At 36.5% G+C, this 72089-nt stretch overlaps 2 protein-coding genes across 2 annotated transcripts; both read left to right on the top strand.

The window, feature by feature from the left end:
* Window positions 1–27512: 27512 nt before the first annotated feature.
* LOC141393258 (trypsin-like) lies at window positions 27513–39089 on the top strand. The gene is made up of 3 exons (XM_073966241.1): window positions 27513–27834; window positions 27899–28172; window positions 38730–39089. Exons 1-3 carry the CDS (start codon window positions 27533–27535, stop codon window positions 39087–39089), a joined length of 936 nt encoding a protein of 311 aa, XP_073822342.1. The 5' UTR covers window positions 27513–27532.
* A 29-nt stretch (window positions 39090–39118) lies between these two features.
* On the top strand, window positions 39119–40532 carry LOC141393257 (trypsin-like). The gene is made up of 3 exons (XM_073966239.1): window positions 39119–39453; window positions 39511–39784; window positions 40123–40532. The coding sequence occupies exons 1-3, from the start codon at window positions 39119–39121 to the stop codon at window positions 40477–40479; spliced, it is 966 nt and encodes a 321-aa protein (XP_073822340.1). The 3' UTR covers window positions 40480–40532.
* Window positions 40533–72089: the final 31557 nt, after the last annotated feature.

Raw genomic sequence — 72089 nt, 5'->3', positions numbered from 1 at the left:
TAGACTAATTTTGGCGTCCAATCGTCGGACTTCTCTTATAAAAATTCTGGATCTTCTCATAAATTTATCAGGAACAAGGGAATCTCTGGAATCCAGTCTTAACTTCGTTTAAAATGAATTTATGTCGCCCAATCCAAGGTCTATACATGTATACATTCTTTTAGCAAATATCCATAAACACAAGTTTTCCCAATCTAAATTTTTTATACTATCAGCCTTTAGCTAAAATGTGCCTCATCGAAATAATGGCTTTAGGGCCAAAGTGTGTTTGGAAGAAATCTGTTTCAGAAAACTTGGAGTCGACTTAGCTATGTCCGTTCGTCTGGGTAGCCGCCTAGGGAGCCCGATAATTCTCAAACAGATCAACCGAGTCGGTCCAAAATTTGTCCTTCGTGATATTTTGATCTATCTACTCTTTCGGCAAACTTCCGCAGAGTATTTCAAAAATGTTCAGCGAAGTGCAGTTTAAGACCTCTCTGGATAAGCTGTGTAAGCTTAAGACCTCAATGGCCATGGCTTCACTTCCTTTATGCTAATAATTAGTTATAAGTAAAAATATGAAATAAATAAATTAATAATTTAAAAGTCCTCCCTGGAAACGCTTTGATTTTTTTGCAAAAAATGTTCTCGGGGCTCCTATTACTACCGTACAAGTTTTTCAGAAGCAAGTATATACTTCCAGAGAAAATGGCCCGAAAGCTGTAAAGAACACCTAAGGCAATCATGTGTAGTGACTAGTACACACGACAACTTTCGAACCGGATACTGCGATGGTCCAAACTTTGTTTATCGCAATATTTCAGCGAGCCATATATATACAAAATTCGAAGATGGTGCTTTTCGGTCTACTTCTTCTGGTATTTTCCCCCCAAATTTCAAGAGTTTTAGCTAAAGTGGTATGCGCGAGTTTTCTTGAACGGAGCAACAGATTTGGTCCAAACTTTGGATTTAGTAACATTTTTTCCAAACTTAGTTTTTGCTCGAAAATGGGCCATACTGGGGTACCTCCCTCACAAACCTTCAAAATAGTTGTTTAAGTGCTGTTTAGAGCGGTATTAAGTTTTTCGTGGGCAATTCCATATTTCCTGACATAAGAGTCAAAAGGTGAAAATTATACTGTGACGAACTGAAATAACTGGTGGGGCGCAATATCTTTTAAAAGGAATGACTCCCAAAATAAGATCTTCCCCAAAAATGAACTATGTAGGTCCGGTCCATTTCTCCATACCTCCTCCGCAACACTTGTGATCAATGATACAAATCCATATTTTGTTTGCAAGTTCATAGTCCGAAAACGGCTACAAATTTCTGAAAATCTCCTAATGCATAGTTTTTGGGTTCAAGGATTTTGGCTGTGTAGTCGCTATTCGATCTGTCTATAGATGAAAGTTTCAATTCACACAGGATCAGGGTATATTCCTGTCCGCAAAGTAGAGTGGTACTTGTTGAGATTTTTACGAAGAAGAACCTGTTTCCGATCAGTTTTTAGATTTCGTTTGTCGTCACAAGGTCCTTTACCGAAGCAGGAAAAATTAACATTTCTAGAAATGTGCATCCATTTAAAGTACTTCTCAAAATACAATATTTGTAATAATATGTAATAAATCAATATGTATATCACCAATATTTTTGAAAATTTAACATAGCTGAAGCCAAGGTTTACCCTTTTAGAATACACGACTTGTGGTTCTATATTATACAAATTAAATGTTTTTGGATAAAATGAAATGTTGTTGGACGTGACAAAAAAAATTGGCCTTAATAGATAATTTGTGTGGAAGCTGTGGCTATATTTATGTTAAAAAATGGGTAAAAATGGGTTGAAGCCACCATGGCTTTTTTTGTTTTCTCTCGATTTGTGAGTAAACCACACTTCTCTCGATTTTCCTGTCAAAGTAAAAGTAGAAGCAAACTAAATAAGGATAATCTCACTAATGTATTACTTTTCAAAATTTGAACTGCTTCTACCATTAAATGATGCTGACATTTTGAAGCCAGATTTTTTTTGGAATTTTCTTCTAATTTCATTCCGCAAACACGTTTTTCAAAAAATCATATATAGGATTGTAGTACTTGCGATTCTGAGTTATTTGATACGACTAATGTGAATGTAGTCTGCACAGCTTCATAGTAATCTACATCCAAATGCGGACATTTTGTGCGCACATTTTTGTGAAAAACATATTTTTCGGGCCTAATTTTTACAATTGTCATTCGATTTCCTCGTACTTGATTGCACATTTTAGCTTTTTACGTTCCGGATCTAATAAATCATTCCCCGTGAAAATCAATCTACTTAAACGCGAGTTACAAGAAAGTCCAAAGTAGAAAAATCACCTAAAATTGTTTTTGGAAATATCGCGTATTTTATCGCGTTTTCTGCGGTTCGTTTCCACTGCAATGAAACAACTAATACAACATCTTCGTTTTAGCGGAAACAGAGATTTGAAAACTTCACTGATAAGGGAGCTACATTCATTTTATCCCAAAAAATAGTGTGTGATGCTACATCCACTGTTCTTAATTGGTATCCTTGAAATAGATATATATCGATGTAGACTTTCATGGTGGACATTGAAATCGGATGCGGACAAAAATTGTATGCACTTTGCGCAAATTAGCGATATTTTATAGGTATTTTAATGCTAAGATGCAGCCGATGCCACATCTTAACCTCCAAATTAAATTTCGAAAAATATATATAAATTAAAAGATATGGCCTTGCTGTACATGAAAATCACATGCGGACAAAATGATTTTAATAATTACGCGATTTACACGTATTTTAAAATGCATATAAATTAAAATGGGTTATTTGACCTCTATTTCCATTTCAGAAGCTTTGAGATATATCCTCCTCAACCCAATTACCTTCCCTAATGGGAAAGCTTTAATATGAATGTCAATAAAGCAAAATCCGTCTATTTTATTGGGAGATTTAAGCAAAACGAAGGAAATATTTCTATAGATTTTTCCAATATTTTCTACTACATAATGCATGTGAAAAAATATTTTGTCAAATAAAAAATTCGTTTTTTGACCAAAATATGTGCTTATTTTGGCTGTAACATCAAAACTATTTCACTAATCTGTACGATTGTAGTCTCATTTGATTTGCCGTGAAGTTTAGATCCACAACAAATTTTTATGTAATTTTATGACCACTAATTTGGTCTTAATTTTGGAAAAAAGTAGACTTATATTCAATAATTTATCAATTTTATGTACATTCCGCGAATTCTGTGCAACATTTTGCAGGTATTATGCAATCTACTCGCTGAAGTCACTTCGAGAGAACTTTTTTGTAACAATTGTGCTCATTAAAATAATTAGCGTTTTTATAATATTTTCTTTCTTAAAAAGCGAAATAAAAGCGCCATAGCTTTTGTCCGCAACAACCAAAAATTGGCTCGCGACCAGATTCGTACTGAGAATTTTTTTCTTAACCTACATATCAAAAATCGTTGATGTAGAGCGAAAAAAATTTATAATTTTTTTCTGAAATGGAATATGAAATAATTGACAATATTCGTGATATACAAAATAGAAAAATCTTTGTACGTTTTTTTGTTTGGAGTTTATGGACTCAAAAACCGCTGAACCGATCTTCCTGAAATTGTCAGAGTTTATCACTACATGGCCTGAAGGTAACATAGGCTATAAAAATTTCTGAAATTCCGCGTTGATCCGGAGATATAGCAGCATCACAATCGGAGGTACCTCCAAAAAATTTAGATTTTTTATGCAAGTATCCATAGAATGGTAACAGATAACGTCTCCAAATTTTGGATGTGTGCAGGAATTTGGTCTAGAAATAAATCGGTCTAAAATGGTCTAGAATTGAAATCGGTTCAGATTTGGATATAGCGCCTATATATCGTCACCATAAATGCCCGAAGGCGTAACCCACAAAACCAAAACTTTACAGGAGAAGCAAATAACGTTATAAAATTAAAAACTGTTTTATGGAATATTAATCTTATGAAGGCGAGTATATGGAATATGATCGATCATATACGAAGGGGAATAAGTAGTGAAACCAAAACCGCTGAAGTGCTCAGTTCTGAGATCCTTCATTACAACAAAATCTGCAATATTATCCCATTTTCCGAAATGCCATTTCTTGAATAGGATCGTTGTTTTTGAAGGTAGAAGCTTGAAATTTTGCCAGAGCATGTATTTTAGCTTTATGTATCAGATTACGTCAAAAACCAATTTCGATTTTCATGTCGGTTACGTCTTCGGGCATTTATGGTGACGATATATTTTCGGCCATTTCATGTATTTTATGCATTAAACAGCTATGCATGTCCAATTTCAATGAAATTTGGAATGTGTGACAGAATTGGGTCTATAAATAAATTTTTCAAATTATATTGAAATCGGTTCAGATTTGGATATGGCTCCCATACATATTTTCGTGTATTTTATGCACCAAACACGCTATATATACCCGATTTTAATGAAAGTTGCAATGAGTGACGAAAATTGGCCTACAAATAAATTTCTCAAAATATATTTTACCTAATTCGGGGTAGCGAAGCGCACCGGGTTCAGCTAGTAAAATATAAACATTGACCTCAAGCTCAATAATCTTGATTTTATTAACATTCGAAAGGTCGAACAAAGCATAAAAATTCGACAGAAAAATCCTTTTGTCCAATAGACATTATAACAGAATGTTAGAGAAAATATACAAACTCTTAAAACCACAAAGATTAAGCAACGGTTTTACATTTTATTGTTGAGTTGCTCTTATAAAAAATGTCAAAAACAAAATATCGCAAAAATGTTTTTTCTGCATGTTGTTTATAAGCCAAAGTATTGGACTCAGTAACACAGTCAGCCTAAAATTCCTATGAAACGCTTAAACAACACCTTAAAACTTAACAAGAACTATGCATAAAATTGCAAAAAAACATAACTTGTTCATTATTTTTATATTTTGAAATAAACAATTCTCTGTAATGCTTCCAACTACTTTTCATATTTCTTGAACAATTTAAAACAGTTTAAAATTTTACTCAAAAATTAAAAAAATGTGTAACATAAGCTAATATCCTATGGGAACTAAAATCATTTCGGGGGGGGCCCGGGCCCCCCCCTGGCTACGTCGGTGATACATACATACACTCCGGTTCATCTGAATAGAACCAGCCAATATTTGTCTACAGACACCGTTATATCAGACGAAAGGAGAGGAATTGTAATTGTAGGAATTGTTTCACATATGCGTAATAACGGTACTTTTTACTCGCTTTATGAAAAAATGTCAAAATATTAGAATTTTTAATGGTTCACCAGGATAGAACCACCTTAAGAATTTACACAAATCCTTTGTTAGATGTGGTAAACTTTAACAAAAAACTATTTATAATAATAAATAAATGCCGTGAGTGTTAATTGCTATCAAATATTGTGCAAAGATTTGTATAAGGGTCTTGAAATTTGATGAAAATCGATGCTTAGAGCTCCAAAAAATATTTTTATGAAGAAATCGGTAGAAACAATTTATAAGGACAAAATTTTTTACTGAATTATGTTCAAAATTTTCTATACTATAATCTTCTATATATATAAAATTGAAATTTGTTTGTCTGTTTGTTTGTTTGTGCCTTATAGACTCGAAAACCGCTGAACAGATCTTACTGAAATGTTTAGGGAATGAAAATAGGCTATACCATTTTTTGAAATTTCGCGTTGATCTGGAGATATAGCATCAAAACCAGAGGTACCTCCAAAATAAAAATAGGTAAAAAAACTTTTTAAGTTAAACGGTTTTATGTTAAACAAAAATTGCAATATTTAACATGAATGTACTAAAACCCAAACAATAATAAAATAGATACAGTCGTGGGAATTATAAACATATGCACAGACTAGACTAAAATAAAACCGTGGGGCACATAAATTGTCTACAAATTATCGACTTAATGTGCGATAGAAAAATCGTTTAATTCGTCGTTAGGCACTTGGCCCGCAGACGGTGAGGAAATTACTTACAATAGTTATACACTCCATGTAAATAAAATAGATGTTTCATCTAGTTTATCGTTGGACTTTCACACTGCTGGCTGGCGAGGAATCGTTTCACTGCTCGTAGTTTGTCTTTAATCGACAAAGTACTACTCGCTCACCACTATGAAACCCTAAAACTCGCATATAATCGAACTTGTTATGTAGCTTGTTTCCACATTCTAGCCCTACTTATCATAACAAGTCCATCGTTGTCGGTTGAACAACAGCCTAATTATAGTGTATCATTACAAAATAAAGATTTTAATCAACGATTGTAGACATTTGACGTGCCCCACGGTTTTATTTTAGTCTAGTCTGTGCATATGTTTATAATTCCCACGACTGTATCTATTTTATTATTGTTTGGGTTTTAGTACATTCATGTTAAATATTGCAATTTTTGTTTAACATAAAACCGTTTAACTTAAAAAGTTTTTTTACCTATTTTTATTTTTTGGTTTTTAGTACATTTATCTTAAACATTGCAATGTATGTTTAACATAAAACCGTTTAACTTAAAAAGTTTTTTACCTATTTTTATTTTCTAGTTTTTATACCCTCCACCATAGTATGGAGGGTGTTTGCGTAGCAATGAAATTAAAAGAAAATAAATAAAACACAAAAGGATTAGAATTTTTTCTCAAACAATATTGAGTTATGTTTTATTATGGATTGTTCGTGGAACAATCACTTATTTACCTTTTTTACAGAGTGTAAGGGTATGTGCTTATAGGACGATATCCAATGAGCGAGTGAAGTTAGAAAAGCTAGGATGTAACAAAGCGGAGCTTAGAAAAAAGTTACTCGTTAGATCTTGTTACTATCCTTGTATTTGTGTACGAGATACACAAAGTTGTATACAAAGGTAGGGGACAAAATCTAATGCAGGGGTGCAAAACCCATATGAAATATAAAATCATTTAAATTACTTAAACCAAGTTTGAAATTAAACATTGCCGCCCGCGTTGCAACATCCTGCTATGTTGCAAAATTAATAATAAATTTAAAATAAAAATATATTTACAAGTTTTTTTTCTCATATTCTTTTTGTTTTTTAATTCTCTTTTTTTTCATTTTTTTCAAAAAACATTATAAATATATAAAAAGTTATTTGCTCGTGGAGCAGGACCGTTGTGTGACTCGTGGAGCCACAATCCTATAACCTTTTATTAAAAATAAAAACAAGTCGACTCGTAGAGCCGTGTGACGAGGACTCGTTGAGCCAAGGCAATTGAAGATTGCCCCTCACATTTAGCTTAAAGACTACAGGGACCCGAGATTACCCAACCAAAAATGGTGAGTTGGGCCCATGGGAAACCAGGTCTCGAATAGGACTGAGGCTTCATTACCTTATGGTAGACTTCTGGACCTAGAACAAGGCTGACTGCAGCAGATTGGTAAAACCGAGGATCGGCTAACTGCAGTCCAGCGAAATGTTCTCTATAGTCCTCGGACACTGACTCCGAAGGAGCGATGAGGTGACCCAAATCTATCACTCGCGCCGAAACCTTAATTTGTATGTTATCGTAACACGATGCGACGAGTACCGGGCAGAACCTTTCAGGACCCACCATTACCGGGCACAGATTAAGGCTGTTGGCCAATGATTGGCAGATTAAGCTGTGTCCTGCACAGGGATCCAAAAGGGCTCTGACTGGTATCCGACGATCAGATAACACGACCTGTGCCACCAGAGTAGGCCCGAGCGTAGCTACAGGCTGAATGGCAGATATAGGCCGATATGTTGCCGAAGGCGGTGTGGGATGTCGGGGAGCGATAGAGGGACCTGGAAGTGGAGGTTGGTTGGTTTTAGCGGACGGACCTTTGGAAGATCTACCTTTGCGTAGTTTGCGTGTGGTTGAAATTTGTTTGGTTGGAGCAGGGTCGTTGGGAGAAGGCTGGTGGAGCAACGTATGATGCTCCTTGTTGCAGATCTTACAATGATACCGACTGGTACATTTGGACATATGGTGCGTGGTGGCCAAACAATTGCCACAGCACTTGTGAAGTGCTACCGCACGCAACCTTCTCTCAACGCGCATTGCTTTAAATTCTTTGCAATCACGTAACTGGTGATTGCCTTCGCAAACTACACACGCCTTTTTCGAGGCCTGGTTCTTTCGGACGGGTGCCGAAAGTGGTGGCGTTGCCACAGGTTCTCCTGAAGGAGCTTCAGGGACCGTCGTAGACGGATTTTTAGAAACATTGCTTTCCTCCGAAGGAGGGGCATCTTTAGGAAGCTCTGAATCCGTAATGGGGACAGCCGAGGCATCAAGCTCCCGTTCCTCATCAGACATGGGGACGTCGTCCTCAATATCAGGCAGTGTCGCAGCCATCTTTCCTAAATCTTCCATCTTCTGTGAAAAATAGAGAGGATGCGACAATACAATGATGCGGAACATATTATTATTATTTGGCCAGAATGACCAATGTAAAAAACCGTAGGTCGTTTTATAATTATCATAGTCCGAATTTTCGCGACCCTTTCGCTACCATCAATAGTCGTTTTTCATTTCGCGAAAAAGTATAGAGGACGCGAAAGCCGACACGAGATATGGACTATAATAATTACGGCAGCGCAATTAATTTAACGATTGGCCGTCTAATAGTCCCGTTTTCTGTATAAATGTCCGCGACGCGAACTCTAGAATCCGTTCCCGGGTGCACCGCTATTATTCGACCTAATTTCCACGAAGTGGGAGGTAGATTTTCGTGCCGTACTACTACCAAGTCACCCGTTTGTAAATCGCGTTGCGGAAACTTCCATTTATATCTCTTATGCAGACTTTTTAAATACTCTTCTTTCCACCGAAGGCAGAATTGTTGAGTAAGAGCTTTCATTTTCCGGAAGCGATTTACTAGGTGAAGAGGCGATTCATCTATTAAGGGCTCCGGAGGAGCTAGGATCGGAGATCCAATAAGGAAATGGCCGGGTGTGAGTGCTACAGTATGAGGATTGTCATTCATGGGACACAAAGGACGTGAATTTAAACAAGCTTCGATTCTGGAAAGAATCGTAGAAAGTTCCTCAAATGTAAATTTGAAGTTTTTAGCTTGTTTACGGAAATGTAATTTAAAACTTTTTACTGCCGCTTCCCAAAGACCACCCATGTGGGGGGCGCCGGCAGGTATGAACTCCCACGAAAGTTCTTGATAGTGCAGCGTGGAACACAGACTATTTCGACTTTCGCGGACTACGGCTTTGAAGTCCTGCTCTAATTCCCTAGAAGCTCCAACGAAATTGGTGCCGTTGTCAGAAAATATAGTTTTTGGACAACCTCGCCTTGAAATGAAGCGTTGGAAGGCTGCTATAAATGTTGCCGTGGACAAATCTGAAGTAGCTTCCAAATGGATTGCTTTCGTAGAAAAGCAAACAAAAACACAGACGTACCCCTTAGTGATTGTAGTCAAGCGGCCTGTAAAGGATTTGAGGTCAAAAGGACCTGCAAAGTCAACACCAGTAGTGGTAAAAGGCCTTGAACAAGTTACTCTTTCCGGTGGAAGAGCAGCCATAATTTGGGTACACGTACGACTTTTAAATAAATGGCAAGTTTTGCATTTATTAATTGTTGTCCTAATTAATGCAGTGAGTCTTGGGATCCAATACTCAATTCTGAGGATGCGTAACATCAATTGATTTCCACCGTGGATGGAAAGAATATGAATAAACTTTACTAAAAGATGGGCAAAAAGACTGTGGTAAGGAAGAAGAATGGGATGTCTTTCTGAATAAGAAAGAGTGGGTGACCGTGATAATCGTCCGTTAAGTCTCATAACACCTGACTCATCCAGAAATGGATTTAATGGGAGAAGAGAGCTTTTTGGATTCAAGGGAACCTTATCTAACAGACACTGATACTCATCCGCGAAGTGTGTTTTTTGAGCTAGAACAGCTAGACGTAATCTAGATGCTTTAAGCTCCGAACTTGAGAGGGTGTCATCATTGTAAATGTAACGACCTCTATATGCACGGTGAGTATTATGGATAAACCTATACATATAAGATAGGACTCGTAAAGCCCTATCTAAAGATGAAAATCTCGCTAAAAAGTCCTCAGAATCAGTTAAAAATGAAGCATGCGCCTTGACAGCACGTATTTCAATATCGGTGTCAAGTGAGGTTGAATTAGAAATATCCCACTGGGAGCTATCTTGGCGAAGCCAGTGTGGACCATGCCACCAAAGTTGGGATGAAGCAAGCTCAGAGGGCGAAACCCCCCGGCTGCCTAAATCAGCGGGATTATCTTCAGAGCGCACGTGATGCCAACTACCTCTGTCTGTAATCTCCTGAATCTTACTAACACGGTTGGCAACAAACGTAGTCCATGTAGATGGAGTTTTGTTTAGCCATGAAAGGACGATCGTAGAATCGGTCCAGCAATATATTTTTTGGAATGAAATGTCAATTTCATTCTGAATATTTTTTAATAATTCGGAAGCCAGAACGGCTCCGCAAAGCTCCAACCGTGGTAAAGAAACTGACTTTAGGGGGGCTACCTTAGTTTTGCAGGTCAGGAGGTGAGTATATATGGTTTTATTCGGAGTTACTATCCGAATATATATCACCCCCGCGTATGCCTTTTCTGAGGCGTCAGAAAAGACATGAAGTTCGGCGGAACAATCTGGCGTATAATGAACCCACCGAGGAATATGAATGGAATTCACATCCTGGTAACAGTCCAAGAAATTTTGCCAGTCACGTTCTGTCGTAGACAGAAGTGCATCATCCCATCCGATTTTATCTGTCCAGATCTTCTGCATAACTATTTTGGCAGTAACTATAATTGGGCCTAACCAACCTAAAGGATCAAATAGTTTAGCAATAGTTGACAATGTTTCTCGTTTCGTGTAGTGATCTTTTGAGGGTAAAGCACTCACACTGAAATAAAACAAGTCAAGCTGAGCATTCCAACGTATTCCCAGAGGTTTGGAACTGCTAGCTTCAATAAAGGAGAGAACCTTAGCATCGATTAAATCTTCCGTGGGAAGATTTTGCAAAATAGCACGGTCATTTGCTGTCCACTTCCTCAATTCAAATTTTGCAGAGGAAAGGGCTGCTATTAATTGGTCTCTAGAATCTAGGGCTGTACGTATGTCATGATATCCTGTTAGTACGTCGTCGACGTACATGCACCTACGAAGTATGTGTGCAGCGAGAGGATATCGATCGTTAGTATCGTCCGCTAATTGTAAAAGCGTCCGTATAGCTAAGTAGGGGGCGCAATTCACACCAAATGTCACCGTCTGCAATTCAAAATCCTGAACAGGTTTTTGTGGAGAATCCCGGAAAACTATTCGTTGAAGTGGAGTATGTGCCGGATCGACACGTATTTGGCGATACATCTGGGTGATGTCGCAATTAAAAACGAATTTAAATAGTCTCCACCTCAGAATAAGCAAAACTAAATCCAATTGCAGAGTAGGTCCCACATGTAAAATGTCGTTAAGACTTTTCCCGTTGGATGTTTTGTTCGAGGCGTTGAAAACCACTCGAAGTTTGGTAGTCTGTTTGTCGGGATTTATCACGGGATGATGTGGCAAGTAACAAACAGAAGTGTTTGTTGAAGCGGCGCCAACAGGCCTCATATGATCCAATGCTAGGTACTCATTAACAACTTGATCATAGACTACCTTTACTTGTGGCTTTCGAAGGAGGGATGCCTCATTTCGAAGAAATTGTCGTAAACAATTTGCTCGGGAGAAGCCTAACTCCACCTGTCCAACTATCTCAGTCTTGAGGGGAAGGCTAACAACGTACCTACCATTTGAATCCCGACGTGTGGTACGCTTATAATAGTCTTCGCATAATTGGTCAGAGGGGGATAGAATTTTACGTTTGGGAATTTCCTCAAGTTCCCAAAAGCGAAGAAGAGTCTTGTCAAGATTTTCCTCTTCTGAAAAGCTAACCTTTGTTGAAAATACCGGAATATTTGGAGGGGGAATAGGACCAGTAATGATCCAACCAAAGACCGTATTTTGTGCTATTAGCGACCCTAAGATATTGATGTGAGTACCCTGTTGTAGGATCTTTGGATAAAGATCTGCTCCCAGCAAAAGATCAACAGGTCGACACTTGAATAAATTGGGATCTGCCAAACGAAGATTTGGCAATTGAGAAACAATGTCAGCATTGACGGTAAAAGAGGGCAGATTGCCCGAAATACATGGCAAAATTAGGGCCGTAGTATTTATTGAACGCGATGCATCCAATGGAGAAGTAATGCTAACCGAACATAACTTGCGCGACGTGGTCGAAACTGTCTGATTAATCCCAGAAATGGAAGCTAACGTTGTAGTTGCTGTGATACCTATAAGGCGTTGTAAACGCTCTGTAATAAAAGATGCTTCTGAAGCGGGGTCAATAAGTGCCCTGGCAGGGTACGTGGTACCATGATGAACGATGTTCACCATTGCCGTGCCTAATAGGACACTCCTGCTTTGTGCAGTATGGAATACCTGTCTATTAGCAGAAGACGAAGAATCTGATCTAATACCTGTAGAGGTAGAGGGTTGATCAGAAGAAGCTACACTCCTATTGTTGGAAGTTGCTGTCGAAGACGTTCCAGCAGTTGTATTGTCCCTGTGTAATAAAGTGTGATGTCTTTTATTACATTTACTGCAAGTGTAGGGGCTACTGCAGTGATTAACTACATGTTTAGAGGACAGACAGTTAAAGCAAGAGTTATGTCGCCTAATTGTATTTATTCTTTCAGGAACTGAAAGATTCAGAAACTTTTGGCATGCTCTGATGTGATGCGTTTGTCGTGGACAAAGAACACATGTTTTATTTGAAGAGGCACGAGAGGACCTCGAAGAAGGGGGGGAATTCCGAGGAGAAAATGTGGGGGATCGGTTCGTGCCAGCATTCGTGAAATGCGAACGAACTTTTTTACTGGTGGATGGTTTGCCAGTCTCTATACCCCTAATGTCACGTAGACAGGTAAGAGTTTGAATTCGTTCTGTAAGAAACGAGTCCAAATCGTCCCAGGAAGACAAAGCAGATTTGTCTTTAACACTTTGTTCCCAAAGTGTGACACTATTATTAGGAAGTCTCTGAAGACATATGAACACTAGGATAGGGTCCCAGTCTTCAGTTGAGACGTCATAATTGGACATGGCAGAAATACATCCATTGATACCCCTCTGTAATTTCTTTAACCCTGAACTAGTCTCACTTTCTAAAACTGGTAGGTCAAATAAAAGTTTAAGTTGGTGGTTCACCAAAATACGTGGATTGTCGTAAGTCTGTTTAAGAGCTTTCCACGCAGGACCAAAGTTTTTGTGGGTTAGTGAAAACTTTGCCACAATTTCATGGGCGTCGCCACTGGTCTTTTTATTTAAATGGCATAGACGTTCAATGTCACTAATGCCAGTGTTATTAATATACACAGCCGAAAATAAGTCTCTAAATGTCGGCCAAGAAAGGAAGTCACCGTTAAATACTTCAATGTCGCAGGGTGGTAAATTTAACCTATGTCCAATATGTTCATCACCACAGGATGTGAATGATGTATTGGAGGAATGGTGAGAATGATGCGGGACATCCAACATTGAAGTAGCACAGTCGGAACGATGTGATCTATTGCCTACACTAGCGTGAGGGGAAGATGTTGCTACTGAGGACTTGGGCGGAGCCCGAAGTCGATCTAACTTCCTATTAATAGAGGCGAGAGCATTTAGATAAGATCTAAATGCAACCTCATATTTGCCATCAACAGCAGTAACGTCGTTACCAGAACTTTCATCTTCTTTAAAGAAATTGAGACAATCGTCAAACGTAGTTTTTACCCTGTCCCATAATCTCTTGACCTCAGCTTCTTGTAGCTCTAATATGTAAATATCGAGCTCCTCGTCCCGTTGGGCACTGAAGCTGGCGTCAAATTTAACCAAAGCGTCAGTAGCTCTGATAAATAAATCTAGTCGAGTGACAGACATTTTAAATTAAAAACTGAACGTAATTCAGAAAAATTTAAATTAGAAAATTAAAAGTAAAATTTCGTTGAAAACGATTTTTTTGTTATAAAAAACTATGAAAATTGTAGCACTTACACCAGGAATTTCCAAGGTAATTGTTCGAAAAACAATTTTTTATAAAAGAACAACTCTGTAAAACTGCACGAAAATGTACCAAAGTATTTTGGAAATTTATTATTTTCACGAGATGCAATAAATTTAAAGAAAGTGACACGTGATGTCAAAAACTGTATGCGAAAATCCAATAAAAATGTTAAATTTTCACCAAAATATTGGCAAAAATAATTTTAAAACACGTGATGCTTTAAAATAAAATAATTTTATTGGTTAGAATACACTGAATTTATAAGTAGTCGTAGACTATTTCAATAATGTATCGTGGATACGGCAATATATTTGAGGTTTAACGTGATTAAACCACCAAAAATTCTTTAAATTTTAAGAAAAACTCAAAACTCACTCTAAATTTCTCTCAGTGTATTAAAATTTTCACAAAATGTTTACAATGTATCGTATAATACACGTAAACTATGGCAATGTATCGAAGATAGCACTTGCCGAAAATAAATTTCCAAAAATATTAAATAAAATCGAAAATTCGCAAAAATTTCGCAATTACCGACTGTAGGGTGCACGGACTGTAAAAATGCACGTTAGTAATCGCTAGCGAACAACAACAAATTATTCAAATAAATCAATTTAATTCAAAATATTTAAATAAAAGATTTGAAATAAATGTGTATGTAATATAATATATAAAAATAATAATAATTTTAGAAATATGACCGAATATAGGGTGCACGGTGTCGAAAACACGAATAAAATTTATTTTTAGTTGATATCCGAAAGATTCAACTCAACAAATACCCGAAAACGGCACTAAAATAGTTTTATAAAATTGAAATGTAATTATCAGTTACACTTGGATACCCCTAATACAATTGATTGGGTGTAAATGATATATAAGTGCCAAATCTGCCACCCGTATTAATTAAAGGTGGAAACAATCAGCAGTAATGACAAATGAATGACATTTATTCTTTTATATTGAAATTGTTATTGTTGTGATGATTTTGGTGTTTTGGCGAACAAAAAGAAGCACAATAAAAGAAAAACACCACAATAACAATGAATTTATATTTAATGTAAATGGAATGTGCGAAAACACTGATAAAACTGAATGTGGAAATAAATAAAAATTAAGGAAAATCACTGTGATTGTTGTTGTTTCTTCTGTGAGGAAGTAGTGGACGATTTGACACTTAGTTTTGTTGGTATTTTTAAATGAATTTTACCGACGGCAAATGGACGGACACTTATGCGCGTTTGTAAAACGACCGACGGCTTTTTTAATTATTAATCACAACACTATATTTTCGCGGTATGTCACTTTTATTTGAAAAATAAATTAGGCAGTGTACATACCTGTGTTGTTGATGAAATATTATTTGTGGGAAATAAATAAAAATGAGATGTGGGGATGATCGTGGATCAGTGTAGGTTGTTGTTGTTCTCGACGTAGTCGAAATGCCTTGTAAAGGAGAAAAGGGAGAGCGTTAGTAGTTTTCGTTGAAAACAATCCGGCTCGATTGGACCAATGTTTGCGTAGCAATGAAATTAAAAGAAAATAAATAAAACACAAAAGGATTAGAATTTTTTCTCAAACAATATTGAGTTATGTTTTATTATGGATTGTTCGTGGAACAATCACTTATTTACCTTTTTTACAGAGTGTAAGGGTATGTGCTTATAGGACGATATCCAATGAGCGAGTGAAGTTAGAAAAGCTAGGATGTAACAAAGCGGAGCTTAGAAAAAAGTTACTCGTTAGATCTTGTTACTATCCTTGTATTTGTGTACGAGATACACAAAGTTGTATACAAAGGTAGGGGACAAAATCTAATGCAGGGGTGCAAAACCCATATGAAATATAAAATCATTTAAATTACTTAAACCAAGTTTGAAATTAAACAGAGGGTATATTAAGTTTGTTTTTCCGTTTGTAACGCATTGAAATACTCATTTGCGACCCTATAAAGTATATATATTCTTGATCAGGGTAAAATTCTAAGTCGATCTGAGCACGTCCGTCCGTCCGTCCGTCCGTCTGTGGTAATCACTCTAGCATCCACAAAAATGGAAATAGGACGCTGAAATGCGTCTTTTGTTTGCAGGCAGGTCAAGTTCGATGATGGGCTATATCGGTCCACGTTTTGGTATAGCCCCCATATAACGGTACCCCCGATTTACGGTATTTCGACGTTTTTAGCTACATTTTCAGACCAATTTGGCTATAATTTGACATTTAGGGTTCTTAAGTGTCAATAAACATATATAACAAAACTTGTGGACATAGGTCCACGTTTTGGTATAGCCCCCATATAACGGTACCCCCCGATTTCCGGTATTTTGACGTTTTTAGCTACATTTTTAGACCGATTTAGCTATAATTTGACATTTAGGGTTCTTAAGTGTTGGTAAACTTATATATTAGAAGTTGTGGACATATGTCCACGTTTTGGTATAGCCCCCATATAACGGTACCCCCCGATTTGCGCTATTTTGAAGTTTTTAGATACATTTTCAGACCGATGTAGCTATAATTTGACATTTAGGGTTCTTAAATGTCAATAAGCTTATATAACAAAAGTTGTGGACATAGGTCCACGTTTTGGTATAGCCCCCATATAACGGTACCCCCCGATTTACGGTATTTTGACGGTTTTAGCTACATTTTCAGACCGATTTGGCTATAATTTGACATTAAGGGTTCTTAAGTGTCAATAAATATATATAACATAACTTGTGGACATAGGTCCACGTTTTGGTATAGCCCCCATATAACGGTACCCCCGATTTACGGTATTTTGACGGTTTTAGCTACATTTTCAGACCGACTTAGCTATATTTTGACATTTAGGGTTTTTAAGTGTCATTTAACTTATTTAACAAAACATGTGGACGTAGGTCTACGTTTTGGTATAGTCCCCATATAACGGTACCCCCGATTTGCGATATTTTGACGTTTGTAGCTACATTTTCAGACCGATTTAGCTATAATTTGACATTTAGAGTTCTTAAGTGTCAATAAACTTATGTAACAAAATTTGTGGACATAGGTCCACGTTTTGGTATAGCCCCCATATAACGGTAACCCCCGATTTACGGTATTTTGAAGTTTTTAGCTACATTTTCAGACCGATGTAGCTATAATTTGACATTTAGGGTTCTTAAATGTCAATAAACTAATATAACAAAAGTTGTGGACATAGGTCCACGTTTTGGTATAGCCCCCATATAACGGTACCCCCGATTTACGGTATTTTGACGGTTTTAGCTACATTTTCAGACCGATTTAGCTATAATTTGTCATTTGAAGTTCTTAAATGTCAGTAAACGTATGTGACAAAACTTGTGGACATAGGTCCACGTTTTGGTATAGCCCCCATATAACGGTACCCTCCGATTTACGGCATTTTGACGTTTTTATCTACATTTTCAGACCGATTTAGCTATCAATTGACATTTAGGGTTCTTAAATGTCAATAAACTTATATAACTAGTGGACATAGGTCCATGTTTTGGAATAGCCCCCATATAACGTTACCGCCCGATTTCAGGTATTTTGAGAATTTTACCAACAAGTTTTAACCGAATTATCTGTAATTTGAACATTTGACATTTGAAATTATTAGTGGTCACCACACCTCTCCACCAAAAATTGTCAAGAAAACCCCCATATAACGGTACCTCCCGATTTTCAGTAATTTGATGATTTTAGCTACAATATTAAACCGAACTTGCAGTAATTTGACAGTTGAAGTTCTTAGTGGTCGCAACACCTCTCCATCAAAATTGTCAACATAGGTCCATGTTCGGATATAGCTCCCATGTAACGGTACCTCCCAATTTTCAGTAATTTGGCAATTTTAGCTACAATTTTTAACAGGACTAACTGTAATTTGTCATTTGAAGGTTGTAGTGGTCACCACACATCTGCATCAACAATTTTCAACATAGCCCCAATATAACGATACTTCCCGATTTTCGGTACTTTGAGGATTTTACTTAAAATGTTTAACCGAACGTAGGTCCATGTTTTTGTATAGCCCCAAAAGAAACCTCCCGATTTTCCGAACCTTAGCTTTATTTTTTGGACGAACTTTCTGTAATTTGAAATTTAAAAGTCAACAAAAATTCTGCTATAAAAATTGTTCATTTAAGTTCATATTTTCGTATAGCCCAGATACCTCCGAACTAGCTGTTAATGACATTTGAAGTTCCCACGTTATGTACCGATTTTCCATATTTTGAGGATTCTAGCTAAATTTTTTAACCTAATTAGGAGTTATTTGACATTAAAGGCTCCCATCAAAAACTGTCAACATAGGCCCATGTTTTATTATAACCCCTATATAACAGTACCTCCCAATTTCTAGCCCACCAAAGATTGTCAACAGTTAGATATAGGCACCATAAAAAAGGGCCTCCCGAATGAAGCATTTTATGTACATTATCTGACATTTTAACGTACTCACTTAAAGTTGGGGACAGGAATGAATATTTTATGGTGGAGGGTATGAAAAGTTCGGCCCGGCCGAACTTAATGCTTTTTTACTTGTTAGTTTTTATTTCGCATTCTGTTTAATTCATTTAGTGCTTCGTTATTGCAAGGTTTCTTGCCCGTAAGTTTATTGCAGTCCAACTCCTCTATACGTAGTCCCTGCAAAGATCTTACTCTACTAAGAGCCACGTAGGCTTGACCTTCTTCAAACAGTTTCGCACCTAAGTATACGACTGCGTGATCCACAGTGCTGCCCTGCATTTTATGTATTGTAGAAGCCCATGATAGTATTAAAGGCAACATTCTTCTTTCAGCCGTCCCGTAATTGTACCTAGCTGGAAACTGTATGGCTTTCGGGTGTATAAGATGTACTCCGTCTCTTGCGAAATCAATTCGGACGGAAGGTATGTATATCTGTTGCATACATCTGAGTTCGACGAAATTGAGGCCACACGATTTCGTTGATGTAGCCTATAGCGCCATTTACTAATCCCTTTGAAACGTCAATATTGGACCGTAGCATGACTTTTGCTCCCACAAATATTTCCAGTTCCGCTGGCGTGTTGTTTTGTTGACGACTCAACAGCAACTGAGCGAACGAACATAAGGATATGTGTGACATAGCTGGTGTAAATTTTTCACCGTATTGAGCAGGGCTGATCTAAATATTATAAAATCAAATTAAGGAAATTCAGGTAAGTTTTATCTCACAGTGAAAAGTATCCACTCCAAAAGTAAAAATTGTACACATCACCGATTTTTATCTCACGGTGAAAAGTGTCCACTCTAACAACAATATTTGACAAAATGTCTAAAAGCTGTATAGGATAACAAAGGATGTCATACCGAATGCTAAATCGCTAAGAAATCCTTATGGTTTCATAAAACTTTTAGAGTGGATACTTTTCACTGTGAGATAACAATCGGTGATGTTTACAATTTTTACTTTTGTAGTGGATATTTTCACTGTGAGATAAAAATCGATGATATTAACAATTTTTAATTTATTATCTAAATTCATCAGAATTTCGTTAATTTTATTTTATAATATTTAGGTCAAGATACATATATAAAAATAATGCAAAGAAAAAAGAATGAAGTCGGCATTATTAATTATCTCTTCGCAATAGCAGTTTTAATAAAAGAAATTGATGTGGATACTTTTAATGTGATTCGCTGTAAGTTATTCGCCATTTTGTAGGGGCCGCCATCTTGGATTTTAATTTTATATAGTACATTGTATTCTACTGGTTGAGCACTTTCATTTGATACCCATATTGATGGAATTGATAAAACCTACGTTATCCGCCATTTTGTAGCGGCCGCCATCTTGAATTTATAGTGATAATGAATAAACATAATTGTATTGCCCCCAAAGTCCAAAGTGTATACAAAATTTCAGGTTAATCGGTTGACAGGAAGAGGGTGAAATTTGATGTACTAAATTTGACCCAAGAATAAAACAAACAGGCTGAGTTAAATAAAACCGTTTAAAAATTAGATTTTGTATGCAAATATCTTTAGAACTGTTACAGATACAATCTCCAAATTTTGTGTGCGTGACGGAGTTTGATTTGGAAATAAATTTACCAAATTATATTCAAATCGGTTCAGATTTGGATATAGCTCCCACATACATATATTTTCGGCCGATTTCCTTATTTTATGTACCAAACATGCTATTTATGTCCAATTTCGATGAAATTTGGAATGTATGACGGAACTTGGTCTGGAAATAAACGTGCCAATTTATATCAAAATCGGTTCAGATTTGGATATAGTTCACATACACATATATTTTCAGACGACTTCCTTATTTTATGCACCAAACACGCTATATATGTCCAATTACGCTGAAATTTTGAATTTCTCACGGAATTCGTTCTAGAAATAAATGTGCCAGATTATATTGAGATTGATTCAGATTTGGATATAGCTCCTATACACATATATTTTCGGCCGATTTCCTTATTTTATGCACCAAGCAAGCTACAGTCAGGGACAAAAGTTTACATACACCCCCTAAATCTCGGGTATTAGGGTTAGTAGTGATTTTTATGAAATTCCCAGTATGCAGTTTTATTTCTTCTCAATAATAAACAATATTTAATAGAACAAAAGTATATTCCATAAAACAAATAACGGTAAATTTTACAAAAACCTAAAAATGATGGGGACAAAAGTTTACATACACCCCAAGGAAATATGCGTATTGCCGTGCATTTTATGGAATTAACAGCAAAATTTATACATGTATACATTGTTTTGGCAAATGCCTCTGGGTGTTTGAGATATATTTTAGAGAAAAGAATATAATTTGTGGGGGTCAGATGCCGTTATTTGAGGGCAAACTTCTTGTATAGCTTGTTAAAGCCGACCCTTGCTTAATTCTTTGCGTTTTTAGGTAATGCACTTAAAAAAACTACAAAATTAGTGTCAGATTGCAAATTTTGAGACCCTAGAAAGCTTTGGAGTTGTTCTTGTGCAAAATATTGCTTCCTGTAATTTGCACCAAGAATTCCGCGGAATCTATTAACTTCCTGAGATATCTGATGAAAAGCGGGCACTTATCGACGTCCGAGAAGTAATAACAACAACTCAAAAGCTTTCTAGGGTCTCAAAATTTGTAATCTGACACCAATTTTGTGGTTTTTTAAAGTGCATTACCTAAAAACGCAAAGAATTAAGCAAGGGTCAGCTTTAACAAGCTATACAAGAAGTTTGCCCTCAAATAACGGCATCTGACCCCCACAAATTATATTCTTTTCTCTAAAATATATCTCAAACACCCAGAGGCATTTGCCAAAACAATAAAATGTATAAATTTTGCTGTTAATTCCATAAATTGCACGGCAATACGCATATTTCCTTGGGGTGTATGTAAACTTTTGTCCCCATCATTTTTAGGTTTTTGTAAAATTTACCGTTATTTGTTTTATGGAATATACTTTTGTTCTATTAAATATTGTTTATTAGTGAGACGAAATAAAACTGCATACTTGGAATTTCATAAAAATCACTAGTAACCCTAATACCCGGGATTTAGGGGGTGTATGTAAACTTTTGTCCCTGACTGTATATACGTCCAATTTCGCTGAAATTTGGAATGTGTAACGGAATTTGGTCTAGGCATAAATGTGCCGAATTATATCGAAAACGGTTCAGATTTGGATATAGCTCCAATAAATATTTTCGGCCGATTTTCCACATTTTATGCACCAAACACGCTGTATATGTTCAATTTCGCTGAAATTTGGAGGGTCTGACGGAATTTGTTCCGGAAATAAATGTGCTAACTTATATAGAGATCGGTTCAGATTTGAATATAGTTCCCATATATATTTTCGGCTGATTTTCTGTAGTTTATGCACCAAGCACGCTATATATGCCAATTTCTCTGAAATTTGGAATGTGTTACAGAACTTGGTCTAGAAATAAATGTGCCAAATTATATCGAAATCGGTTCAGATTTGGATATAGCTCCTGTATATATTTTCGGCCGATTTCCTGTATTTTATGAACCAAAGTCGCTATTAATGTCCAATTTCTGTGAAATTTGGAATGCGTAACGGGATTTGGTCTAGACATAAATGTGCCAAATCATATCGAAATCGTTTCAGGCCGATTTTCTGTATTTGATGCTCTAAACACGCTATATGTTTCCAATGTCGCTGAATTTTGGGATGTCTGACGGAATTTGTTCTGAATATAAATGTGCCAAATTCTATCGAGACCGGTTCAGATTTGGACACACTACATATGTCCAATTTCACTGAAATTTGGAAAGCGTGACCCAATTCGTTCTAGAAATAAATGGGACAAATTATACCGAAATCGGTTCAGATTAGAATATAGCTACCCATATATATTTTCGGTCGATTTAATGTTTTTGTTACGTATGTTCAATTTCAATAAAATTTTGAAGACTTAGCAGTCAGTAAAAGTCATCATTATTTACAGAAGTACTTATAGTTGGGAAGGAATTGACCAAGGCTGTTAAGTTTCATATCTTTGAGAGACTTCTTAAGATTTATGTTTTATTATGATATATCTAAATCATTAGGAATACTTATAGGCGGAAAGGCTTTCGAAGGAGTGTTACCTCCTGAAACTTAAAAAAAATACCATAGTAGCTCCATAACAATCCTGAATAGGTGTATAACTCCTTCATATCTCCTATATTTATTCGTTAAAATATTAAAAACGTTAATATAATTATGGCATTCCATTATATTTTATCGTAGTCGGGGCAGCAAATCGCGCCGGGTTCAGCTAGTAAAATTATAAAAAAGTCACATTTGATAGGTTTATAAGTCCGAAACAGAGGAAATATGGTAAAGATAACTCAAATTTCTACCTTCCAATCCAAAATTTGATATTTTATCTCAGGAAAGTGAATGCAAATCGATGGGTTCCATCCAGTTTCGTTGGCTGTGGACATCTACAGGTCCAAAAAATAAAGAAAATCCCACCCCGGAATGCTTCATGTCAACATCAAGGGCTTTGATTTAGAAGATGACATGGAAAGCACAGAAACATAGACGCTCTTTTTTGTGTAATAACGGATCAGAAATATTTTTTCGGTACTTATACTATGAGGAAAAGATTTGTGAATATCACAACCATCAAAATTAAACCCTTTGCTTTCGAAAAAATTAACGTCTGCCTTCTCCTACCGCTAAGCTGTTTCTTCACATCAAATTTCTTATAACCTTTTGAAATTCTAAGGACTTGATGGTGACATGGAGCGTTTGGCGGCGGAATTTTCTTTATTTTTTGGATCTGTAGATGTCCACTAGAGTGGTTTTAAAAAATCGATGTTGGATTTTTTTATGCGGCAACCTCCTAAAATGTTTAGTCATGTTAAAAATTAAGATTGCCAACGTTTGAGCTCAATCAGAATATGTTAACACGTGCCACTGGGGCCTCAAGGTTTTCAAGGGCCCTTTATATAGCCAAAATTAAAATCTGACCCGATTTTCAAAATTTTTTGTAGGATTACTTGTTTAATAATATGCTAATATTTTAACATTTTCTCATAAAGCGAGAAAAAGGTACCATTATAATGCATATATGAAATATGTTAGGTATTGAATATATCGGCTACTATATACTCTACATGTCCACAATAATATAATATCCAATGCCTCTCCTATAGTCAGATATAACGGTATTTGTGGGCAAATATTGGTTGGTTCTATTCAGATAAACCGGAGTGTATTTTTGACGCCTCACCTCCTTAACCTCAGAAGTCAAATATAATCGATCACCGATTTTTAAAATAATGGTATTTAAACTAATGTAGCCAAAAATTACGTAAACTTATTTGAAGGTTTAGTGGTGCCGTGATCATGAAAGCATGGTAGAACAAATAAGGTAAAGTAAATACTACAACAAATACAACTCAAGAACATAGAAATTTATTTTTGTTTGTAACGTTAATGTCACCGGCATATGTAAACAAAATAAGGAAATGTCTATAAATTATTGGAATATAAAAATCTAATAATTTTTCACATTCGATTGAATATTTTGGAAAACACGAATGAAAATTCATTACATTTTTAATCTGAATGTTTCTATATCACTCCACTTAATATGTAATTTCTCGCAAAAAGTAGAATTCTTGCAAACATGTTTGGGGTCGCTGGAAATTCATTGGAAGAGAAGCTGTTTCAATCTTTTGTTTTGCAATTAAAGAAGCACATGTTTATTAGGGCTTTATTTTTTTCAAATTTAACAAAATACCACACATATTAACAAATGTTGCACCGCCTCTATAAGCGGTGTTTTAGTGTCCGGCGCGTCGTTCGGACTTGGAGAAGGTTACATGTCATTGATATGAAAAAGTATTTATGGAAAATAGTTTTTTTTTCGGAATTACATATTTTTTCCTCAAAAAACATATATCCCTAATGTATAACGACAATAAAAAAATATATTAAGTCCCGATTTACATTAGGCGAGTTTACTGGCGGCAATTTTTCTCGTTATACCCTTAGGCTTTTGGCTAGAAAGGGTATATACACTGTGATACGATCAAAAATGTGCCTCATCGAAATAACGGTTTTAGACCCCAAGTATGTTTGGAAGAAATTCGTTTCAGACAATTTGAAGTCGATTTAGCCATGTCCGTTCGTCTGTCTGTCCGTCCGTATGGCTGGTTGGTGCGCACGATAACTCTCGAACAGATCAACCGATTCGAACCAAATTTGGGGTAACGTAATATTTTGTCCAAACTTAGTTTAAGTTCGAAGATGGGCCATATCGATCCACTCCTTCAGGTAAAATGGTGCGAACGATAACTCTTTAAGGGAGCAATCGATTTGGTCCAAACTTTTCACATCGTATACATATCGGGTTTGAATATGGACTATATTGGCCCACTCCTTCGGGTACCTCCCACACAAAATTCGGATAAAGTGTAGTTTAAGAGCTCCTCTCGGATCTTTTTGATATTTGTTTCAGTAAGTCCATATTTATATTAGGCAATTTTCCTTGCGGCAATTGTCAGTTTGTAGGAGAGATAGTTGGGGCATATATTAACCCTTTGCCTCTAAACACACTCTCTTACCAACAAACTGACAAGAAAAATTGCTTAATGTAAATATGGACTAAGTTGGCTATGGCTCCCTTTACGACATTACAATTTTTTTCTTGCGCAAGTCCATAGTAGTTCTGAGATATTGGCTTCAAAGTTCCAAGAATCCGAGACGGCACCAACCAAAATGGCAAATCCGCAAGATAATTCTCGCGGGTAATTTCTGATTGGTACAGGCTTTGCACATCATATTATTTCATCCAGTCATATATGAAGTTGGAATATTGGCTATATCGGTCCGGTTCGAGTAACTCCCACACAAAATTTGAAAAAAGTTAAGTTTAAGAGCTTCTCTCGCATCGTTTTGATTTTTTTCAGTTAGTTGTTCTATCGGCCTCAAGGTTTTTCAAAAGTTTATTTCAAACTTAGTTTAACGTGATTTAATATTTCGAGTCCTTTATGAAGAAGTTTGGTTACTAAAAATGTTTGGTATGTGTCAATGATTTGGTATAGCACCACATTACGGTACATACAGTTTTAAAGCAAACTCGTGATACAAAATCAATACATTTTCTATACAGCATAATTATTGTGTTTGGTTTGGTCAGTGGCTGAGGGTATATCTCCGTCAGCACAGCTGACTGATACTTTCTTACTTGTTCCTTTTTAAACTTGCCTCTTGCGTTTATAAATGGCACAGAGAAATGTGGCTGATTTTGACACTCCTAATCCACATGCTAAAAAACAATTGCATGTGCGGCTTGCTACTCTAAAAAATAAATGCAAGTGTTGCTTGCCATTCTCAAAATATGTACGAGTGCGGCTAGCCACCAAAAAAATTAGTTATTTAAAAATGGATATTTTTAGACACTTGAATACGCAATAACATTTTCTGTTTTACTTTGTTGCTCATCGCACATCAAGTGTTGTTTTCAACCCTTGTAATTCAACCGATTGTCTCATGCTCTCCGAGAGTGTGAGAGCAAAGATCATTTTCTAACACTGATTTTCAAACGTTAGAAGAATAGCACACATAACATTCCAAGCAAATAAAAAACATACACAAACGAAACAACAACAAATAAAATATTTATTTTTTGTTGTGTTGTGTGTGCTTCCACTTGATGAGTTACTTGTCAAAATATCTACGATTGTGAGTTTTGTATACAGTGTAAAATACGATGGACACTTGTTTTACTTATTACGCACAAGCAACGGTCTTGGGGCGTCGTAAGTATTTTTTGTGGTGGTGGAAAAAATTCAGAGTGCAAGAAAATACATGCATTAAAAAGCAAAAGGCCCAAAAAACTTGTGTGTGATCAACTGGCTTACGGGGGCAAGTAACTCATTGATGATCTCTGAAATGGCAATTCTGTTTCGACAAGTTTTGTTTCCAAAACAATGAAAATAATGCAAGAAAATACATGCATTAAGAAGCAAAAGGCCCAAAAAACTTGTGTGTGATCAACTGGCTTACGGGGGCAAGTAACTCATTGATGATCTCTGAAATGGCAATTCTGTTTCGACAAGTTTTGTTTCCAAAACAATAAAAATAATGTACGAAAAATATAAAAGGAATTGCCTGAAAATTGCCGGTACGAGCAATTTTTTCCATTTCCATTCCCCTTACGTATCTCTCCAACAAACAGGGACTTGCCGCGTGTAAACTTTCCTAATGTAAATTGGGACTAGCTGTCGTATGGAATTTAACAGTAACGTTACAGCCATACCTAACACTCAGCGCAACGTACAAAAACTATTCACCAACCTACCACAACAACGCTCTCTGAGCCTCCGTATTACCCAAATACGTTGAGTCCAAAGTCACATTTAAAACACAAAATCCGCGACCGAATCTTATTTAAATGTTTTCGTTGGTAAAACAAATAATTTTCCTTTACAATGAATTGTATTTCATGTTTTGTTGGGCTTTTGTTTTTAAAATACAAAACACACACACACATACAAACAATAACGTCCTGTCAAAATTAAATTTTTTCAACATACAAAAATTATACCCTTGACGTATTTCGGTAGTTCTAATAAGAATACATGTGTTCTACTTTTTTCATCACACGCGCCCTGGGTATATGGACGTATATAGGTATGGGTTCTGTCAACTGGGTATTGCTATTACCCAAGGGATATCGACTAGGTAACATATTTGTAATATGTTATTTCAAAATTTTCTTTATGTTGTTGGGGAAATTACAGCAAAAATATTTTTTATAAAAAATTTTGACACTTCATATCCGAACAGCTGGAGTGATACCACTACCTTGGTAATTGTGCCATGCTGTTACCTTATATTCTTCTACTATTTATGAAGGTATGTTGCCATGGTTGCATGTATTTTCCCCTTCATTTTGAAGAATGTAATGAAAGCATTTGCATTACATGGTAACCCCTTGAAAATTCTCATATAAATACATCAAATGTCATATATAAATATTTTGATCATATTAACAATTTTAATACCAATTTCCGCGAATGTTACTTACGTCCAAATGGTACCCTTGGAGGATCTATTGCTACTGGACATGGAAGATCCCGAAATTGATTTCATATTCCTTATTGTTGGTGGTTCTCGCCATCCAATACCAATGGAAAAATTTTTGCCCTATATGGTTTCGATACGTTCAAGAAATCCACAAAAATATTTTGGTGATAATCATTTTTGTGCTGGAACAATTTTCCAAGAGGATTTGGTATTGACCACAGCCCATTGTGTAATGGAGTAAGATTTAGTAACAAATATATATGTACATACATATTTACATATAAACTTTAAAAAATTCCAGTAAACGCCGTGTTATAACAAAACCTCGTAGTCTTTTGTTGGTAGCTGGTACTCCGAATCGTGTACAGCCAGCTAATACCACTGTCCAATACCCGGTACGTTCACTATCGGCCAACACGAATTTTGTACGTAAAAATCAAAATGATATTGCAATTATACGATTGAAAGGTGTAATACCAGAAAATAGTAATGCCATTCGAGCTATCAAATTACCAAAGGGGCCACCAGAGTTCGGGTCACATTGTACCATTTTGGGCTGGGGTCGTTTGTGTAGGGTAAGTACAAATGGTTAATAACCTTCCCATCAACAATAATGTACAGTATAATCTCGATAATCTGGACACCATTTGTTTCGGCGGCGTCCGGATTATCGAATTGTCCGGATTACCGAGTAATAACAAAAACATATAATTTTGTACGTTTATATCATTATCGAGGCTTGTGACCATTTTAAGACCGGGAGCAGCTTCCCAGGCTACCAAATTTACTTCTTATATACACTCCGTTTCATTTCAATAGCACATTTCAAGTTTGTATTTGTTACTTCATTTAATTTGCCATTCGTCGAATATCCTGTGATATGTTTTGTACTCTTATGAAGTGTCTTTCAACAAAAAGTGTTGCTTCGATAAAATCCCCTTATATATATTTTTAATTTTCTTTCAATAAAACCCAAAATTTGTATGGTTTAAAGTGCTTCACTGGAATAGCACATTCTTTAATAAGTTGAGTATAACTGCAAATTTTGAATGTTACTGTTACGAACCTTTAAAATTGGAATAAATATAAACCATATTAAGTTTAAGAGGATAAATTGGCCAAACTATGGCTTTAGTACTAGGGAAATAAGAACTTTTGAAGACTGTGACCTTTAACTGTCTACAATAAGTTAAAAATTTGGCAAAAGTTGACAGTTTTTTGTAAGATTTTTAAGAAACTAATGAAAAACAAATAAGAACGGCGTTAAGTTCTGCCGGGCCGAACTTGTTATACCCTCCACCACAAGTTGTGTTGAAGTAAAATGTAATAATTAGTTTCCTTTAGTGTATGTAGAAGACTTAATACAAAATTTCAGCAATTTCGGTAAAACAATGTGAGGCACCATTTTTTGGGGGCTATTTCCGACATATACTGACAAATTTCTGACGGAAAGTTTTTAGGCTCAAAGAAGACTAAATACCAAATTACCTATATTTCGGTAAGAGAATGTGGCTAAAACTTAAAAAATACCGAAAATCAAGAAGTGCGCTTCTATGGGGATGTAGGAAGACGTGGACCTGTACTGATAATACTCTTCTGGAATATTTTATAACTCTTGGAAGACGAAATAACGAATTTCAGCCACTTCGGTTGGATATTGACGTCACAATCTTCAGTATTACGAAAATCGGGAGGTACCGTTCTATGGGGGCTATATCGAAACGGGGACCTATACCGACAAATTTTAGTCCGAAATCGGGCAATATAAAAGCGTGGACCTGTACAGACATATTTCTGGCGAACAGTTTTATATCAGATTAAAGACTAAATACCAAATTTCAGCCATTTTGATGGAATGTTGAAGACACAGCCTTCAAAATACGAAAAATCGGGAGGTACCTTTCCATGGGGGCTATATGAAGGCGTGGACGAATACCGACAAATTAAAAGGGGAAGTTTGAGTACCCTCAACGAAGTCTAAATACCAAATTTCAGCCATTTCGGTGGAATATTGAGGCCACAACGTTCAAAATACCGAGAATCGGCAGGTACCGTTCAATGGGGCCTATATAAAGGCATTTACCGATAACGACAAAGTTCTGGGGGAAAGTTTTATACCCTCAACGAAGTCTAAATACCAAAATTCAGCCATTTCGGTGGAATATTGAGGCCACAACGTTCAAAATACCGAAAATCGGCAGGTACCGTTCTATGGGGCCTATATAAAGGCATTTACCGATAACGACAAAGTTCTGTGGGAAAGTTTTATACCACCAACGTAGACTAAGTACCAATCTTCAGCCATTTCGGGGGGATAATGAAGCTAAAACCTTCAAAATACCGAAAATCGGGAGGTACCGTTCTATGGATGCTATATGAAGGAGTGGACCGATACCGACAAAATTCTGGATGAAAGTTTTATACCCCTAAAGAAGACTACGTACCAAATTTTAGCCATTTTGGAAGCATAATGAAGCTAAAACTATCAAAATACCGTAAATCGGGAGGTACCGTCCTATGGGGGCTATATGAAAGTGTGGACCCATACCGACTAAATTCTGGGGGAAAGTTGTATACTAGGCCGGGGCTATTTGTATGGAAGGAAAAAAGTGATAGTGGGCGCCTGGGGTTTCTGATTCTTGAGATTGTACTGAGCAAAAAAGTCCACTAGACCATATGTCTACGGTGAAAACCGAGCCCCCGGATTTTGACTTCAAAATTTTTTCAAGGATATTTTGGCCAAACCGTATCTCAGAAAATTGACCTATCCTGACCAAGGGCTTTCATCTCCAAAGGGAAATTTCCACCCACTGACTTTGAGTCAAATTTTGTAGCACAGTATAATTTATCGATATTTTAAAATGTGCACATTCTCGGGGCCATAACTGCCAGAAGGAGCGTTCCAATGCTTTTGCTATGTACTAAAGAGTTCTTAATTATTGTCTTGGCTACCATTTTTGTCTTTGTGTTGGATCGAAAATCTCAGTGGTTTTGCTGTTGCATATATGCCAAAATATCCAAAAAAAAACCTTAAAAAAAATCCGGGGGCTCGATTTTAACCGTAGACATATGGTCTAGTTGACTTTTTTGCTCAGTACAATCCTAATAATCAGAAAATTCAGGCGCCCGTGATGGTGTTCAAATCGCCCCACCCTATTGTATACCCCTAAGGAAGACCCATATATCCCATTTTCAATACCAACCATCCTACAAGTGATAAAAACGTCTGTACCAAATTTTGACTCTCTATCTTCAAAATTGCGTGCTGTATCTTGATTTCAACAGACAGATGGACGGCCGGACAGACAGACGGACATGGTCAAATCGACATAGAATTTTATGCTGATCAATAATACTTTATAGGGTCTCCGACTAATATTTCGATGTGTTACAAACGGAATGACAAATTTAATTATACCCTCCATATGGTGGAGGGTAAAATAATTGTAGAAGGCAGATGGTGCAAAATAAACTTGAACTTCTACTGAAATTTGGATAAGTTTCTTCCTTTTCTAGTTCATAATAAGGTCCAATGTTGGCCTTAAGATATGTTGATCGTTAAAATATTGGATGACTTTTATTGCTCTGGGTCTTGGACAATATACTATAATGAAAAAACCGGATCCTTCCTATACACAGAAAGAAAATTTATGGCACAGACATTAACTGGAAATATTTGTAAATTTAGCACAGCAATGTTTTGTACCTTCCGATTCCATGAGGCGGTCAGCTCGGCAAAGTTGACGGTCACTTCTTCTTCTCTTCCCGGAGATGCAAGAAGTGATGTGTTTTGCCATCGAAAACCTGCAAATAATGATAATTTGCTTCGGGAAACGACTATTTGCTTTTCCAACTATAATATTCATTATAGTTGCCTCAAAATGCACTATTTTTTCTTTCTGTGTATAAGAAGGATCTGGTTCTGGATCTGAAGCTATCAACACTAGCTTCAACATTTTATATGTTGCATTTATATTAAAAAATGCTAAAAATTTTATATGCGAATTTCATAACCAATAACGGTTTTTCGATAACAACCAAACAAAAACATCCCTTAGAAAATCGGAACGAAGATTCTTAAAATATGTACTTCAGAATATATGCAGAGGTTCTTAAAAAAAACTATTAGAAAATTAATCAAATATCTAGGAAAAAATTAGAAAAATCGGCAAATTTCTAAAAAAAATCAGAAAATCGCAGAAAAATTCGAAGTCAGAGCAATCGAAAAAAATGTTAGCTGGGAAGTTATTAAAGTGAAACACTTTAATCCATATCCCAGGATATTCGAAGAATATCAACTAAAATGACGAATTTGAAATGTGCTATTGAAATAAAACAGAGTGTATCTCCACATTTGTTGATCATTTATATGTTGATTTCCCTTGTCTATAGGACATGAGCCTCTTATGACTCGCGATAGAATATCAGAATTTTAATGCACAGTGGTCCCACTTGTATGGCAAGGTGCGACAAAAATATTTATAATCGTCGGATCAATCTGATTTTTTCAGTATATGCTAAAAATAAGTAAAAAATACTTTAGCCAAAAAAATCATCAATATGGGTCCAGTTTTTCCTATAGCCCCCATGTAGAGGTAACACCCGATATCAGGTATTTTGAAGCTTTTATCTACATTTTCGGCCCTAATTGGCTGTACCTTGGTATTTGGGGTTCCCAAAGGTCAGAAACCTTTTACGCCAAAAATTGTGATCTTAGGTCCAGGTTTCGGATAGCTCTCATATTACGATATCTCCCGATTTCAAGTATTTTGAAGATTTTATCAACATTTTCGGGCGGATTACCACCAATCCGGGCGGATTACCACCAAAGCCATTTGGAGTTCTCAATGATCAAAAACCTTCTGCGCAAAAAATTGTGGTCTTAGGTCCAGGTTTCGGTATAGCCCTCATATTACGGTACCTCCCTATTTCAGTTATTTTGAGGTTTTTATCTACATTTTCGAATTGGTTGTAATTTGCTATTGGGAGTTCTTACTGGTCAAAAAACGTCTCCGACTGGCATCAATGTCGCGAGTTCATATTAACTGTGGCCAAAAAATAGAAGGAGTTGTCGTAGGTGCATCAATGTTGGTACACGTTGCGCGCAAAAGATATGACCGTTTTAACTATGATAATTAGAAAAAATTCTAAAAAAAAATCGCGGCTTAAAATAGTTAGCTGTTATATCCTATTATCGTTAACTGAATTCGTACCCTTTGCGATGATGCAAAAAATAATCGCAAAGTCTCAATGGATTCGCGAAAAATCAAATTTGTTAAATAATTTCACGTATTTACAAACATATTTTTGAAACAATAGCGCTCATAGTTACGAAAAATATATAAAAAAATTATAACAGCATCCAGACATTTTGCAAAAATACGAAGAAAATATTACGAAAAAATTAAAATCATATTATTCTAATTATACCCTCAGCCTTAAGGCTAAGGAGGGTATATACACTTTGATACGATGAAAATGTGCCTCATCGAAATAATGGTTTTTGACCCCAAGTATGTTTGGACGAAATGTGTTTCAGACAATTTGGAGTCGATCTAGCCATGTCCGTCCGTCTGTCTGTCTGTCCTGCTGGCTGGAGCGCACGATAACTCTCGAACGGATGAACCGATTCGGTTCAAATTTTGGCTTTCGTAATATTTTGCACAAACTTAGTTTAAGTTCGAAAATGTGCTACATCGGCCCACTTCTTCCGGTACCTCCCCCACAAAATTTCGAAAATGTTCGGAAAGTTTGTGCGCACGATAACTCTTGAAGGGAGTGACCGATTTGGTCCATACTTTGTATAGTGTAAACTTTCTACCAGAGTAATATGAGGTTCCAATATGGTCTCAATAGGTCCACCCCTTCGGGTACCTCCCACACAAAATTTCGGAAAAGTTCAGTTTAGGACCAGGTCTCGAATCGCTTTGATTTTTGTTTTAGCAACTTGTATTCACTACCCTCCATACGACGGTACAAGTTTCATCAGGGGGCAATTCCATACTTCCTGAGAAAATAGCATGAAAATTGCAGAAAACCCCTATGACACCGTGTAAGGTGGTTGGAGCGCATGATAACTCTCGAACGGATCTGCCGATTCGGTCCAAAATATGGTCTTAGTAATATTTTGTCCAAACATAGTTTAAGTTTGAAGATAAGCCATATTGGTCCACTCCTTCAGGTACCTCCCCCACAAAAGTTCAAAAATGTTCGGAAAATTGTTCGTACGGTAACTCTTGAAGGGAGTGGCCGAATTGGTCTACACTTTACACATCCTAATATATCTACCAGATATACAGTCTGTCGCAAAAGTTAGGATACACCGTTGAAACCAAAATTTATTAGGGATAAATATCACTACAACTTATTGAAAACAACAAACAATTAGTTTTATTTGATAGGCAAGAAGGTTCTCTTCCGTAATAACAATTAAAAGTGCGCAATATTTGCATACATTAGCAAATATACGGTTCGAATCCCAAAAATAACAAAATTTATGTCGCAAATGTTAGTAAACAATGGAGAATCCTCGTGGAACTGTGTAAAAAATTCTTGATATGTTTGAACAAAATGAAACTAAATCTGTACTTAAGATCATAAAGAGTATATTAATTGGTTTTAATGACAGTTATAGTACTTATAGTGACAAGTCCAACGTACACTGGGTCGTAAAATCCACAAAAATTGGTCATCTACAAATACAACAACTGTAGCGACAAAATTCCGGGTGGTATGTCCTGTTTATGGATTCTAAAGCCATGAAATGCTCAGAAAAGCTCTAAAGTTTCAATATGGGGTGATCTTGATCGAGTTTCGGCTTGTCCTGTTTGAAAAAACGGAAACTTCTTGAAGGAAACCCATACTTTTGAGGCCGTTGTCTTTTTGAAACGTGTAATAATCATTAATCCTTACACATAAGGACATTCCTTTTCAGTTAATATTCTCACAAGTTATGTACTTTTTCACATTCCCACCAAAAACAAATAGCATCTGCTGCATTTAAGGGTTCAAAATACAGTAAAATGGTCATAATTTCCGCGAAGTTCATTTACATTTTATGCGCATCCGATTTCAATGATCACCATTAAAAAATACATCATTCTATGCCGTTTCAATGCGATCCATCAAGAACCGTGGATGTAGCATCGCACTTAATTTTTAGAAAAAATCTATTATATCTCTAGATTAGCGATAGTTTTGAAATATCTGTTTTCGCGCAGTTTAAACACGCGTATCGATCTATTTATTTAAGTAGAACTGACACATCCAAAACGCGTTTTAATATGCGATATTTTCAAAATAATTTTTTGCAAATTTTCGAAATTTGGGGGGCCGATCTAGTGGGTGGATTTTTACGCGTCGTGGCTTGTTAGATTCAGAACGTAAAAAAACTAAATTTACGCGGGTTTCGACGGAAATCGAATGACGTTTGTAAATTTTTAACCAAAAAAATATGTTTTTGAGAAAAATTTACGCACAAAAATTTCGTGTTTAGGCGCAGATTACTGTGATCCTGTGAGGGCTACACCCTCATGTTATACATTAAAAAATGCGAAATCACGAGTACTACAATCCAATAATACGCTTTTAGGGAAATCCAGCTGCGCGTCCCGATTAGAGCAAAAATTCAAAAAACCCCATTTTTCAGGTTTCAAAATGTCAGCATCCGTTTGAGGTAGATACAGTGGATATATTAAAAAATCATACATTAGAAACTTCAACTCTGAAGTGTGCTCTTTACCTTCTCCTTTGAGCATTAACCTCTACATTGTGTTGTATAACCACTAATTGGAAAATAACATAATGAAACTCGTTTATTTCAACGATTTTTTCCGATTTTTTTACATTAGTACGACCACAGCTTCCGCTCAAATTATTATTTTAAGAAACCCATCCGTGAATCGGGCTAAAACAGTTTATTTTGCCGAAATGCGGTCAAAAGTTATGGTATAGTAAAACTGATCGCGAGTTACAATACCCCATACCTCAGTTTCAACATAAGTTAATTTTCTATAAAAAGCTTGATATATCAAAAATATACAAATATCAACAAATATACACTCATAAGTAGATCCCAAAACAAAAATGTCTAAATCTTCAAAGAAAAAAACCAAAACAATCAATTAATACACAAAACAATAAAGAAACTGAGAATACAGTAATACGGCATATTCACTGAAACGACCAGAGGCATCGTCAGTATTTTTAATGTCACACACGGAAATGCAAATATATGAAGCTGGAATCAAATTTTTTGTAAACTTGACACTATTTCGAACATTCTTCAAAAAATTTTGAGATTGGCGAAGGATGGCGAAGTTAGTAAAACTCTACTTCAATTTTTAGCACTTGGAAAAAAAATCCACAAAAAAGTATTATAAAAAATGTGATTTCCAGCACATTTTATGCGAATAATGTGTACACATTTTTATGTAAAAGTAATTAGAAACCCTTGTACTAAAACTTCCTTTTCGAAAAAATTTTTTTTTTTTGTTTTCAATTTTGAGTTACTTGCCTTGTTAGAAGTCACAACCTTACTAGGCGTTTACACATAGACAGTATTGGCTGGAAGAAAATGTTGGATTGCAGAATTATATATTTTATAATTAAATAAAAATAAAAATTTGACACACGACAATATAAACGAAATTGTCTTTAATTGGGTCATCGATGACTAGTAGCACGACAGAGTCAGTGAAACAGTCGTCGACGAAATACGGGGATTTTAGTCATCTAGATCGTCGTCGACGACAACTTCGCTTACCCTGTCGCCCAAGTTGTCGTGCATGAATACTGGGACACTTGTGTGAAAATGTCGTCAACGATCACAAAGGGCTGTCTGCAAAGAGTCATGAACGAATTGTAAATGTCGTGCACGATTCATCAATGTTTTCTTAAAGACACTTTCTACTGGGTATTTTTGCTATTGTCATGCCAATACTGGCATTTGTAAACGCAGGGTTACTAATGTTTTTAAAGTTTTTAAGACATCATACGTAAATGTCAACTTCTTCTGTTTTTTTAGTTAAATACCGTTATAAATTACAAAAACAGTGCTGGAATATTAAAATATAATATGTTTAGAGAAAATTTGCTGAAGTGTCGCAGAGATTTGATGATATAGATTTTTCGATTTTTGTCGCAGGTTGGGACCAGTGGACAATGCACTACTCTCACTATAGGGAATATTTAGCTATTTCTATAAACATCACCTCTCGTCGATGGAACCAAAATGATATATTGTTTTATATTTTTACACGTTATAGCTTACGAATAAGACAAAATGTAATTTAAAACTATTGGTTGTATAACTACGAGAATGCAATGCAACAATCCTTCTTCCCCTAGAGGAATTTTTCGGGCCCCAGACTTTCACCTCCATTTTGTTGCACAGTGTTATCTAATCTAAAAAAATGTGTTCAGCTAGGTGAAAGGTACCACCTACGGGGCTATATCAAAGAGTCAACCTATCTTTAAATTTTTTGGCGGAAAAGTTTTATAGCTGCAGGGAACTTCAAGAGTCAAATTGAGGGTAGTTTCATCAAAACAATGTAGACCCTAAAAAATGGACCCATGTTGACGAATTTTAGTGAAGAAATTTCGTGACCAATGAGAATTCCCGAAAATCGGGAGGTACCGTTATATGGGGGTATACCAAAACATGGACCTATATTGACGAATATTTTTGAATAGGCAAAATTGTAGCTAAAATTCTCAAAATACCGATCATTACAGCTAGTTCGGCTAAAAATTGCAGCTAAAATTCTCAAAATACCGAAAATCGGGAGGTACCGTTATATGGGGGCTATACCAAAACATGGACCTATGTTGACGATGTTTCGTTGGAGATGTTTTATGACCACTGAGAACCTCAAACGGCAAAGTACAGGTAGTTCGGTTAAAAATTGTAGCTAAAATTCTCAAAATATATGGAGGCTATACCAAAACATGGACCTATGTTGACGATGTTTCGTGGAGATGTTTCATAACCACTGAGAACCTCAAATGTCAAAGTACAGCTAGTTCGGTTAAAAATTGTAACTAAAATGCTCAAAATACCGAAAATCGGGAGGTACGCTTATAAGGGGGCCATACCAAAACATTGACCTATGTTGACGATGTTTGGTGGAGATGTTTCAAGACCATTGAGAGCCTCAAATGTCAAATTGCAGATAATTCGGTTACAAATTATGGCTAAAATTCTTAAAATGCCGAAAATCGGGAGGTACCGTTATATGGGGGCTATACCAAAACATGGACCTATGTTGACGATGTTTGGTGGAGATATTTCATGACCACTGAGAACCTCAAATGTCAAATTGCAGATAGTTCGGTTACAAATTGTGGCTAAAATTCTCAAAATACCGAAAATCGGAAGTTACCGATATATGGGGGTTATACCAAAACATGGACCTATGTTGACGATGTTTGGTGGAGATATTTCATGACCACTGAGAACCTCAAATGGCAAATTACAGCTAGTTCGGTTAAAAATTGTAGTTAAAATTCTCAAAATACCGAAAATCGGGGGGTACCGTTATATGGGGGCTATACCAAAACATGGACCTATGTTGACGCTGTTTAGTGGAGATATTTCATGACCACTGATAACCTTAAATGTCAAATTGCAGATAGTTCGGTTACAAATAATTCGGACCTATGCCCATATCCTTTGGGATATAAGTTTGTTGATCACTAGGAACCCTAAGTGCCAAATTATAGTTAATTCGGTCTGCAATTGTGGCGAAGAACGTCAAAATACATCAAATCCGGAGGTACCGTTATATGGGGGGTATACCAAAGAGTGGACCGATATAGCCCATCTTCGAACTTGACCTGCATATGGAAAAAAGACCCTCGCGTGCATTTCAGCACTCTATCTCAATTATTGCGGACGCTAGAGTGATTACAACAGACGGACATGGCTAGATCGTCTTAGAATTTTATCCTGATCAAGAATAAATATACTTTATAGGGTCGCAAATGATTAGTTCGTTGACAAACTTAATATACCCTCCATACTATGGTGGAGGGTATAAAAATATAAAACATTTCTAATATTTATTTATATGCTTTTAAAAATTACAATAATACAATGATAAACCACTTGGTCCATTACTTTTTTCCTGCAGAACGGTCCTTTATCAGATTTGGCAACACATTTGGGTGTACGATTATTCACACCTGAGGAATGTCGTAAAATGTTGCCACACAGATTCAAAGAAGGAATGCTGTGTGCCGGTGAAAATAAACCCTTTAAACAGGACCCATGTCGTGGTGACAGCGGAGGTCCCTTGATTTGTAATAACACTCTAACCGGTATAATTTCATGGACGCTTGGTTGTGGCAGCTTACATGCAGCCAGTCTGTACACTGATGTCTGGTACCACCGTCAGTGGATTGAAAAACATTTAAGTAAATCAAATAAAATGTCAATTGTAAATGATATTTTGATTCTGCTTTTATTATTGTGGCTTTTTCAATTAATTTAAAATATTCTTTTTCAAAATAAACATTTTGAATGGTTTATTTTGTAATTTGTGCTGTATGTGGTTTGTTGTTGTTATTCGATGTGGTGGGTTTTGTTTGTGGTTCATATGCCATTATCAGCGAGCATAGGCCTTTGCGCAAAGGTGAATGCGATTTTGTGGAACGCAGTAATGATAAAGCAAGGATAGCAAATGAAATACAATGTTACATTAGTAGTGGTTATAGGCCCACTAATGTCGATCTGGATCGCCATGTTGTTTCCATTCGAACTCGCAAGCCTACCGCCTATTTTGGGGATAACCACTTTTGTGCTGGAGTCATAATAACATCGAGGATTATTATTACGGCTGCCCATTGTGTTGTGGAGTAAGTTTTTTTTATAAAAAGGATAATAATTTGTATTGATTTTGTTGTTGTTTCTAGCGGTCATCGCATAGTTACCCGCCCACGCCGTTTACGCGTTGTTGCCGGCTCTCCAAATCGTTTGAAAAAAGAACAAACCACCATGGAATTTATGGTGTCCAAAGTTATACCACATCCCAAGTTTCAACGACGCAAAGGTTATGATATTGCCTTACTGCTGTTGTCAGATTCCATCCCCCGATCAAATACAAAGATAAAAATCATATCATTGGCCATGCATAAACCTGCTGTGGACACTGAATGTCAAACCCTTGGATGGGGTCAATTGTATTGGGTAATAATGCCATTTTCCATATATTTGAGAAAATTTTTGTGGGAGGGGTCCCAATTCCAATTTCAACCCTGAGGCATTGAATTAGTATCCAACCGTGAGGTAAAACAATGATAGAATTTAAAAAAACATGTAAGAAAGTATGAGCTTTGCAAACAGCTAAATATCCTCAAGTTATGACTATAATAATAGTAGTGGTGGGCCTCCAATCTTGTAGGGGACCTGCCTGTATTGATAGGGGAAATATTATTTTTATAGTATTTAATTCTCCATGAACAACATAGCTTAACAATTTATTCTGTTAACTTTAAAAAGTGTAAATAACACTCTTTTTATTTCAGGACGGTCCTTATGCGGATCGCATAACCTATGGAAATCTCAGCATTGTTTCCAATTCCTTATGTATGCAAGCTTATGGTCCTTACTTTACCAAAGATCTGTTATGTGTTGCTAATCCTAAGGATCCATTTGTCGATACATGCCGGGGTGATTCGGGAGCTCCTTTAATTTGTCAACACCAACTGGTGGGAATTGTGTCGTTCAGCAGTATGTGCAGTGATTTGAGACCAACAACTTTCACGGATATAACGTATCACAACAAATGGATTCTGGCCATGGGAGAGGCGGTTGCAATGGAACCATGCATTATACTTTTAGCTCTAGGATATGTTTGTAATTTAATTGAAAATTTTCCTTGATTTCTTTCTAAATTACGTTTAAATTAAAAAATTTAAAGCCTTTGGTTTATATACTCAGTGGATGTTTATTTAGATTTTTTGCATGCATGTATGTCAGTACGTATGTATGTGTTCATTGCAAAATAAAAACCAAACAAATTTACTTCAATTGTAAAACACTATCGCAATCATCAACAATCCTGCTGTAGTAACAATAACGACAACACCAATGCCACCGCGCCACCGACAAAGACAATGTCCGTACACAATAAAATGAAACGAGTCCAATCCACAACTGTCTAACCAATTGTAGCTATACGACTGTATGTACGTAGCTATTTTTCATACAATACAAAATATTCGCAGCAAGGAAAGATACTGAAAATGTAAATGTCATTCAAGTTTTGTACCGAAAACGAGAATAGTATGTTTGGGGTAGAAATATTGAAATTATTCTGTATTACGTTTAAAGGTATATAAATAGTAATAGGAAGATTGGAGCTTAGCCAAGTGTCTGTTTCAGATACTAAGGGGCGCGTCGTAGATTACAGAGAGGGAACTCCAAGAGATCGAACCGAAGCTCAACCAGACAACTCGATCTAAAGATTCTTCTTTCCAAACCAGTGAAAAGAAGGTCGTCGTTAGATTTGCCAGCTTCATATTCACAATGATAGGTGACAATTTCTTACCATAGACTTCAGTCATTCTCTCCGGTCTGGAACAACTCGGCTGGAAATCCATCAGCTCATTCTGCCATATTATTCAGTCGTCTTATTGCTATGTGAACATATTTCTGCCTAGGCGGTATACATTCAATACCTTCTGTTGAAATTGGTGCCGGAGTGTCATTATCACTGCTGGAAACCAACAACTTGGGAACGTGTTCTTTCCATTTTCTACGCACGCCAGAGTATCCTCTTTTGCCCTCCCCCATAACATGGAAGGTATCATGGCACAATAATACAGGTACTACGGCAAAAACAGCTGGTTACCACACTAGTTTTCAAAATGAATTATTTTGAATGAATTCACATACAAAAGGTGAACAAGCAATTCACAGTAATGCGTTATTGTGAAAAAAATTTGACGTTTGGTATGGTAAATGGCACAAGTATTATTACTGATGTAATACCTTCTTATTCCATGGAGGTTATACAGGCGTGTCACAGATTCCGATCGGAATGGTTTCAATTCCGTAATTTCATTTCGATCGTTTTTGTTTTAGCTTCTTCAGATTCCGATCGATTATGGAATTCCGAATATCTTATTACACTGTGACACAAAATGGAACTCAAAGTCTGGGGGGTGGAAAATTTCTTTTCGACTTTCATCTCCAAAAAGAATTGTTCGCCCCCCAGCCTTTGATCTCCATATTTCCGCGTACTGATGTTTTTCCTTAAAAGCGGTTTAAGAAACCGGTTTTTTTGTTGTAGAACTGCAACTAACAAATTTTTCATAAGCGAATTAATTTATTCAGATTGACAACTCTATAAGATTTTTAATGGTATACATATAAGTTTAATCGGTTACTTAGAACCGGTTCAAAAATCGGCTATAATGTCGGAATATCCGGTTCAAAAATTGAGATAACCGGATCTATCCTCCAAGAAAATTTTTTATTAACGTGTTCGCCATTTCAAGAGCTATTTGTGGTAAAAATTTCAAAAGCACCCCAGATGTCTACATAGGCAATAATCAATTGTTATATCTACATACCTATACATAACCAATAACGAATATACAGAAAAACAAAACATAGTTTAATTCTGAACCAAGTCCGAATAAATGTCAAAAATGACAATGAAAACGGGTCAAAATCGATTAGTTGTCAAAGAGAACCGCACCTGAAATCTTCTAAGCAACAAGTTTGTAGAATACTTGGATGCTGAAAAATCTCATCTTGTGGTACTTTCACTACGGTTCAAGAAATTAAGGACGAAAAGGACATGAAAGGCATTGATTTAGAAGAATGAAATGTTCTACAAAAAGATTCGCCAATCGATTTGACTGAAGACATGTCACCTCAAAACGAAGCTACAACAACGCCAAACAGAGACATGGAGCTATATTCCCAAGTATTATAGGGAAAAATCAAAAACTTCATCGCGCGATATCTCAGAAACTTGACCTATGGCGAAAATTTCCTTTTGGGTTCTTAGTATACTCATCAAGGGCTTTCACCTCCAAAAGAAATTTTCCACCCCCCAAAAATGCTGCTGCACAGTGTTATTTAGTATAAATATGGAAACATTAGAGGAATCAAAAGAAATAAAAGAAAAATTTATGATAAGAAAACACTGTAGAAGTGGGTATTGTGAAAATATTGTGTTTAAAGAATCCTTTTTTTCTGCGAGAAGAAAGTTAATTTTTATTGGATTTTCTATTGTTTCTATAATTGAGGCGAAAAAATTAAGATAATATTGAAAAATACTATTTTTGAGTTCTTTCTTCTTTTGTTTTCTTGCTTTAATTTATCATTCGTAATGCCAAATTTACAACGAAACAATTATCTGTCAATACTTTGTTAATAATTGATTTCGTTGATTGAGAATAAATGAAAATGTGCAAATTGTTTAAATAAAATGATAACAATTATCAATTTAATCATGGTATAAGTAAACCATGAATTTAATGTGACATATTTCCACAAAACTACAATTCCACTTGCGAAATCAAAAGTGGTTTCATTTTCTGAAGAAGCTACATACGAAATCAATTCCACTTTCGATCGGAATTCGTTTCTGTGACATGCCTGATAATTATATTTTTCATTTCGTTTATAACACATCGAAATATTCGTCGGAAACTCTATAAAATATATATTCTTAATAAGGGTAAAGTTCTAAGTCCAAATAGCAGTGTCCGTCTGTCCGTCCGTCTGTTTAAATCAAGATACATCTCGCGATTTTCGGTATTTGAAAGTTTTCGCCTCATTCTACTCTGGGGGCATACAACTTTCCATCTGAAATTTGTAGGTATGGGTCCAAGCCTTTATATAACCCCCATAGACTAGTACCTCCCGATTTTCGCTATTTTGACGGTTGTGAAACGGCGAAACGGTTGAAGATTGTTATTTAGTGTTCGTTCGATTTTCCCTATTTTGACCAGGGTTTCGGAGTCGAGGTATTTTTGGGTCGACTCCGACTCCAGACCAATTTATTTCACGACTCCGGCTCCGACTCCGGAGTTTATTTGGGTTCATATAGGCTAATCTATTTATTGGGCATCCGTTCGAATATAATATCTAACTGCAGAACATAAATATGAAGTAAAATTCATATCTATGTACATTAGGGTTAGTCATTTTTTCATTTTTTTTCGAATATCAAAAATCTGTGGAAATGCCATGTAGGGCAGGCAAAAATAATAAGAATTGCGTTTTTACTTTTTCGAAATTGTAAAAAAACCTTCCGCACAAAATGCAATTACTTTAGCTAAAAACAAACTTTTTTAGTTTACTTGTTTTTAAATTTTTAAATTTGAGAAATTTTTTTCTGCATTAGTTGTTCTTGGAAATAATTTTTTTTAGTTGGTTTTAGTGCATCGATTTCAAATATGCAATTTGATCAAAAATCTGTCATTTAGTTTTTAAGCTACATCGATTTTAAAATTTGCAACTCGGTTTCATTTCCCAGTTTTAAAAATTTTAAACGAGTTGCTCTAATAAAAGTTTGACAATACAGAAGTAATGTCATAATACATAATTTATATCGTTTTGAGTTTTAAATTATTTTTTCATAGCTTGTGTTCATATCGCCATGTCGTTTAAAAAAAGTTGCAAAAATGTCCAAAAAAAACAGTGATAAGGGCCAAAATTTTAAAGCAAAAAGACCGAATGAAATAAAAAAAGCTGTTTAGCCGCTATACCATTTATACGAATTTCCGAAAGAAATCAATATAATTGAAAGATATAGAGGAGTAGTGCTTGAGAAATAAAATAAAAAAAAAAAAATATTATCAAATTTTAAAAATCACAAAAAAATTCAAATAAAAAAGTTGGTTTTGAGCTAAAGTAATTGCATTTTGTGCGGAACGTTATTTCACAATTTCGAAAAAGTAAAAACGCAATTCTGCTTGTTTTTGCCTGCCCTATATGCTATTTCCACAGATTTTGAATCTAAAAAAAATGACTAACCCTAATGTACATATATTGTTTCTATTGAATCTTACATTGGAAAATGGCAACAAAATACAGAAATTATTTGTCGGTTTTTTGCACGAGAATATTCTGGGAGGAACTTTTCTTCGTGAGAAAATGTCTCTTTTGCCAGACATTGAAAATATAAGATGGACATTTTTTAACTTCTTACCCATAAGCTCAAAACATTTTCATGAAAATTTTCATAGTCTGGCACAAGAATGTGTGAAAATGAAGGGGCAATACAAATCAAAAGGACTACGTGCAGTAAAGATTATAAGCAATTAATGATAAGGTTTTAAAATGGATAAAAGACAACAGTTTAAAGTTCTTCGAGAGCCTTAGTTTTCTAGAAAACTACGAAACTTTTGTAATAGATTTTTCCCTTCATCTGAAAGAGCATAATATAATCAGCTTTCTGAAATTTTTGTTGAAAAATATTAAGAAGCTTTGAGCAAATTAAGGGGCCACTTATTGAGCACAAAAAATACATTTTTCATGAATTTTGTAGAAGAAATCTTCGAAACGTTTATAGAAGATTTTGTTTTCTTCTGATAGATCACACCTTTAGTTACTTTTGGATTTTTTGTTGAAAACTATTGCACAGTTTTCTGACAAATGGCCGCTTACCAAACACTGTTTTACTAAATCAGTTTACGTTGCCGACTGTAGCTCGAAAACGAATAAACCGATCATAAATAAATCCTTCAAATTTTTTTAAAGTGCTCTCGCTTAAATGCAAGCATTTATATGTTATAATAATCCCACAAAAACATATGAACATCGGATCATTCGTATTCGAGCTACAGCGGGCACCGCATTCCAAAAAGCCATTTTGAGAAAACAGCTCATTTTTGTACGATCGACTCGAAATGTTTGCAAAATATTCTATTCTACCTATTCTTTAAAATAAGCAAATAAAAAGTTTTCGATTTTGTAAAATTTTTAAGTGGCCATAACCCCTTAAAATCGATCGATGAGTTATTAGATTTTGATGTCCTTACCAAAATTTTCCGAGGAACATATCTGTAGATTTTTTTTTTTTTGTAGAGAATCGGATCTTGTGCTTATTTTTCTTTACGTCATAATTCATAAACTTCTGCTATTGGTCCTTTGGAGTTCTTAATATATTCAATAGGGGATGAAAGCCCCACCATGAATTTTCTACCCCCAGACCTTGACTTCCATTTTATGTCACAGTGTAATCAGCAAGATTTCCCATAGCGACCACAATATCCTTCATAGGAGTCCAACGATCCTTTAATAGAAGACAAAGATGACATCTCACAAAAGACAAGATGAGAAGATCAGTAGATTTTTGTTAAAAGGGCAGTAGATTTTTGTTAAAAGGCCAGTAGATCTTTTCACAGAAGACTTGTAGGGCTTATATAAAAGACGTTAAATGTCCAATTATAATTCGATTGTCATAGAACATTACTTTCACTTGCAACAAAATATAAGATCAACTGGACCAAAATTATTCTGGACATGCAATTTGTAATCAAAATAGAGATGAAAAGACTAGACTTCAAGGGACATATATCGTTTGTTCACACGTTTTTTTAGCTCTCTTTTAAAATAAGTAATGATTTTTGAAAAAATTGGTGTCCCTAATTTAATGTTATATTTTTATATTGTAGGAAAAATTGCCCGGAGTCGGAGTCGAGTTATTTTTTTCGACTCCGACTCCAGCAAAATTGTTCGACTCCGACTCGTAGACTCCGATTCCGATTCCGACTCCGAAACCCTGATTTTGACGGTTGCCATATCAATATCCCACCGAAACGGCTGAACTTTGGTATTTAGTGTTCGTTGCTCCATGTCTTCATATAGCACGTACGGCTAATATGTAGCCAAATGACAGAAAATAACTGAAATCACTGAAATTTAATATTAAGTCTTCGTTTGAGTTACAAAACTTTCCTCCAGAAATTTTCACGTACAGGTCAACATTTGTACAGCCACCATAAAAGGGTATTTCCGATTTTCGTTATTTTGAAAGCTTTAGTTACATTACACTATGCAGCACTGAAAATGCAAACAACTTCTAGTATGCATTTTTTGAAAGTACATATTGAGACTACAAAAACCCTAGTTGGGTTTTGTCCTGTCAGATCCAGATCGCATTTAATGGCCTCATCTAAACTGGACAAAAACTACAGTTTTTTGCATTTATCGGGCCTTTATTTCAGAAACTATCAGGAATTTGGCCTTGCTGTCTTTAGCAATATTCTAGCCCTAAACTATTAAAATTCTTTTGAACAGACCACGTAAGAAAAACTCCATCTAGGGCATCAAAATCGATAAAATATAGAAAATTTTACACAAATTCTGGAATTTTGGTCAGTAGCTGCTATACTTTTGGGAGCTGAACCAAGTAACCTGTACCAAACATCTTTCAAATAATGTTCTCAACTCAATTCTTCAGAACATTCTTAAACTCTAAAATGCTTACTTCATGTTGTTTCAGCGGTATTTTGCACATATCTTTTACAATACGTATTTCAAACACAGTTCACTCCAACAGTTTATTATCGCATTTCGGATTTCACCACATTATTGACATATTTATTAAATCATCGTTGAAAGATATACATCGTTGATAGATATATATAAGATAGAGGCGTTTTACCACAATGACATGTTCTGAAGAGTTATGTATTACATTCCATCGAATATTCTTACAAAAGAAAATATTAAAAAAAAAAATTAACGGTTATTGAGATATGGTGCAAAATGTATACAAATTATGGAAATTTTCGATATTTTATAAAATTTGAGGCAATAAATGTAGTTTTTCGAGTTCATTATTTCTCCAAATATTTTATTTTTGCCCTTATCTAGAATATTGCTTCAGAGGTCAGATGAAGCTTCACTTAGGATTCAGAGTATATCTCCATAATTGATTTAAAAAGTCAATATTTAACCATGTTTAGATGGGGCCATAAAATCCAAGCTGGATCTGACACAACAAAACCCAACTAGAGTTTTTGTCATTTGGGTCTGTACATTCAAAAAATCCTCAGCTCAAATTGTTTGCACAAGATTACCTTAAAAATGTTGCACATTGTTATTTTACAGGACTGAATGATATATGGTATTAAGTTTTCGCTATAAAAACCATGTTGAGTCAAAAAATCAACACCCAAATGATTATCGTTTGTTTTTGTTAACGTACAATCAGAGCTCCGATTTACTCGCGAGTGAAAATTTTGGGGGAGGTGGTAATTTTTTTTGGTGGTTTTGGGACAAGTTTTTTTGGGTTGGGGTATGTTTTAGTTTGGAGTTTTGCTTGAATTCGAAAAGAGTTTCACTCGCGAGTGAAATTCGAGTGATTTCGAGTGAGTATTCGGAGCTCTGCGTAAAATGTTGGTGAGTGAGAGAAGCAAATGCAAAAAAAAACAACTCAGGTTGATCGCTGAATATACTGTTTTTGCAAAGAAGAAAAATTCATGTAACGCCGCGAAATATTCGTCGTAGACCCACATGCGGTATACCAAAATTCATATCTCGACGAGATAAAGCGATTTCGAGATGTGTGTCCGTCCGTCCATTAAAAATAGTACGCACGCTACAGGTCGCGATCAATCTTCACTCAATCTAACTTTTGTATATACTTTCGGCTCATGTCGAGGCGCTGGAAAATTTGATAATTAAACAAGTAAAAAAGCATTAAGTTCGGCCGGGCCGAACTTTTCATACCCTCCACCATAAAATATTCATTCCTGTCCCCAACTTTAAGTGAGTACGTTAAAATGTCAGATAATGTAAATAAAATGCTTCATTCGGGTGGTCCTTTTTTATGGTGCCTATATCTAACTGTTGACCATTTTTGGTGGGCTAGGAATTGGGAGGTACTGTTATATAGGGGTTATAATAAAACATGGGCCTATGTTGACAGTTTTTGATGGGAGCCTTTAATGTCAAATAGCTCCTAATTCGGTTAAAAAAATTTAGCTAGAATCCTCAAAATATCGAAAATCCGTGCATAACGTGGGAACTTCAAATGTCATTAACAGCTAGTTCGGAGGTATCTGGGCTATACGAAAATATGAACTTAAATGAACAAATTACAGAAAGTTCGTCTAAAAAATAAAGCTAAGGTACGGAAAATCGGGAGGTTTGTTTTGTGGCTATACAAAAACATGGACCTACGTTCGGTTAAACATTTTAAGTAAAATCCTCAAAGTACCGAAAATCGGGAAGTATCGTTATATTGGGGCTATGTTGAAAATTGTTGATGCAGATGTGTGGTGACCGCTACAACCTTCAAATGTCAAATTACAGTTAGTTCGGTAAAAAATTGTAGCTAAAATTGCCGAAATACTGAAAATTGGGAGGTACCGTTACAAGGGAGCTATATCCGAACATGGACCTATGTTGACAATTTTTGATGGAGAGGTGTTGTGACCACTTACTTACTTACTTACTTAGCTGGCCCATTACAGAACATTTGTTCTATAGGCCGAACTAAGAAGAGATCTCCATTCCTCTCTATTTGTTGCTTTGCACTCTGGAATACCGCGCCTTGTCATCTCATCATCCACTTGTTTGCGCCATCTATTCCTTGGCCTGCCAATTCTGCGTGCACCGCCATGTGGCATGTATTCATACGCCTTTTTAGCGGGTTCATCATCGCTCATTCTTATGATATGGCCTAGCCAACGCAATCGCTGCATCTCGATACGTTTAACAATATTGATGTCGTTGTATAGCAGATACAGCTCGTGGTTCATGCGACGTCGATATTCACCGTCAACGCAGATTGATCCGTAGATCTTTCGAAGAATTTTTCTCTCAAACACACCAAGCACTGCCATGTCTGCTTGCGCAAGTACCCAGGCTTCTGAGCCATACATCAGCACGGGTAGTATCAGTGTTTTGTAGAGCGTTATTTTTGTTTGACGAGATGTGGCTTTGTTTTTAAACTGCTTACTTAATCCAAAGTAGCATCTGTTGGCCAATACAATTCTTCTTTTTATTTCACAACTGATGTCGTTTGTTGTGTTGACGGAGGTGCCGAGGTAGACGAAGTCTTTTACTACCTCAATATTATAGGAACCAACTTCCACAGTCGGTCCGAGCTCAATGGACGCATTGCGCGTCGACACCATCAACTTGGTCTTCTCACCGTTTACCGCCAGACCCACTTTAGCAGATTCTTCTTCGACCTTTATAAAGGTATCAGTTACTTCTTTTACTGATCGACCCATGATGTCTATATCATCAGCATAAGCAAGTAACATGTGACTATTGGTGTAGATTGTGCCACTTCTTTTGACGTTTGCCTCTCGTATAACCTTTTCTAGCAGGATGTTGAAGAGGTCACACGAAAGGCTGTCTCCTTGTCTGAAACCTCTTTTGGTACCAAACTCTTCGGAGAGGTTCTTTCCTATTTTAACTGAGGACCTCGTGTCAGTTAAAGTCATTTTACAAAGCCGGATGAGCTTTGCGGGAATACCAAATTCAGACATGGCTTGGAATACCTTTGAGCGCAGCGGACTGTCGAAGGCTGCTTTATAATCGACAAAAAGGTGGTAGGTGTCGATCTGCATCTCTTGGGTCTTCTCCAGGATTTGCCGCAGGGTAAATATCTGGTCAATGGTGGACTTGCCAGGTCTAAAGCCGCATTGGTATGGTCCAATAATCTCGTTGACCATTGGCTTTAGTCGTTCGCACAGTATCCCTGACACGATCTTGTAGGCAATAGGGAGTAGACTTATGCCCCTATAGTTAGAGCATACAGTCTTATCTCCCTTCTTGTGGACGGGGCACAGGATACTCAGGTTCCAATCGTCGGGTACTCGTTCTTCCTGCCAGATGGTGCTAACTAGCTGATGAATACACCTTATCAGCGTGTCGCCTCCGGTTTTGAACAGCTCGGCTGGTAAGCCATCGGCCCCTGCTGCCTTATTATTCTTCAGCCGATTTATTGCTGTCTTTACCTCATCTTGGCTGGGCGGTATACATTCAATACCATCTTCTGGGATTGGGACTGTGGTATCTTCGTCGTCTTCGCTGCTATTGGATACCAACAGATTTGAAAAATGTTCTTTCCATATCCTGAGTACACTATCTGTATCAGTTACCAAATTACCTTGCTGGTCTCTACAGGAGGATGTGCCTGTACCAAAGCCATCAGTTTGATGCTTGACTCTTTGGTAGAATTTTCGGACTTCATTCTGGCTCCTGTACATCTCGATTTTTTCACACTCCCGCTTTTCCATCTCTCTCTTTTTCCTGCGGAAAAGACGTTTCTCCTCTCTCCTTTTCTCCCTGTATCTCTCTCGTGCGCTACTCGTTGCTACGGATTGTAAAGTAGCCTTATATGCCGCATTTTTCTCTTCGGTGGCAGCACGACACTCCTCATCATACCATGGATTCCTTGGTGGAGGTCTCTGGTATCCAAGTATGGATTTTGCGGCTGTTTGCATGGAGTGGGCAATGCTTTGCCATTGCGCTGATATGTTATCGGGATGAGGAGGGCTTTGATTAAGCAATTGGGCTAGTTGAGTGGAATATGCTGTGGCTATCTGTTGTGATTGCAGCTTACCGATGTCTAACTTTCGTGTTGTGTCTGTTCGTACTTTGTTTGCTACGTTTAAGCGGGTGCGTACCTTTGCTGCAACAAGGTAGTGGTCCGAATCAATGTTTGCGCCTCGGAACGATCGTACATCCAACACGCTCGATGAATGTCTTCCATCTATCACAACATGATCAATTTGGTTTCTTGTTTTCTGATCTGGAGACAGCCAGGTGCCCTTATGAATATCGAGATGATTAAATCTGGTACTGCTAACTACCATGTTTTTTGCAGCTGCAAAGTCTATCAGTCTCATACCATTGTCAGATGTTTCACTGTGGAGACTGAATTTCCCGACTGTTGGGTCAAAGATATTCTCCTTTCCAATTTTGGCATTAAAATCGCCTAGAATGATTTTAATGTCATGGGCAGGGCAACGGTCATATGTTTCTTCTAAGCGCTCGTAAAATATATCTTTGGTCTGTTCATCCTTTTCTTCAGTGGGAGCATGAGCGCAAATAAAGCTGATGTTGAAGAATTTAGCTTTTATTCGAATTGCAGCAAGTCTTTCATTCACTGGAGTGAAGCTGGATACAAGATGTTTTAGTCTCCGACTAACTACGAATCCACAACCAAACTCATGCTTTACGTCATGGCAGCTATAATACAGTGCGTCACCTTTAGGTGTTGTTGTGACGCCTTTCCCAATCCATCGTATTTCCTGTATGGCAGTAATATCGGTCTTGTACTTTTCAAGTACGTCTGCCAATGCGAAGACTGCACCTTCTCTATAAAGAGTGCGAACATTCCAGGTGCAGATTCGCAGATCATGGTCCTTAAAACGTTTGCGGGGTTCGTCAACTTTAGAGGGGTTTGTTTTTCTTTTCTTTCGTTTTTTCATAGTAGGCTGTTTTTTCTAGGGGAGGGTTACTCAGTTCGAATCTTGCCTTCGTTACGGACGGTCGTTTACAATCGCAACAGTCAATCTAACAAACTAAAAATCAAGAAAACACTCACACACACCTGTGTCAAAACTCTCTCAACATTCCATTTAACATTAGTTTATGGAAAAGAACTTTTTACATAAAAATATAATAGTGATAAACAAACTCCTACATGGCCCGCGGCCCTCCAAAAAGTGGGGGTCGCCCCAAAAGTAGGGCAAATGCCTTCAAGTACCTCAAGCCTTCTTTGGTATATGGAGGTAATATACAAAATGATAGACCATCAACCTCTCGAAGTAACAGATTTACTGCATTATCCATTCCGGAAGACTCGGACATGGCACACGAATCTAACATTGAGGAAGATGAGAAAAGTCCCAAGCCTCCACCGATCGTTGCCGACTGCAACGTTCCACTAAGAGAAATCCAGCATATATTGGGAAAGGATTGTACATATAAACGTACGTCTGTGGGTACTAAAATCTTCCCACAAAACTTCGAAAAATATGAGTTTTGTAAGAAAACTCTAATTGATAGTAAGATTGAATTTCATTCATACAGTTCGAAAGAGAATCGCCTCTTTACAGTTTTTCTACATGGTCTATCCAAAATACCAACAACTGAAATTGAAGAAGACCTGCTGAGTTATAACCTCTCTCCAGTGTCAGTAACAGAAGTCAATACCAAATACAGCACACCAAACGATGCCGTGTACAAAGTACAGTTTGCACGCAAGAACTTTAACCCATCATACTTGCAAAATATAAAAACAATCAGAGATGTTTGGATCACTTGGAGAAAACGTAAACCAAGAAATAACAACAAACCTACGCAATGTTGGAATTGCCTCATGTATGGCCACGGAGGAGAACATTGCAATAGACGTCCAGCATGCATGATGTGCGCCAATTCGCATCATACAAACGAATGCCCATTCAACACCAATGATAGAAAACCAGCAGTGTTTACTTGTTATAATTGCAAGAAGTTCGGTAGAGAAAGAACAGACCATTCTGCCAACGATATCAACTGCCCTTTACGTGCTCTCTATTTGGAGGTACGCGAGAAAGCAACAAGCAAACAAAGGAGAGTAAACTCCCACAGAAAATCCACACACGTGCCATCAACCACAACAACACAGCACAATCCCAACAACAACAACAACCCACCAACTCATAATCAGTATAGCGAAGACCAAAGGTCATACTCTGCTCAACTAAGATCAAATAGTCGCAACGATCTCTTTTCAATCGACGAACTATTCAACATTTTTACAAATGCCCTTGACGAATTAAGCAAATGCACTACAAAAGTGCAACAAATACATGTAGTCATGTCTATGGTAAAGTATGCCTATGATATTAAATAATAGCATAGACTTCAAAATTCTTCATTGGAATTCGAATGGAATTTCTAACTATGCTGTTCTTAAACAGTTTGAGTTATTACTTGAAAGAGAAAATGTTCACATAGCATCTTTGAACGAGACGTTTTTTAACAACAATCATAACCCATACTTCAATAACTACATTATATATAGAAATGATAGACCCACAAGAGGAGGCGGGGTAGCTCTTTTGGTGCGAAAATCACTAAAACATTCTCTCTTGCCTCTTACAAAAACTACAATTATTGAAAACCTTTCTATTGAAGTTACTATTAATCAGAGACGGATAGTAATAATAACTGCTTATTCCCCAAGACACACTTCGGCTTTCAAAAATGATTTAATTGCCCTTACACAGACCGGTGATGAATTTATTCTTTTCGGGGATCTTAATGCCAAACATACTAATTGGAATTGTATAAACAGCAACACATCTGGCAACATTTTAAACAACCTACAACAGACCCAAAACTTTTTTCTATATCAACCAGATAGGCCCACATTATATCCTCATCAACGAAACCGCAACGCATCAACAGTCGACTTAGTTATAAGCAATTCACCCCTCTCTATAAATGTAAAAACATTAGGGTATGAAATACCATCTGATCACTCTCCTATAATATGCAACATAAGGCCGTCAGAAACAAGTTTCATTGATCTCGCAAAATTTGTATATAAACGCTGTAATTGGAACTTATATAAAACTATAATAAACCGCAATATACGAATCCAAACTTCTTATAGTTCAAAACATGCCATTGACACCGAGATTGAAAGGTTTACTAAACTAATTTTATCCGCAAGAGATATTGCCACACCAAAGGAAAACTTCACGAGAAATACTACGCTCCCCGTTGATATCCTAAGATACATTCACGAACGAAATAAGTTTAAACGGAAACAGCAACGTGCATCATCAAACCAAGCATACACATTCTACGGCCAGTGTGTAAAATTTTTGAATTACCACATTAATAAACGCATCAACTACGAACGTAATCGTCAGTGGTCTAATCTGTTAGAAAACATGATGCCAGGAGATAAAAGATTCTGGAAAATGAGTAGAAGTTTAAGAGGTAAACGGAAAAATATTCTGCCAGCTTTACAAATGGGTAACTCAAAACTTGTTTCAAACTTTGAAAAAGCTGAAAATCTAGCAAACAGTTTTTCACAATCGCATTATCTAACTTTAAATTACCACCACCCAAATGAAACAAATATTAATCGAAATGTCCAGAAGCTTAAACTCGAGGCACCCGATGTGGATAACGCCGAGTTTATAAATGAGTATGAAATTCAAAGCATTCTATCAAAACTCAATGTATCAAAATCTCCAGGATTTGATGGGATTTCAAACATTCTTCTTAAAAATCTACCCGAAAATGGAATAAAACTTATTGTATCCTTATTTAACAGCTGTATACGATTGAACTATTTCCCTTCGACGTTCAAAAAAGCTAAAGTAATACCAGTTCTCAAACCAAACAAGCCGAGCAATAACCCTAGCAGCTATAGACCAATAAGTCTCCTAAGCAATTTAGGGAAAATTTATGAAAAATGTCTACACTCCAGATTAAATGGATATGCTCATATCAACAATTTAATAGCCAAAGAACAGTTTGGATTCAAAAAGGAGCACAGTACTGTTCATCAAATAAAAAGAATTCAAAATCAAATTATTTCCAATAAACGTCGCCGTAAATCAACTGGTGTAATACTACTCGATATCGAAAAAGCATTTGATACAGTATGGCACAATGGTTTAATCCATAAATTAGCTACAAAAAATTTCCCGAAATACTTGTGTAAGATCATAGCCGACTTTTTAGGTAATAGAACATTTTCTGTATCTGTAAATGGAAATAATTCTTCTACCAAGAACATACCTGCCGGCCTACCTCAGGGATCCATTTTATCACCCCTTTTATACAATCTCTACACTTCTGATTTCAAAACTAATAATTTCGAAATAGCTTACTATGCAGACGATACTGCACTAATCACCAGTAATAAATTAACAAGCGCGCTATTAAAGAAAATGGAACACAGCTTGGACTCATGTAACAAATATCTTTCAAAATGGAAAATTAAGATCAATGGTGAAAAAACTCAGTCCATTATCTTTCCATTTAACAACTCACCAAAACGTTTACCAAGTCGCTCACTCTCTTTTAATGGTAACACAATAAGTATAAATAATGAAGTCAAATATCTGGGAGTCATACTTGACCGGAAACTTTTATTTAAAGCTCATATTGAGACCGCATGCGGAAAAGCCTTGAAATCATTTAGAGCGTTATGGCCCCTCTTAAACAGAAGATCAAAACTAAGTTTCAAAAACAAAAATTTAATATATAAATGCGTAATAAGGCCAATCATGAGCTACGCTTCTCCTGTATGGCATGCAGCTGCGAAAAGTCATCTAAATAAAATGCAAATCATACAAAATAAATGCTTGAAAATGATTAATAATAAGCCTTGGAGGTATCCTACCATTCTACTACATAATGAAACTGGTTACGAATTATATGCTGAATACTTAGAAAGACAACATTTAAATTTTACCGAAAAAGTCAGAATCTCTCCTTATGCAATAATTAGAGACTGTTTAGACTCATTGTAAATATTACTACACCACTTGAAATTACCAAACTGAAAATTAGGTAAAATATAGAAGAATATTTTCTAGGAATATTCTAACTATATCTCCCAAAATTTTCAATAATGTTTGAATTATACTTTGCTTCTTAAATATAAATAAGGTTTTTCCCCTTTTCACCTTTTACACCAACATTCATATTAGTTTATATTTAAATCCTCAATTATATGTAAAGATTTATATGCTGTATTATCATTATTTAGATAAATCTCATTATATGTATGTAAATTATTATTGTAATATATGACTTTTCGGATGAATAAACGAAATTGAAAATTGAAAAAAAAAATAGGGGAGGGTTACTAACCCGACGCCCAAACCCAAGTTTTTAACGTTCTTATGGGTGAACGCGCGGCACATGTTAGCTCACTACCTTTGACGGGTGTTAAAGGCAGTTCCCCAGGTGACACCACGGGGAGGTCAGTGTCCACTTGGGATGAAAGAGGGACCAAGATAAATCCTGGGCTTTGCCATGTTAAAACCGGTCAGGACCGTTCCTTGGTATCTTCCATCCCCTACGTCACCCACTAAGAACTTCAAATGTCAAATTACTGCTTGTTCGGTTTTATATTGTAGGTAAATTCATCAAATTACTGAAAATCGGAAGGTACCGTTATATGGGGGCTTTCTTGACAATTTTTGGTGGAGAGGTGTGGTGACCACTAAGAATTTCAAATGTCAAATGTTCAAATTACAGATAATTCGGTTAAAACTTGTAGGTAAAATTCTCAAAATACCTGAAATCGGGCGGTAACGTTATATGGGAGCTATTCCAAAACATGGACCTATGTCCACTAGTTATAAATGTTTATTGACATTTAAGAACCCTAAATGTCAATTGATAGCTAAATCGGTCTGAAAATGTAGATAAAAACGTAAAAATGCCGTAAATCGGGGGTACCGTTATATGGGGGCTATACCAAAACGTGGACATAGGTCCACAACTTTTGTTATATAAGTTTAGCTACAGTTAAGAACCCTAAATGTCAAATTATAGCTATATCGGTCTGAAAATGTAGCTAAAAACGTCAAAATACCGTAAATCGGGGTACCGTTATATGGGGGCTATACCAAAACGTGGACCTATGTCCACAAGTTTTGTCACAGAAGTTTATTGACATTTAAGAACTTCAAATGTCAAATTATAGCTAAATCGGTTTGAAAATGTAGCTAAAACCGTCAAAATACCGTAAATCGGGGTGGTACCGTTATATGGGGGCTATACCAAAACGTGGACCTATGTCCACAAGTTTTGTTATATAAGTTTATTGCTATTTAAGAACCCTAAATGTCAAATTATAGCTACATCGGTCTGAAAATGCAGCTTAAAACGTCAAAATACCGTAAATCGGAGGGTACCGTTATATGGGGGCTATACCAAAACGTGGACCTATGTCCACAACTCCTAATATATAAGTTTATTAACACTTAAGAACCCTAAATGTCAAATTATAGCTACATCGGTCTGATAAAGTAGCTAAAAACGTCAAAATACCGTATATCGGGGGGTACCGTTATATGGGGGCTATACCAAAACGTGGACCGATATAGCCCATCATCGAACTTGACCTGCCTGCAAACAAAAGACGCATTTTCCCAAAATTTCAGCGTCCTATCTCAATTTTTGTGATTGTTAGAGTGATTACCACAGACGGACGGACGGACGGACGGACGGACGTGCTCAGATCGACTTAGAATTTTACCCTGATCAAGAATATATATACTTTATAGGGTCGCAAATGAGTATTTCAATGCGTTACAAACGGAAAAACAAACTTAATATACCCTCCATACTATGGTGGAGGGTATAAAATAAATCTTCCATTAGAATTTCCAGCATCCTAAGTAAATAAATATTTTATTACCATTATGAGTTGTTATCATATATGGTAAATTATGTTTCCATATTTCGTGGACACTTCAAATAAAAGATACTGTTTAAGATCCCACATGCAGCGTTAGCTGTTATCACTAGTGTTGTGTGTGCATTACGCGTTGCAATTACGAGCGGTCGCACTTAAGGTTTTATGACGCACACGAAATGGGAAAATTCTACATTGATCAACGGGTTGTTTGGTTTAGTCAATGAAGAGTTTAGAGATAAGAATTATTGATTGTCTATGTTATGAAATACTTTGTAAAGTAGCTGGAAAGTGAAAATGTTGAAAACAATCCCTGCAAAATGTTCGATGCCAAAGATGCCATTCAATCATGGGTGAAAGTGATCTGGCATGTCATCTTTTTAGCATCTTCATCGATGAATTTTATATGAGCGTGGACCCCAAAAGATGCTATTTATTTTTGTATCCAAAGCATGTCATTTACACCAATGCTTTAACATGTCATTTTCACCAATGATTTGGCATGTCATTTCCACCAATGATTTGGATCTTTCACGACTTCCTTTGTATTGGTTCAAATGCTAATGAAAAGATTGGATCTTTCACGACTTCGTTTGAACCAATGCAAACGATGCTATGAAATAACGTCATCGCATGAAAACCCTTCCTTCAAATTTTTCTGGGGTGGTTAGCAGAAATAAGATTAAATGGGCTGTCAACACTTTCAAGCCATATAAGTCCCCTGGACCGGATGGTATAACGCCGGCGATGCTTCAATCTGCATCGCCACACTTATATCAAATCCTGGAGGAGATCTATAGGGCGTGATTGACTCTCTCGTATGTACCGGGTCTGTGGAAGGAGGCAAAAGTTACTTATATTTCCAAAGCGGGAGAACCTAGTCACTCTGCATCAAAGGACTACAGACCCATTAGCTTTCTCCTTAAGACTCTCGAAAGACAGATCACTTGAAAAAGTTAACACACCCGAAACCCTAACTTGTTGGATAAATAATATGCTAAAAAGCAGAATTATAAATTTCAATATTGGGGAGAAAAAAAAAAATAGGAAAACAGTAACTAGGCACTCACCAGGGTGGAGTGCTCTCACCGTTACTGTGGCTTCATGTTATAAACAATATTCTGACGGAGCTGGATAATCAAGGTACCAAAGTTTTTGCTTATGCGGACGAGGTAGTACTACTGATTTCAGGTCAGACCAACACTGGATAGAGTGCAGCTTCAGCTCTCGCCCGAGGCAAAGTACCTTAGCACAATTCTGGACTGTAAATGGCGATGGAACAGGAATGCTGAGGAGCGGGCGAAGAGAGGACTGATTGCACTTTATTCATGCAAGAATTCTATTGGGAAAAGTCGGGGTCTAAACCCATCGATTATACACTGGTTGTATAACACCGTGGTTAGACCCATCTTATCCTATGGTTCTCTTGTTGGGTGGCACTCACTGCGCCGAAAATCGACATCCAGCAAACTAGACAAGGTGCAAAGAGCTGCCGCTATTCTCATAACTGGAGCCACCAGGAGCACACCCGAAGCTGCTCTGAACGCAATGTTGAACCTAAGACCTCTGAGCCTCAGCTTTAAGTGTCAGGCATCTCGAAGTGCCCTAACAGAATCTCTGGCGCCGTTCGTGCCTATGGGCATGGATGTATACTGAATGAATCAGGTATAAATGTGAACCAACGTGGAAAACCGAGCGACTATTTATCACCAGTCTTGAGATTTGACGATATAGATGTCTTTAAACCCAGTAGAGACGACTGGAACCTCAGTAACCCCCCTCTGGACGGTCTGGTTTTTTATACAGACGGTTCCAAGATGGAGGAAGGTACGGGGGCTGGCGTCTACTGTGAAAGGCTATCTCTTGAGTACGCTTACAGGCTAGATAGCAACTGTAGTGTCTTCCGGGCTGAAATCTTCGCGATTTGGAAGGCAGCGGAATTGATAAAAAGTTTGGATGCAGAAATCTTTGAACCGCTGATTATCTTTGTGGATAGTCGAGCGGCTCTTAAAGCCATCAAATCCTGCAACATCAAGTCCGATGTCGTCCTTAAGTGTAGAAGAGCCTTGGGAAGGCTAACTAATGGCTATCGGCTATGCTGGGTACTAGGACACCGCGACTATATGGGTAAAGTATGAGCAGATGAATTAGCTATACGAGGATCGCAGTCTACAGATCTAGCAATCGCTGACTCCATCAAACCACCCATTTGTCACCTTTTCCAAAGAATTGAAACGTTCTCTGACGAAAGAGCCATTAAATTATGGCATAATGAACCTAGATGCATTGTGTCAATATCCATTTGGGCGTCTCTGTCAGTCAAAAGAACGAATTCTCTGTCGAACCTGAGTAAAGCTGAAGTTAGAGTAATGACGGGAGTTATCACTGGACACTGCTATATCAGGGTCTTTACCATCAAATGGGATGAGAATGTTACGGACTATTGCAGACTCTGTGATGGAGACGATCGAGCACTTCCTGTGTCGATTTCCAGCCCTGGCTCGTAGGCGGCATAGATTAGTGGGTGTTTACTTTCCACCGTGTCTAACCTTTTATTCAACTGTGGAACCTGCTGTAATATACAACATCATCAGAAATCTGAAATGGCTGGGACAGCGCAACCTAAATACGTGAACCGTATTTCAAACATTCTTTAAAACTAATTTTCCCTTCTAAAATTCTCTACTTCTTACTTCTTTTATACTTTCATAGCTTCCTTTTTATTTTTGCCTCTTTCTTCTTTTCTTTATCTTTTCATTTCTTTACAGCACATCACTCATTTTTTTCCCCGGATGATCACAATGGACCGGAAGGTCACCGAGTGACGCAGTCACAAATTAGTGGCTGCACATCCCCAAACCTAACCTAACCTATCTGGCGCACAATTTTTGCGAACAAATTTGAACTTTTGTGGTTCAAAACGGATTTCGTCCAAATATACTTGGGGTCTAAAACCATTATTTCGATGGGGCACATTTTGCTCGTATGAAAGTGTATATTCCCTCGTTAGCATAAATGCTGAGGGCATAAAAATATTAGTTTGCAAATTATGTACTATGTTTATTCCTTCAACAAAATTACTTTAAACACTTCCCAACATTTTCCAACAACCCCCATCACTAATGGAAAAACTTTACATTCTATCACTGAGAAGAACATACATTTGACACGATTGTTAAACGAGCAATGATTTTAGTGTGAAAATTGCGTAGGTTGCACTATTGAGAGTGAATACGATAGACGATGACAAAGCCACACTCCTACTTACACTCAGGCACACACATACATGTCCCAAGTATATTCCATTGCAATCGAAACAATCACAATGGCTAGTGAAACGCTGAACGAAGAGGTATTTTTAGTCATGAAGTGAATGACAGGCCTATTACAAAAATACCCATCTCTTATAAAAGAGTCAACCCCAACACACTATCACAGCCATCGCGACTGGCTGGCCATAGTTGAGTTTTTGTTATGGAAATTTTGTGTTTAACATTTAAGGAACATCTATCGAACAGTGAGAATAAAACAACAGCATTTTTCTTTCGGTATTCACATAGACTCTATTGGGCATGTATGGTGCGGTGTTTTGTAACAACACACAAAACACAACAGATTTGGTGCAACAATACCACACACATAGCATTGTAACAACACCAAATATAACTTTGATACTACATCAATTGCATATGTATGTATACATGTGAACACACAGATACATGTACAGAGTATACATTTGCATACAACTTGTATTGGTGTTCACTAACAATGCCAAACAAGTTTGTGTTCGCAATTGATGAAGGTACAGAAGAGCAGGAATTCAACACACAAATTTACCACCTACAGGTCTTTGTATCTCAGCCTGTATGTATGTTGAATGCGTTGCCAATTGCAGCAGACCAGCCAGTAAAAACAACAACAAATCGAATACCCAAAAGGCAGACAATAAAGACAAAATAACTGAAATTTGACTGGACTTTAATTGCTTGGGGTTTTGTTGGTAACCATTGTGTCTATCTCTATATGGATGACTTCGTATGAACAAGTGTGTGATTATTTCCTTTTTTGTTTGATACCCTACTTGTGTAGGTGAGGAAGTGTACCAGGATTTTTGTTTTGGTCCAAAAGTTTGCAACATTTTGAAATATTTGAGCCATATTAATATATCGACAGAGATATATTTAGTTGTGTAAATGGGAATGCAACATCTTCTAGAGAATAGCAAGATTGACTTCGATGGGAAAGGTGACATTTAATTATTCTGACATACTTACATACTTAGTTGGCCTATTACAGAACATTTGTACTATAAGCCGAACTAAGAAAATATTTCCATTCCTCTCTGTTTGTTGCTTTGTTTTTTTGGAATACCGCATCTTCCCATCTCTTCTTCCACTTCTTTGCTCCATCAAAGCATTGGCCTGCCAGCCAGTGTTGCCGAATTTGACGATTTATATTGATTGACGATTTTTTGGTGCAAAATTTTAAAATGACGATATTGTGGTCTAAAATGACAATTTTTCACGTAAGCCAAAATTACATGAAATATAACGTAATAACAACAGTTTGACTAAAATTTCACGAAAGTCTTTGAGCAAAACAACGTCTCATGAAATCGAGTCTGTAGATTTTATGAGACGTTCTAATGTTTTTAGCAATTTCCAGCTAATTTGCTTTATTTAGGTACATATCTGTAATGCAGGTATTTTGATGGTTTTTGCCTCACAATCAAATTATGTATATCAGCTGAAAATATACGTTTAGGATTGTAATGAATGAAAATCTTTGAAAGTTTTCGAGATTACAATGGCAATTGTGTCTATCTCGTTGTGAAAAAAATTATGAGTCCAGCTATCGTAACTTCCTAATAATGCCCTCTTTAAGCGGTCAGTCAGTCATTTTTAAATGATTTTTTTTTATCAATTTCTGACTGTATAACAACCAAAATGTGCTAACTAGCTGATGCATACACCTTATCAGCGCGTCGCCTCCCGTTTTGAACAGTTCGGCTGGTAAGCCATCGGCTCCTGCTGCCTTATTATTCTTTAGCCGGCTTATTGATGACTTTATCTCATCTTGACTGGTAGGTATATCTTCAATACGATCTTCTAGGATGCGATCTGTGGTATCTTCGTCGTCTTCGCTACTATTCCCAGCAAAAATTCAGATCCGTTAGTCATTACGTAACCCATTACAAAGTAATGTAAACAAGCTTCTTTTCGCATTACAAGTAATCCGAAAAGTAATGGGTTACTTTCTAAAAAAATTACAAGGCAAACCTACTTACTTTACTCTTCACTAAGTAATGAGGACGGTGGCACAGTGTATGTGTGTCCGACTTTAAATGCTAGGGTTGTGTGTTCAACGCTCACCGTCGGCACGCGAGTTTTTTTTTAATTAAAAAATAACAGTTCGTGGTGCACATGTGCATTGCACATTTAAGTTCTTAAGCAACCCTTAATATTCGTGTGCGTGGCACAGTGTATAGAGTCTTTAGCTAGGAATCAGAGGGTTCGTGGGTTCAATTCGGGCAGACAGCGAAATAAACTAAAGTAAAATAAAAGTAAGAAGTGTGATGAAATTAAAAACAAATTCTCTACATAAACTGTTCTGAAAATATAATTTTTTCACCTTACTTTTCAACTTCTAGTGGCCACAGAATAACTATTTATTCTAGTGGTCATAAAATAACTAGAAACTGAGTGCGACATGCCCTTGTAAAAATAATGGGGAAAAAAGGGGGATTGTGAGCTGCCAAAAATCCCTTACAAAACCCATGATTTTGGGAGGACTTTTTTTGCTGTGTTGGATACCACAAGTTCGGAAAAATGCTATTTCCATATCCTGAGCACACTATCTGTATCAGTTAACAAATTACCTTGCTGGTCTCTACAGCAAGATGTACCTTTACCAAAGCCATCAGTATGATGTTGCACTCTTTAGTAGAACTTTCGGACTTCATTCTGGCTCCTGCACATCTCGATTTTTAACACTCCCGATTTTCCATTTCTCTCTTTTTCCTGCGGAAAAGACGTTTCTCTTCTCTCCTTTTCACCCGATACCTCTCTAGTGCGCTACGCGTTTCTAATGATTGAAGAGTAGCCCTATACAGTGTTGGTCACAGAATTAGCACACCCCTTTGGTGCAAAATGATTTCAGTCAGCAAAGAGTTTTGATAGGACAAATTGAAATATTTTCGTAAACAAAATCCTTTTCTATAATGTATTTAACAGATTTAATGATATAAGTAAATAGTATTATCAGTGGTTTTTTGAAAATAAAAGTTTTGTGAAGACGCCCAAATTATCAAGGGGACATCTAATTAGCACACCTAAGATTTTTTAATTTAATTCAGTTAATATACAAACATTAATTTATATTGATGTTAATTCATATTCAAAACGTATTGAACAAATCATTTTTTGAAAGAAAAAATAATTTATCACCCCGGAATCTCAAAATATATCCCAATAGAGGACCATTTTTCGTAATGTACACTTAAACGTCAGAAAGTCGCCGCAACTTTAAAAACAAATGTACAATTGGATCTGAAATTATTGGAATTGTTAACCGATTACCGAAATTTAAATATAAAGATCAAAAACTTTTCAAAAAGTTTTTAAGGTCGATGATTCATTGAAGAAAATTTTCGATTTGGAAGGGGTTTATAGAAAGAAGATCAATAAAATGCACCCTTATGTGAAGAAGAATCAACTTATAACACCATTTGTTATTCAAAATTACACGTCTGAATAACACCAAAGACCTATCACTACAAAACTGTCAACAAAGCACTGGGTGAACATATAGCATATGAGTATGTTTAAAGGTATAACCCCTTTCTAACAATAAAGTATATTTAGGTTTGCTGAAATTGGTTAAAATCCATGAAAGTAGGCATATACTATTCAAGATAAATGTTTTCTGGGTTATTGATTTTGAATTTAATCGTTTTAAGCTCCGGGAAACATATTATCTTGCGGTCTCACTAGACTATCTCCCATTTGCCCTATGTTTAGAAAATTATTGAAATTTGTGTAGGTCCCATAGAGATGAACATAGGTTTATCGTGACATACATCACGACATATCGGTAAAATTCAGTCCAGATGGATAGGTATTTATAAAATCAATAGCTCAACGCATCATATTACAGTTTTTTAATGAAAATTTTTGTGTCAAACGGACTTTACAGATGCACACTGCTGGTGGGTACACCCCACTATTCGCAAATTTACAAAGATGAACAAGAATATGATGTTTTATTTGATGTTTCTATGAACGACTTGCCTCAAAGATTTTGTTACATGTGAAAAAATCGATAAAAAACAATAAAAAACTGACATTTCCATCAGTCCTTGGGACCCAAGGTGTACCCCATATAATTTCCTTCTGCCACTAAAATTTCAGAGACTGGAGGAGAGTGTAACTAGCAGACTGGTACTTATTCCCAAACGAAAGGGATTTAAAACTGAATATGGACGAAAATATTGAAACTATTCACAATATTAGTGATTCTATTAAGGTGTGCTAATTACGTGTCCAGTGAATTTAGGACATTTTTTACATTTTTGGAGGTTATTCAAATTGACAATTATGTTTCAGTTTCTGTATTGCGTTGTATTCTTTAAGCATACTACTGAGAATATATTACTACAAATACTTTATTAAATACAACTACTTTTGAAGGTCTTTTCAGGCAAAATAAATGTTGGTAGTGGGGTGTGCTAATTGTGTGACCAACACTGTATGTCGCATTCTTCTCTTCGGTAGCAGCACGACACCCCTGGTCAAACCAGGGCTTCTTTGGTGGAGGTCTCTGGTACCCATGTATGGATTTTGCGGCTGCTTGCACGGAGTGGGCAATATTTTGCCATTTTGCTGATACGTTATCGGGACGGGAAGTGTTTTGATTAAGTAATTGGGCATGTGGAGTGGAATATGCTGTGGCTATCTGTTGTGATTGCAATTTACCTATGTCTAACTTTCGTGATGTGTCAGTTCGTACTTTATTCGCTACGTTTAACCCGGGTACATACCTTTGCTGGTAGTTGTTTGCTCTTCGGAACGAACATACATCCAACACGTTCGATGAACGTCTCCCATCTATAACAACGTTATCAATTTGACTTCTTGTTTTCTGATCTGACTGTTTGGCCAAAGATATTCTCCTTTCCAATTTTGTCATTTAAATCGCCTAGAAAAATTTTAATGTCATGAGTATGACAACAGTTGTATGTTTCCTCTAAGCGCTCGTAGAATATATCATTGGTTTGTTCGTCCTTGTCTTCGGTTGGAGCATGAGCACAGGTAAAGCTAAGGAAGTTTGCTTTTATCCGTATTGTAGCAAGTCTTTCATTCAATGGAGTGAAGCTGGAGACTAGAAGTATTAACTACCTACCAACTACAAATCCGCCGCCAAACTAATGCTTTGTGTCATGGCAGCTGTAATACAGTAAGTCACCTTTAGTTGTTGGGACGCACAATGTCGAGAGTTCATATTAACTGTGGCCAAAAATAGAAGGAGTTGTCGTAGGTTCATCAATTTTGGTACACGTACCTAATATTGACTTACAATCTTCAGGACAACAAATTGGATTGGTCGGTCCACGTTTTGATATAGCCCCCATAGAACCGTACCTCCCGATTTTCGGTATTTTGAATGTTTTAGACACAATGACCAACCGAAAGTATTCAAATTTTGTAATTAGTCTTCGGCAGATGTATCAAACATTCCAACTGAGAATTGTGGGCTTAGGTCCACGTTTTGATATAGCCCCCATACAACGGTACCTCCAGATTATCGGTATTTTGAAGATTTTAGCCTAATTATTAAACCGAAATTTGGTATTTAGTCTTCGTAGGGGGCATTATACCTTCACCTTGAAATTTGTCTGCATAGGTCTACGCCTTCATATAGCCCCCATAGGACGGTACCTCCCGATTTTCGGTATTTTGGATTGTGATGATCGGTTCATTCGTTTTCGCGCTATAGCCAACACCGCAAAACGATTTGTTAAAAAAGGGGGTATCCTCTCAGTGAGGTGGTCGCTGAAAAAGAGAAATGACATATTCGTCTGCAAACCTCTGCAGCTGGGACCTTTATATATTTTGAGGTACTCACTTTTTACTGCTCATACAGCAAAAAATATCGATATACACTTTTATAAATTTTTTTCCCACTCCACTCAATTTAAAATTTGCTTCAGAAAATTAATAAACTTAGTAATACATGTTTGGGTAAATGTAAACACCATATGATTAATATTTACATGCAAACAAAAGTGTAGCCAAGTTTACTACATCCCAAAAGAAGTTAGTCACCATTTTTGCAGCGACCGTTACTTTTAAATTTTAAATATTAACGCATAATATAATTTATTCATTTTAGACAAAAAAAAACACAAAAATACGTATTAACTAAAATTGTCGGATTTAAATCCTCATATAGCAAAAACTACTTCACGTATCAGTACCAAACTTCAGATTCTTCTTAATTAATATGTTTTCTATCACTCTCCATCAATAAATTTGTTTAACGAAGTATTTAGTTTTTACCATTTTTGGCCACGGTCGTGACACTGTGGGACGTCTTTCCCAATCCACCGTATTTCCAATATGCAGTAATGTAGGCCTTGTACATTTCAAGTACATCTGCAAATGATTTAACTGCACCTCCTCTATACAGGGTACGGACATTCCAGGTGTCGATTCGCAAATCATGGTACTTAAAACGTTTGCGGGGGTCGCCAACTTTAGAGGAAATTGTTTTTCTTTTCTTTTGTTTTTTTTTTTTCATAGTAGGCTGCTGTTTCTAGGGTAGGGTACGTTATTTTAAGCACATGTTAGCTCATGAAAGAGGGACCAATATAAATCACGGTCAAACCCGCTCCTTGGTATATTTCACGCCCTACGGCACAACCTTCAAAATACCAACCCTACCACTACACCTGTACATAAGCTTTTGACTGGTAAAATTCAAAATATTAAAATTGGGATAGCTTAGCACCTTTGCTCTGAATGTCTTCATCAATACAGGTCAGTATTGTTGAAACCCATTTAAGTGCATCGTCAGTACAACTCAAATAAAAAATGGAAAATTGGGATGTACGCCAACCATCAATAGGCTTCATTCTCTGTAAGACCCCCATCAACCCCCAAAATTTCGTGAGGATCCGATCAAAATTCCGACCTGTAGTGTGATTGCACAAAAATTGAAAAAAAGGGATGCATTACCGACTATTGCGATATCTCTGTTGTTTGACCACCACCTTGCCAGCTTTTGATTTCGATGTACCTCTTACAGAAGAGAGATATCCACTTTGAAATAAAACGTTGGCATTTCCTCGAAATAAGTTTTTTTCATATTCCGACACCTGAATAATATCCGACCATTACCAAGATAAATTGGGGTTTTCCTCTGTGGGACCCCCATTAACACCCAAAATTTTGTGACGATTCAATCAAAATTGCGACGTGTAGCGTGATTACAAAAAAGTAAAAAAATAAAAAATGGTATGTATTACCGACTATTGCGATATCTCCGTTATTTGGCCACCTACGCCAACCTACTTTGCATCATTGTAAAGATGGCATTTTCTACTTGCATTGTCAGACTTTGCTTTTGGAAGGTCCCCAACCAAAGCTGTGATATTCGCCATTATTATTAAAATCGCAGAAATGAAAAGTTGTGTTCTATTAGCGGCTATTGCGATATCTTCGTTGTTTGACCACCTACGACAACCTACGTTACATTGTTACAAAGGCAAATATTTTCTACTTTCATTAGCAGGTTTTGCTTTTGATATACCCTATATAGAAGCGGAGATATTCGCTTTGAAATAATTGTTTTTTGCCCATTCCGACCGTTGAATATTATCCGACCATCGGACCCCCATTAACCCCCAAAATTTCGTGACTATCCGATTAAAATTGCGACCTGTAGAGTGATTACAAAAAAAAATGGAATAATGGGATGTATTACCGCCTATTGCTATATCTCCGTTATTTGGTCACCTACGCCAACCTACTTTGCATCGTTGTAAAGATGGAAGTTTCCTTTTTCATAGTCAGACTTTGTTTTTGGAAGGTTCCTAACCAAAGCTGTGATATTCGTCATTATTATTAAAATCGCAAAAATGAAAAGTTGTGTTCTGTTAGCGGCTATTGCGATATTTTCGTTGTTTTACCACCTACGATAGCCTACGTTACATCGTTGCAAAGGTGATATTTTCTACTTTCATTAGCAGGTTTTGCCATATAGAAGCGGAGATATTAGCTTTGAAATAAAATGTAGACTTTTTCTCCAAATAAGTTTTTTCCAATTCCGACCCCTGAATATTATCCGACCACCACCAAAATCAATAGACTCGTTCCCCTCCGGTACCTTCATCAACACCCAAAATTAGGTGACGATCGGATTAAAATTGCGACCTGTAGCGTGATTACAAGGTTTAGACGGACGGACACACATAGCCAGATCGACGCAGCTCGTCGAGACATTCCTTTTGGTATATATGTATGGGTCTACGACCATTATTTCGATTCGTTACAAACTTTCTGGCCAAAACCAACTTATAATACCCTCCCCACATAGTGGTATGGTATAAAAATCGGGATGTACCGCTCTATAGGGGCTATATGAAGGCGTTGACTATACCGAAAAATTTCAAGTTGAAAGTTGTATACTCCCATCGAAGACTAAATACCACATTTAAGAAATTTTCGTGGGATAATGAGGCCACAACCTTCGAAGTACAGAAAATCGGGAGGTACCGTTCTATGGAGGCTATATCAAAACGAGGAGGCTAATGCCAAACATCCTAGGAGTAACAGAATCTTCTATACCAAATTACAAAACTGTATCTTTCAAGGGGCAGCTTAGGGTATAACATTTTCATATCCGCCAAACCTTTCATCATTTGTGTGTGTGCATGTGTTTGTGATTTTTCTCCTGTTTTTGATGTCAGAAATGACTATGCATGATTTTTTTCTTTTGTGAGGAAGAGAAAAAACCCTAAACAAAAATGTTCTTTAATTCTATATCATGGATTCAGGTATGCAGAAATTCAGGTGAAATGCAAACGATTGCCAAGCCTGAAGAATGATGTGATTGAATGTCCTTAGGAAATGTAAACAGAATATTTATATAAAAAACAAGAATATTGCACGAATTTTCATAGATGGTTGTGGTTAGTTTGAGGCAATGACATTTTTTCAGATTAGAATAGAGTTAATTAAACCTTGAGGCGCGCACAGCAATATAGTGAGCACAGCAATTGATTTTTATTCAAATAAGTGAGTTTGTTAATTTGAGTTGATGTATTGGAATAAAGTAAGTCATGGAATAATGTTTACATATAGAGCGCATTGAACAAATGGATAATATCAAAAGGTTTTCTTAAAGATGTTGTCTGATAATGTTGGGCAAGATATGTTAAGACTTCATGAGGAAGTTTGAATGAAATCGGACAGTTTTTACAAAACGTGGTTTTTGATTTCCTTTGTTTGTTTGCTGTGTTGATGCTGCTCCACAGCAAATCATTTCAGTAGATTTTCAGATTTTTTTTCTTTTATTTTTTTTTATACCCTAAACCACTATGTGGGGAGGGTATTAAAAGTTGGTTTTGGCCAAAAAGTTTGTAACGCATCGAAATAATGGTCGTAGACCCATACTTATATATATCAAAATGAATGTCTCGACGAGCTGAGTCGATCTGGCTATGTGTGTCCGTCCGTCCGTCTGTCCATCTAAACTTTGTAATCACGCTACAGGTCGCAATTTTGATCGGAACGTCACGAAATTTTGGGTGTTGATGGGGGTCCCGGAGGGGAAGAAGCCTATTGATTTTGGTGATTTTCGGATAATATTTAGGGGTCGGAATGGGAAAAAACTTATGTGGAAAAAAGGCAACTTTTTTTCCAAAGCAAATATCTCAGCTTCTATAAGGGGTATACAATGAAAGTAGAAAATATCTCCTTTCTAATGATGTAAAGTAGGTTCTTGTAGTTGATCAAACAACGAAGATATCACAATAGTCGCAAATAAACCCCAAATTTTCATGTTTGCGATTTTAGTTATAATGACGAATATCACAGGTTTGGCTGGGGACTTTCCAAAAGCAAAGCCTGACTATAAAAGTAGATGATTCCACATTTACAATGATGCAAACTAGGTCGGCGTAGGTGACCAAATAGCGGAGATATCACAATAGTCGGTAATTCATCCCATTTTTCCATTTTTTTTTTTTTGGAAATCACGCTACAGGCCGCAATTTTGATCGGATCGTCACGAAATTTTGAGAGTTAATGGGGATCTCAAAGAGGAAGAAGCCTATTGATTTTGGAGAGGGTCGAATAATATTTAGGGGTCGGAATGGGCAAAAAACTTATTTGAATGAAAAGACAACGTTTTTTTCCAAAGCTAATATCTCAGCTTCTATAAGGGGTATACCAAAAACAAAACCTGACAATGAAAGTAGAAAATATCACCTTTCTAACGATGTAAAGTAGGTTCACGTGGGTATTCAAACAACGAAGATATCACAGCTTTGGTTACATACATTCCAAAAGCAACGCCTTACTATGAAAGTAGAAGATCCCATCTTTACAATGATGCAAACTAGGTCGGCGTAGGTGACCAAATAACGGAGATACCGCAATATTCGATAATACATCCCATTTTTTCATTTTTTTTTGAAATCACGCTACTGGGCGCAATTTTGATCGGATCGTCACGCAATTTCGAGGGTTAATGAGGGTCTCACAGAGGAAAAAGCCTACTGATTTTGATGATGGTCGGATAATATTTAGGGGTCGGAATGAGCAAAAACTTTATTTGGAGAAAAAGTCAATATATATATAATATCACTTTTACAACAATGTAACGTAGGTTGTCGTAGGTGGTCTAACAACGAAGAATCGCAATAGTCGCTAATAAAACCCAACTTCTCATTTTTGCGATTTTAATAATAATGTGTGATATCCTTTGGTTGGGGACCTTCTAAAGGCAAAGCCAGACTAAGAAAGTAGAAAATCCCATCTTTGAAATTATGCAAAGTATGTTGGCGTAGGTAGTCAATTAATAGAGATATCGCAATGGTCGTTAATGTATCCT

This window comes from Musca autumnalis, unplaced genomic scaffold (assembly GCF_047663935.1).
Source record: "Musca autumnalis isolate F117 unplaced genomic scaffold, ASM4766393v1 scaffold_2, whole genome shotgun sequence".
Lineage (NCBI taxonomy): Eukaryota > Metazoa > Arthropoda > Insecta > Diptera > Muscidae > Musca > Musca autumnalis.
The sequence above is the reverse complement of the archived record's forward strand: the minus strand, read 5'-3'. Positions and strand labels throughout refer to the sequence as shown.

What these genes read in the sequence shown, in the direction of transcription:
- LOC141393258 (XM_073966241.1), top strand. Translation starts at nt 27,533, where the DNA reads ATGTCATATATAAATATTTTGATCATATTAACAATTTTAATACCAATT. An exon ending in ACAGCCCATTGTGTAATGGA is followed by an intron (nt 27,835 to 27,898) that starts GTAAGATTTAGT and finishes AAAAAATTCCAG; the next exon opens with TAAACGCCGTGTTATAACAA. An exon ending in GCTGGGGTCGTTTGTGTAGG is followed by an intron (nt 28,173 to 38,729) that starts GTAAGTACAAAT and finishes TTTTTCCTGCAG; the next exon opens with AACGGTCCTTTATCAGATTT.
- LOC141393257 (XM_073966239.1), top strand. Translation starts at nt 39,119, where the DNA reads ATGGTTTATTTTGTAATTTGTGCTGTATGTGGTTTGTTGTTGTTATTC. An exon ending in GCTGCCCATTGTGTTGTGGA is followed by an intron (nt 39,454 to 39,510) that starts GTAAGTTTTTTT and finishes TGTTGTTTCTAG; the next exon opens with CGGTCATCGCATAGTTACCC. An exon ending in GATGGGGTCAATTGTATTGG is followed by an intron (nt 39,785 to 40,122) that starts GTAATAATGCCA and finishes TTTTTATTTCAG; the next exon opens with GACGGTCCTTATGCGGATCG.